General features: G+C 36.9%; 1 protein-coding gene across 5 annotated transcripts; it reads right to left on the reverse strand.

The window, feature by feature from the left end:
* Positions 1 to 22,749: 22,749 nt before the first annotated feature.
* Positions 22,750 to 59,866, reverse strand: SLC6A15 (solute carrier family 6 member 15). 5 transcript variants are annotated; one of them, XM_021528039.3, is made up of 13 exons: positions 59,466 to 59,651; positions 51,689 to 51,760; positions 48,426 to 48,896; positions 39,711 to 39,868; positions 39,108 to 39,234; positions 37,420 to 37,601; positions 36,062 to 36,172; positions 32,567 to 32,808; positions 32,269 to 32,461; positions 30,882 to 31,074; positions 28,226 to 28,385; positions 25,475 to 25,637; positions 22,750 to 24,116 (listed from the first exon to the last, which is right to left on the reverse strand). In XM_021528039.3, the coding sequence occupies exons 3-13, from the start codon at positions 48,712 to 48,714 to the stop codon at positions 23,745 to 23,747; spliced, it is 2,190 nt and encodes a 729-aa protein (XP_021383714.1). In that variant the 5' UTR covers positions 48,715 to 48,896; positions 51,689 to 51,760; positions 59,466 to 59,651; the 3' UTR covers positions 22,750 to 23,744. The 5 variants fall into 5 exon arrangements, with proteins under 5 accessions (XP_021383714.1, XP_021383715.1, XP_021383712.1 ...); XM_021528040.4 differs by lacking the exons at positions 51,689 to 51,760; positions 59,466 to 59,651 and adding an exon at positions 59,846 to 59,866; XM_021528037.4 differs by lacking the exon at positions 51,689 to 51,760.
* Between the last annotated feature and the right edge of the window lie 5,878 nt (positions 59,867 to 65,744).

The raw sequence follows: 65,744 nt of genomic DNA on the forward strand, positions 1-65,744 counted from the left end.
TTTCACATTATCCAGATTTTTTTTTCTTCTTTAATATTTTTACTGCTTTTTCCATTGAATTCTTTCTTGCTGAGATGCTATATTGTTCCCTCACTGAGAGTCTCTGGTTTATGCTTCTGTTTACCTTTCTGTCCATCTAGCTATACATCTGTGGCTATGCAATATATAGAGACATAGGCCAACGTTTTCCACTTAAGTTTTCATATAATATATTGAACTTTCACATTCGATTATGTGGGTTTTATTATCTTAATTTAGCATGAAGAAAATGAGTGGTTTCAGGTAGAACTTTTGGTCTGATCAATTGTAGATATCTGATTTTTTTTTTACTATTACTTCTTCCTCAAGATCGTTTGTCCCAGTCATCTTGAATGAATTTTTGCATGCTGATACATTTGAAGGTGTGGAGAGTTGTTTACATATCTGTTATGACTTATATTTTCTCCTTAGTACACAGCTACTTCTAAAAAGCACATGAGTGAGAAGTAAGCAAAGCCACAGAAGGGTGAGCTTAGTACTATTTTATACCTTAACTTCACATGAGTACCCTCAGGAGTAGAAGTATCATTCCTTTGTATAATCTGTGTAACTGCATGCATTCTGACAGGTGAAGTATAGGGGCAAAGCGATCAACTCGTATTTTTTATTATATTGCATGTTTTACAAAGATTTGTTATTAAAAACCTTCTGAAATATATCTGTTAGTAAAAACATATATTGTTTTATTTATTTATCATCTGGTGGCCTGTGAACTCAGACCTGTGCAAGGTCTTGAAGAAGGCCTGCCTGAAATTGCTATAAATTTCACTATACCAAAGGAAAAGAATTGAATGTGTGATGACTTATTCTTTTAATACAGAACTCACATGTATTAGCAGAATAATGTCAATGTTACATAATTATTAATAATAGGTATAGGAACTAAATTTAGACAGGTCAATAAAATGTAAATATTTATTAAATAATGTGAATCAGTAATAAAAATGTGCAAGTCTCAGGATTTTAGCTAAAACAACTGAGAAATTGAACAAATTCAAATGTCAGTCTAGAGGGTATAATTTCATTACTTGCAGACTTTTATAAACTCAACCACTTGCAAAAAACTAGCTGTAATTGGAAAGTAAAAATGGAGAAGGGTCCACATAAGCATATTTTGCCCTTTCCTCTACAATTTTTAATGGGAATTTTTCTTTTCAAATCTAAAAACTCAAACACTGGTTTTTCTTCTTCAGGAAACTGAAGCATAAAATTTAGAAATTTTTGTATATGTTAGCTAAAGAGTCAGCATTCTTGCCAAAATCCTGTCTTTGACAAAAGAGTTTGAGGAAAGTATATGTTCTTTTTATTTAACTGAAAACTAGTGTAGCAATTGAATAAACATTGATGAAAATAAATATTTCTTTGCACCAATATTAACCCAAATATTGTGTGATATAGGCTGTCCACCCAAAGGAACAACCACTTATTCATTTTTCTGCTATCAAACATAGATTAAAAAAAGTTATTAAATTGAAATTTTTGATTGCACAAAGCTGCCAGTTTCGTGTATAGCTTTATTTTAAAGTAAATACTATAATTAAATACTTTGCCTCTGAAAACAATTATATTTTTGAGAGTTTAGATTATGTAATTATCTGAAGTCCTCAGAAGGAGCCAGTATTGGATGAAACCTGGACTTTGCATCTGTAAAAGAAGTAATGATTTAGTTGTTTCTTTAATAAACATTTGAAAGCAAACAGTAACTCAGTTTATAAAAGTACAAATATTAAATCCTACAATGAAAAAACCCAAAAAACTGCCTTTCTGTTGGGGTGTGTTTTGGGTTCCCCCATGTTGTGGTTGCTCGCTCTCCCCCTCTTTATGTTAAATGGTCCGTCCCTCCTTCTCCTCCTCCCCCTCCGCCTGTCAGTCTTCCCTTTCCCCACCCATGTTATATAACCTTTTGCTAAATTATTCCCTGGACCCCACCCCGGGGTTTGTCTGTCACTCTGAGGTCTTGCCCTCCTATCCAGAAATTTCCAGCTAAGGCCTCGGGTGATAGGCTGATCCCCGGGGACCCCTCCCTCCCTCTCACCTCACTGGACACCTCCCCTGCTTGTCATTCCCTTCACCATTCCCAGGCTGTTCCCTAGTGGTTTATTGTTGTTCCTGCCCCATGTTGCCACCCCCTGTTGTATACCCTTGCACAGTGTGCTTGGCGCCTTTAGGGGCATATCCTGTTCGAGCTAAGGGTGCCTTGGTGGACTGCCAATAAACTCAGAGCTGTGATATTCCCAAAAGGATGACTCCTGCGTCTCTGTTAACATTGCCCTGGGTCCTTGCCTGGTCTGGTGGATCAGAGCCCACTGGTCACATCCCTCGCCCGCGGTGGCCATAGGGAGTGACCTTTGTTGGCCGCTGTGTCTAACACCTGAGCTAGCCACTGACCTGAGAGGCACCGTGACACTTTTCCTGTTTTGAACTTAAGAAACATTTCACTGTGTGGTCTGAACAGGTACTTGTGATCAAATTACAATAATGAGTCAGATTTCATCTCTGCTTTGTGTTGTGAATAGGGAAGGCAATTAATGTGGAATCAGTTTGGGAGTCACCCTATATCAAACAATGTACATCAATACAGGAGGCTGCAAAAGATAGCAGTTAATGTAATGATTTGTTATCAACATGAAGTTGCCCTTCTGCCTCATGGCATGAAGGCTGAATAAATCAGGTTTCCATACCCAAGCAATATAACTTTAATATCTATTGCAGCTTGGGAACACCTGTGCACCAACTTTGTCATGTCAATAAAGATTACAGATCAAAATGCTTAAATAATTCACCAGTTTTACATCAAAGAGAGACAGATTCTGACAATACAAAACAAGCTAAAATATAATATAGAGGAGAACAGGAATTTCCTGTAAATATCACTGAACACTCCAGATGTCATTGCACAATTATAATCTGAAAAAAGCAGGAATCACTTTAGCGTCCTGTAAAATAAATTGGAATCTTTCCTTTGAACATTTTACTTAGTCCCATGCTGCACAATGTGTATTTGCCATTGCATTGTCAGGTTCAGTTTTAAAAGCTGTACCCTTTTCAAGTGGTGTGAAACTGAAATGTAAAAGGAAATATAGTAAATATAGTACTGTATTATATGCAGAAGAAAAGCTTATTAGACTTCAGAAATAGTTAATAAAATCCAGTCTTGAAACAGAAAATACATTTGGAAAACAGAAAGATGAGATAAGACTTTTGTCTCAATCAAGAGGACTTTTCGAAAAAGTGTGAAATGTAGCAGAGGACAAGGTTACATTTTTGTCTCATTTTTAACAGCTTGGAAAGAAAGAATACTAGAGCCAAAATGTTGCCTTTAATGTTGTTTTCAATATTCCATCAAGATTTTTATCAGTCATCTCCCTTTATAACAAGGCCTTTTTTCTCTTTCCGTGTTGTGGCCAACCTTACTACAGAGCAAAAGAGATCTTCATTTCCTTTTTTATTTTTAACATAGTCAAATGGTGAGAAGAAACATACCAGTCTGATGTGTTCCCACCCTCTCTTTTCTCTTTTGTAAAATAGATATCAATAAAATGCTAGATCATTTCAAAGTGTTAGTTACAGAAAATATAGCTATCTTAGGTGCTGAACATAATAGGAAAATCACAAGCCATGTTTTAAAGAGCATCAGTTTTCAACTGGTTTTACAAGGTCCATGCAAAGAAGGTGAAAATATAACTATGTTAAAAAAAAAAAAAGAAGGAAGACTTCTTTCAGTATGGAGGAAAAAAGCTAAAACAATAAAAAAACAGGACTTTTTAATATGTGTGGGGGAGGTACGTCTAAGCAGTTGAAAAGAATCAGCAGTTGAAAAGAATCAGAAAATAAGAAATCATAGGGTGAAAAAAGTTTAAAAGGTGAAAATAATGAAATGTAAATAAATGAAACATAAATCAGAACCAGACCGGCTAAAATAAATTGAGCAGAATTTACAAGGGAAGAAAGAAATAAAAAGAAGCAGATTTATTTCAGAGCTAAAGGCCCTTCTAAGAAATCCAAAATGTATAGGAAAGTTGACCTAAGTGAAATGATGTGTAGTTAAAACTGAAAACATAATTAAAAGTAAAGGGGTTGGAAATATTATTATGACCAAAAACCTTGAATACTTAAAAATTGAAAAGAACCAAAGAATAAAAATTAATATTGCTGTCTGAAACATAAAAGTCAAAGTAAATAAAATAGAACTTAATTCAGAGTGCAAAAATGGTATGTCACAAAAAGCTGCAAGAGGTAAATTTGTTCATTTCTAAAACCTACCCCAACAGAAGAGATTTGACCTTCATTTTAAATATACATTTCAAAATGGGAAAGCATTCTTTTCCACAGGCAAAACCAAAAGCTGTCACTTTTTATTTGCAGCACTGTTATGTTTGAGTTTTCTCTTACAATTTCTGAACATAGAAGTTGGAAACACACTAAAAACATAGATCTCTTTTTCTTTGTTTTTTTATTTTACTGACATTACATTAGCAAATACGTACCCTGAAACAATCTAAGATCATGGTCCTTCCCTGATACCGCATAACAGCCGGCGCAATATCTCCAACTCTCCTGACTGACAAGTGGCTAGAGCTGGACACAGAAGATTTTTCATTCAAAATCTGACTTCTTTGTATGTATTTTTAAACCAAAGGACAAAATTAATATTTTGTTCAATGAGAGGAAGAATAAGAAACAAAAATCAAGATTATATGAACTATTCTGAAGTCCTATGAAAGCTGGTATTAAATTTCCTTAACTGAACAGTTAGTTAGGATCAAATACATCTTTATTCTATGTACTTTATAGGCTACTTGAGATAGGAACCTCTTCTTTTTCTGTACTCACAATGAGCTCTGAAAATTGCATATCTGGTTCCTGTAGAGAAAGAATAGATAATTAGCTCATCAAAGACTTAATCTATCTAGGCTTAAATACTCTTTCTTACCTTAAACTCTCTTCTAACCTCAGTTTGAAATCAGAAAAAAACCAAAACCTACTGTGTGAATCTGGTAAAATGAGGCTGCCAGAGTATATTCCAGATATTTATACTTACTCTGTTTTTAAAGATCTAGATTTGCTAAGTTTTTATTCATTGCACTGCCTTGCATTTACTGCCTATATTAAGCATCTCTACAATAACTATTCTATTTCTTGTTCCAGTGTAATTTTCAGGTTATAGTATATAGACCAGAACTAAGTAAAGACTTCTGAAATTAAAATTCCATGTCACTTTCATTTACTTTAAAAACAATAAAACCTTTAATAATATACCATGAAGTTATTTTGATTCACATTTACAGTAAGTATGCATGTGACAAAGAGACTTTCAAGACATAAAATCTTACTAATGAGTATTATATTTCCCACTATTGGAATAATAATGCACCATTCTCTTTTTGAATAGAGTATTTTATTTCAAAGTATTACCTTTGGTTACTATTGTAGAATCATCCCCAATGGTTTTAAAGTTGCTTTTGAAACTCGAGTGGATGCCAGTAAGAGTGAACTTGTGTTTATTTTGAAAACTCTGAAATGTATGGAACAACGTATTTGAAAAGAAATCCCTAAATGGGAAACATTCCCTAATCCACCATGGAACAGAGGATAGGTGCTCTCCATTACTATAGAAATATTTACTGATTTTATATAGACAAAATGGAAATGAAACTGTTCTTTATGAGTGTATCCTTAAATGTATAGTAGCATATTCAAGGTTGACATTAAACAACAGAATTAGAGAAATGAATGTTGCCTGATGATTTGGCTGTTTTCATACTGAGAGACAACTTCTTTCCTGTTCTCTGCAGGTCAGCTGGCACAAACACTCATGTTTGAGAAAAATGGTACTGCCTCATTTTGTTGAAAAGGATAAATGTCAAGGACACCCTACACTGGGATTGCAAATCCTTCATGACTCATGGGCTAAGATACAGGATGATAGGCTTGTCACTGCAATAAAAGAACTGACACAGAAACAGGCTGAGAAAATATGATGCTTACAATGAGGAAGAGGAAGGATGGACATCTCTAAGTGTAGCCAAGGGCTGCACTGCTGCAGAATCCTGGACAAAATCCTACAAACTATATTCCACAAGATATGAGCTTAGGTGTCAGTATAATTTAACTTTTTCTTGGATTCTTTTTTGCCATACTCTTTATTGTTTCAACAGTGCCAGTGCTGCTGGGTTTTGATGCATTCAGACAAGGATTCTGTGTTGCTAAGACTCTTCATTGAAAAAAGAAGGGAATGTTTACTATGGACATTCTGCAGCCTCCTATGCTTTAAGCACAGTTTCTGAAAAATCTTCATGGAAATTAACTTTTTCTAAGAAGAAGAGGGGAGGGGAAAAAAAAGTAAAAAACCAATATTTGCTCTTTTGCCCATTCTTACTGTGCCAGAGAGGAGCTTTGCTGTTTCAAAAAATTAGTGAGTCTCCCAGTTCAAATATGTCTCTATACTTCAGCATAATTTTCAATATTGAGTTTTATCCATAGTGAGTTAAATCATCTGTATCTCATGTTATTATGTTGTACAAAAGCTGTCTGAAGAAACATTTTCAAAAATTTATGACAAAAGATATTGAATTTCCTGAAAGATTATTAGCTGCTCCTTGTCACAAACTGATGCATGATTTGGAAGTTTTAAATACAGTTATTAGTTACCTAGGGAGAATGAACAGTTATGAATACAATGTGCATTTGTCACTAAGCTGACAGGGCAGTTCAAGTATGAGAATAAAGAGTACAAAGGATTCTAATTAAAATGTATGTGGTTAATGATTTTTAGTATGTTTACTGAGAGAAAACATGAAATTTTTCTTCATTAAATTTGTAGATGACACACAAAGAGAAAGGGTATTTATATTCAATTTATTTGGCACAATTTGGCAGCAGGCAAGCTGCTGGGGTGGCTGCTGTGAGATCAGATCAACTTAACCCACCACAGTCTTTTCTGGTGCCACATGTGGGCTCTGGAGGAATTTGAGAAACAACCAAGAGAGGTAATCAGCAAATCTTGATCTGAATATTACAAGAAAGCAGAATATTTGTGAGAACTGTTTTGTAGTTGTAATGTAGTGTAGGGACAAAGGGTGTGGCATGCATGTGTTGTCCACCAGCATGGGTGCAGTCATGATATCAGTTCAAATTTGGTGGACAATATTCTTCATCACTGTATGTGAGGTTTGTGTAGACTGTGTGGTGAATGCATAATTTAATGATAATTTTAAAGTGGTGAGGTGAGGGGGGATGTCTGGGGGGGCAGATGACCCAGTGCAGGCAGAATAGAAGTAACCTGAGGGAAGTTACAGCCTGTGGGGATCCCCACTGGAGCAGCTCATGGGAAAGCTCTTTGTTGAAGAAGTTCATGAAGAATTGTATCCCATGGGAGGGATCCCATAATGGAGCAGGGGAAGGGCATGAGGAGGAAGGAGTAGCAGACCTGAAGCATTATGAACTGACCACAACCCCATTCCACTCCTCCCTGCCCCACTCAGGGGTGCAGGGGGCAGAGGTACAAAATCAGGAGACTCTTAAGCCTGGAAAGAAGTGGGAGTGGTGAGGTATGCTTACTTTTGGTTTTGTTTCTCACTATCCTACTCTGTTTTCAGTTAGGAAAAAAACTAAATTATTCTACCTCAGTTTTAATCTCTTTTGTCTGTGACAGTAATTGGTAAGAGCTCTCCCTCACTCTACCCATCAGCTTTTAATCTTACATTGTTCCCTCATCCTGCTGAGGAGCAGAAGCAACAAAGTGGCTGGGTCTGCACCTGACAGCCAGCCAAGGTCAACCCACTGCAGTACTGAACAATGAAAATGTAGTTTCTTATCAATATCCCTGTTCTCGGTAAAGACTGTGCAGTTGAAAATAAAGTCAATAAGCTACACAAAGTGGAGGGCAACTTTTAAAAAGCAGTGAGTAAGAAAAAGGTGCTGAGACAACCAGATGGAGGATAATTGGTTGAAATTGCTTTCTGGTAAATGTAATTTTTGGGACTATCATGGTGAATTTCTTCTGTGTAAACTGAGCATAAGGATTGGAAGGTTCAAGTGCAGATACTGTGATTTCCTACTGCCTTCCTCTGTGTGGCACTTGTGTTTTGATGATGATGTCCACTACTGATGTTTATTCAAGAGAAAAATAAGACAAATGCATTACTTTCTGTAGGTAAATGTAGAACAAATTTCTTAAAAGTACAGACATCTGTAACAGGCAATTTCACAGTATACAGTTGCTGTAGCTTTACATAAGACAAATTCATACTAATATTGATTAATTCCTTTTTAACACAGAGTAGCTAGCCATTGAAATACCTTTCCTAGTGAAGCATTGAATTTTATATCATCTTCAGTCTTTAAATATAGGCTAGATCATTTTTCTAAAAAGTCTCTAGCTCAGAAGTTGCAGAGTGGATACATTATTTAACAGTTTAAAGTCTACAGCTTCTACAAACAGGTGAAGCTACGATGATTCCTTATAGACTTGAAATCTGTGTTAATTCTTAAGAGGTATATTAAATGTGAGTGATAGGTTGGAAAAGTAATTGCCAAGAACAACAGGGAAACTTAGGCACAAATTTAGTGAAGTGCTTGTAAAAGTGAAAAAAGGCAAATGCAGACGTTTTATAAACACAAAGGTTGGCATAAAAAACCAATGTGTGGATTCAGTGCATGGCTAGTGATTTCATTTTAATGCATCTTACTATGAGTGTTATCTTGTAAGACAAACTGGAAAGATTTTGGAGAAAATCAAAAATTCTATAGGAGAGAGTTTATTTTTTATTGTGATATTTGTATTTAATTGTGCACATTTCATGTCTGAATTGTAACATTTCAGTCAATGGATATAAATGGCAAAGAGAGCAAAGAAAACATGGTGCAGGATGCTCACCTTTCTGTATACTTACCCCCCAAAAAAATGGTTTAAAAGTAGGATCACTAGCACTTCATCACATCCAGATTTTTGATGTTTTCAGTTTTCATGATTCAAGTTATATTTTCTGGAGAAACAGCTCTAGAATAGGGTGAAGCCAGGTGTTCATCATAAACCATATTGCATATGTAGTCGCAGATAATTTGTTATGACTATAGCCATGTACCTCCATTCAGGTTTTGGAGGTGTTTAGAGAATGCTTGAAGACAAAAAACAAATTGGTCATAAATTTATCCATCTTGGAATAACTAGCATAGCACTGCTCCCTGAACTTTTCAACATTAAGAAGCTGACTTTATGTAACTGCTGACAGCAGAAGGAGAAACGAGCAATATGTTGTCTACCATTTAAACTTGAAGCAAATTTACAATTAAGAAAATAAGTGTAAGAACTGTTGTGGCTGACACCATGCAAATGTTTGGGTTTTTTGCTTTCCAATCTGTGTATTCTATCAGAGTAGCCATATGCTTTTATTATACTAACAATAATGCTTTGCTCCAGAAAATAAGAGTGATTAATGATTGAATTGCCATTGTTCTGTATTTACCATGTGGTTCTTGCTATAATTCAATTTAAATTCAGGTTTTATTGCCAACAGCTTTATTTTACATCCATTCAAGATTTCTTTTAAACAGTAGGAATAGCAAGGAAGACTTCCAAAGGAAGGCCAAACTTTTCACACAGGACCTGTGCACACAAGAGCTGCACATCTCTAGTCTGTCAGAGGGCAGACCAAGTTGGTCAGTATAGTTCCCTTTTCTTTAAGGACAGTGTGTCTTGTGGAAAAGCAATGTCTGAAGTTTGAATCCTGCTATGCACTTCTTCATCTGACAACTAGAAATTAGGGCTTTTCCCAGTTCATATGAGGGCTGTTCAGATTTGGGAGTCTATTTGGTATGAAGTCCATTTTCCATTCTGGCTTGATTCTTCCTCCTGGCTTTAGCAGCCTACCTGGTCTAGCCAATGTGTTCTTTCCTTTTCTGGATGGCATTCACAGGCAGCTCATTTTTCAACTCCACACTGGAACAGAGTTTTGCTGGAGTAGTTCTTCTTTCTCAGAATTGAGGATGACAGCTCAAATGTTCTTAGACCCTTTGCTAAATGGATTTTGGATGGTCTCTTAAGATGAGGCAGAGCTGGATACTGATCAGGATGTCTTGCTGTACTAAAGTAAGATGCATGGGTGCAGCAACCTTAACCATTTTTTCATTTTCTCCTTGACTGCAGAAAAAGCATTGTATTAAACCACAGCAATGTGGATTCAAATACAGGCAGAGTTTGGAATAATTTTATAATAAGTATCCTTTAATTCTTTCTCTTCTTGTGGGACCCACCAGTTAATTAACTAACTAACTGACTAAATAACTAACTAACCCACTCTCAACTAAACTGGCACTAAACCTCCATCTCTGCATGTTTTGAAATCTAGGAATTTTAACAAGTGGAGCTGATGCTTTCCTTGTGCAATAGATCGAGTGGCAGCCACTGATATATTCCAATATTATATCCCGCTTCTAAAGAATGTTTCTCCTGTAAAGCATATTTACCAAAAGCAATCCTACATCATTAAACCTTTTAGTATTCATAATTTGTATCAGCTGATTTCTACTATCTTTTACTTTTCAAGAAAAAGTTAGAAATCTCTTCCACATGCAATTACCCTGATAGCTGGGTGTTGACTATGTGTGAGTCACTGCAGGAAAGTATATCACTACTTGTGAAATTTTAGAAGATACACCAGGGTTCTCATTGTGTGGTTTTATAAAATTATGATGCATTCAATTGGTTTGCTTCAAGTTATCTATTATCTGGTTTCTGTTTTACATGAGGATAAAGAGTACTTTCCAAGTACAAACCCAGACCATTTACTATAGTAAATAATTCATCTCTATCCACAAAAACAAAAAGCTATTTCACTAGAAATGTTGTAAAACAGATCGTGCAGTTGATTTAGGAAAACTGAGCTTTGCTCATAATAAAATATGACTAGCTGGTAAAAGGGCATTTCTTTTCAGTAGCATAGATAATGAAATCTCTTCCTGGCTTATACTTGTGGATTGAAACAAAGTCCTCAAGGCAGGGTGTTTTTCACCTTTAGAAATATGTCTCCCTTCATACTTTAAAATTAAATTTATTTTCTATATCTAGAGAAAACAAATTGAAGATCCAGTGATAAACTGTCTTTTTCTGCATTTGAGGGGGTTTCTATAGTCCCTTGTTACTAGACAGAATGAGACACTACAGCATCCCATATTATTTTTTTCTTATTATTTGGCTGGCAGTACTGTACACTTTCAGCAGCTACATGGCTATGCTCCACTATGTCTTTTGTGTCCACAAGTTGTACGTTTCCAAAGCTTAGAAGTCTGATTCAAAGAAACTATGAAAATGCACAGGCAGCAGAAATGACAACCTACAATATCTTCTGTGGTTCACAATAGATGGGAGCCATGACTTCTGACTCCTCTTATTTTGTGTGGGTGGTCACTTGACAAGTTATCTGCAGGGCTATTACTAATACACTGATATTTTTATTTGAAGTCCAAGCCTATCAGTTAGAATGAAATCATGCTGAAGAAAAAACACATTTTACGGGGACAGTGAAAACTTTCTTTGAAATGTAACTTAACCTCATGAAAACCACAGCTCTGGCAAATGTCTCCAAGGGGATGACCTATTAATCACCAGCAGTTTCTGTAGTTGGTTGAGGAAAACTATCAACGAAACACCTCATTCCCATGAGCATTAGAACATCCCTGCTGCCAAAAATAGTCTCATTTTTATGACTGCATAACCTGCCAGCATCTAAATATGACTATTAGCCACAACACTGTGGAGAAAAAATGCTTTGATTTTGTGAGCTGAGTACTCACAGATCCCTGTTACGCAACAGTCCTAATAAGAAATCCAGGTCTCATATGGCCTGGATTTCTAGGAAGAACCGCATGTACGTTAGCTACAGAAGTGTTTTACTTCATGCAAAAGCCACCAAAACTTCTTGTGCCAGTCTACACATGGTAGTGTCTTTCTGAAAAAGCTAAATATATCCTTCCATTAAAAATAAAATCAGGCATTAATAAAAGGTTTCAATATCTGCTGTTCTCACCTTGTTTCTTTGATTTCTAATTTTTTTATTGGAAATAACTGGGGAAAATGTGATATTTTCAAAAACATTTCAGTACTAAATAAGCATCTTTCTAACACACAGGATTTCTAAGCAGCTATCAACTTCAGTTTGTCAACTTCATAAAATTATTACAAAATCCCAAACCATCCTTGAAATCTGTACATAAACCATTCTTTTTGTCCTGTAGTCCTCTGAGTGAAAGCAACCTTGCGGCATTCCCCTGTATGTGAATTAAGCCTGAATTAAGGGTGCCAAATTAGGATGTTGAACTTCTTGAGAAGAGCTCCAGCTGATATCCCTGCTGGATGCTTCTTCATATTTCGTTCTGTGTGGGAGCAGCATCATGTATCATGCTGCCTAACCCGTTCATAATTGATTACCTCAAGTTTCTGTCCATAAAGCTGAAATATTAGGCACAACACTGTATTGAATGGGCTGGATGCACACTTATGGCTACACTTGAAAATGAAATGGGTAGAGGCTCTGCCCAGAATATAGTGCTCTATACTGCCATAATGAAGAAGCATAATAGAGTGTCACAGAAAACTCTCAGGCTTTTCTGTCATTGAGAAGAATGGTTTTCATGAGGGTTGACCAATCTATCTATCTCTGTAGCAATCCATATTTCTGTCTTCATTAATCTGTTTCACAAGAGATATGCAGTGTTTCTCCAGATGTGTTGCACATTGGAATCTGTGCTCTTTTCAGCAAAACGTTTGACCCAAAGTCCTTTAACCATGAAGGACTAACAATATATTAAAATCTACATTTCCTTACAAATCTGTTAATCTCTGATGGTATTTTACTATTTTGTTTTGAATTTGTGAGCAAACTTTTGACTGAAAGGCTAAAAATTAACCTGAATCTCATTCTGCCTTGGGAGTGACATAATCCTACAGATCAGGTAATTGTTATTATTATTGCTGGAAAGGAAAATCAAGGGATTCTCTACTGCTGGTGAAGCTGGCTGAGTCTAATACTGATTGCAGGAGATCTAGGACTTTATCACTGCTAATCCAATACAACTTTCCTTCACTTGAGTGCACCTAGAATTCCTGATGCCTTCTTTAAAAGAAACTCAATATAAAAATAGAATACTAATTATTAACTAGAAAAAGTATAAAGAATACTCACTCTGCTATTTCAACTGTCTTCAATATAACAGTGAAAAATTTATTACTGTTTTTATTGTAGCATTAGGATAAGGGTGACACCATATTCAGACTTTATGCAGAAAATTACAGGTAGAAGAGAGATTAACTAAACAAAATCACACAAGAAATCTCAGTCAAAATTAGGTTTAGAACTAGTATTCCCTGACACATAAGACTGCATTTAGACCTTAAGAAGTTCTCTCCTGTCAGCTACTTGTTGCATATGCAGAATAAGTTTCAAGCTTACATTGTGTACCTGTCCTGACATTCTTGATGCTCAGCTGTTTGGATATTTTTGCATCCTATGTCACAGCTCCACATGTGCCTTCCCTGTACAGCACCTGCTGCCATACAATCTCATTGTCCCAAAGCACATTGTCATGTGCTATATTTAACTTCACATCATCAGGAAATGTCAACATGCATTTTAATCTTCTACTTTTAAAGCAAAAATCCCCAATTATTTTTTTCCACACTAAAAAAAATTATTAGGAGAAAAAGATAGCTAAACCCTTCAATTAAACTAGGGAAGCGCCTGCTCCTTCTGTTAGTTCAAAAAAATCTATAAAAAGAAAGCCTACTTTAAACACATTTCCCAAGGGTTGCAGGGCTAGTCAGCTTTGCAGTAGGCATGTGAAATTGTATCAGTATCCATCATCTCTTAGTCCCACAAAATACATTTCAAAGTAAGGACACGTTTCTTTCTTTGTCTTTATAAGGAAAGTTTCAGCTTCTTTTTCTATTTTCCAGTGACTGTGGTGTGATCTTTGTTTCTAAATCTGTCACAAACTTCATTTGCATCCTTTCTAGTTTTTTTATTCCCTCCACAATAGAGATCAAACATCCTATTTCATGGGATCTTTGAGTAAGATTTAAACAAAAAATAAATTAAAAATAAAAAGCATGCATCGTGGGTCTCACAGTACTGGGAAGGGGCTAAAATTATCCAAATTATTCTGGTATTCTCATAGGCTTAAAAACATTGGAGAATCAGTGTTATCATAACAAGAGAAAAGAGTGAAGCACTGTGCATTGTCCAGTACTTGTGCACTGCCTGTTGTTTTGAGCAGCACTAACAACCCAACCCAATTCCCAATTGCTGACAGCATCCTGCCTCCTGTAGATTGGTACCTGCCCCTTTCTAGGAATAGTGTAGTGGTTGGGAAGGAGATGTATCCCATGGAAATTGCACAGTTCTATCTGCACAAGTAAAATCCTCCCACTTGCTGATTTGGAGGTTTTTACAAGGTTACCAAGCATTACTCGTGACAAAGATGACAATCTCTCAGGTTTTGTAACAAACCTACCTCACTGGAATCAATTCCCAAATCTGTAACCTTTTTTAATTATTATATTCTTATTATTTTTTAAATTTTTTATCTATTTTTTATCTATTTTTATTTTGTATTTTTTATTTTTTATGAAAAGAGATGAAAAGTTAAAGGTGGAGAAATACCAAGTTACACACCTACAAGTATACTCTTCCCTCCCATGAAAGATACTGTTTTGGGAAGGTATTTTTTACAACTCAAATAATTATTTTTAATAGCACCTATCAAAGAGTAGAACTGTCTCCTCCATGTATAAAGGAAGCACTTGCCAGTAGAGATGAATTCTTTCTTATGCTCTTGATGATGCAGCTATAATGGTTCAAGGCTAGACTGTCAACATAAATTAGGAGCCAGAGTACTGTAAATCAAAAAGATACTGGCACAAACTGCACAGTTTGACACAATTATGTGACGTATGAGTCAGAATGTGTAGTACATGAAAGATTCAAAAATCAAAGTCTTCATTCCTAATGGTTGCAAAGGTCATGTCTTTAAAGAGTTAAATTTGTGACACACATTAAAGTAAACAGAAGTTTAAAGCTTAAATCTTCTGTCCCACATTCAAGGCTTTCAATATTGTAGCATGATTTTCTTCATACAGAGAATGAAATACCGTATTTTCCCCTTAAAACTTCAAGTCAACAAAATGAGGGGTTAATCCCTTTAGTTTATGATGCACTACCTTACTTCCTTAGCATGATATACACAAAAAAAAAAAAAAATATGAAGAAAGGCATTATTTCCTCAGTCTTGGACTGATTTTCTTATTATCTTTCAAGAAAGTCAAATGAAGAAGAATAAAAGTGAGCATCACAGTTAGTGTCTCATTTTGTTGCTGCTACATTTTTCTCCCCGTTTTAGCAATTGTAATTAATCTGAGTTTAGGGAGTTGCAGACTGGGGCAACAGTGATGCTACTCCAGGTTGCTTCTTTCCAAAAGGCCAACTGTAAGAGTGTTCATGATCTGTGAGCTTGGCTCTTGTTCTATTTGCATTAAAGAATTATATCCACATCTCACTAAAGATCAGTATTCATTTGTCCTTTGTTAGTAAAACATTGTCTTGAGGGAACAGTACATATCTCCCACCGAGTATGTTTATCTATACCACGGCCTGTCAGTAGCTTGCCTAAAGCAAACCCCAATTTTCTTTATTTCTAGTCACAGTCTTAAAATCTGTTACACTACATGCTGAATTTCTGAAATATTTGGCCTGGGCAGCACTCAAAACTTCATATATGTCTGTAAATGTGCTAGGAGTCAAATCTCAGATCTGACTTTGGACACATTTGCAGTCTTTAAAGAAATGGTTTGCCATAGCTAAGTAATGATATACTGTTAAATAAAAGTAGCTATTCAGTCTTATGACTATGAGGATTAAAGGTCAACAGCACACTCAATCCTACTTCAAGACAGGGAAACTTCCCGAGTTCAGCAGATTTAAAAACTAAAAGAATGGCAAATTATTATATTCACTTTGAAGACAGGGTAAGGCTCTAATTTTTCCCTCACAATTTTTTCCAGAGATTATTAATGTGCTTTAATAAGAATGTACTTTATAAATTTAATACATCTGTGAAAATTCATGTACACATAAGATAGGCTTTTTATTGATATAGGGGATTTGAGAACTGCTTCTTCTAGGCCAAAATTTAGCTTTTCCACTCATTCACCTCTCATTTGGTGTAATGCTACATGATTGAGCAGATATAATAGTTTCATTACTAATAAACAAGAGATGTCCATTCCCTACCCCACTCCAGCAGTCCATTCCTTTCCTGATTGTACAGCACCTCCTCTCTCCTGCATCTATGCTTGCACTCATTTTGTCCTGTGATGAATTAGTTTGATTCACAATTTAAAAAAAAAAAAAAAAATTGGAATAACAGGTGAAAGAGTTTTCTGGGCTAATGAAATGGACCTGTCCATGAAGGTCTGATGAATATGAAAGTGGGCAGGAGTGAGAGTAGGAAGATTGAAGGAATCTCCTCCTCCCATTTGCTTAATTGCTAGATTTGTTCAGTTTCTTGTTCAGCACACCCCACAACAGGTGCTTCAGCTAAGAAGGGTTTGAAGTGTTGCAGAGAATCAGAATTAGATCCCTGTGTCCTTTACAAAGCCAGTAGAAAGAGATGCAGGATGTGTACACAGTCAAAGTGTGTTCTGGACCACACTCCTTCTGACCTGTGCAGTACTGGCACAAGTGTTTTCTGTCCAACACAGCAGTACAGGCTCAGCTTCTCTGCATTCAAACTGCAGTTAAGAAAACAAATGTAGATAATTCAACAGTGATTTTTTTTGTGTGTGTGTGAGGCTGCTTCTGCAAATTCCAGATACTCCAACATACTGCTGAGTCCTGAAGGTTGCTGATTCTGTAAGAGGTAAAAGACAGATATGGAAGTATACAAAATGTAATCCCTGAAACCAAAAGGAAAAGGCTGTGTAATGAAGCTTAAGAATTCTGATTCAGTTTTGTTTTTAATGATTGTTATAAAGTCATAATTTATTGCCACCAATGATTCTTATGTGGTTGTATGGCCATATATCTATTCCATAAGTTGTTTAATCTTTATCTACCTGACAACTGTAAATTATATAAAACCCTTAAGGGGCTGGATACTTTTGCAATTGCTTGTTTGTTCCTAATGTAGTTTTCGTAGAGAATACTGAGTATTTCTGAAGCTGAAAGCAAAATTCCATATTTCTTTCTTTGGTGGCAGTGCAGGTTTAAGCGATTTCTACTCTCAGCCCTTCCTTCCTGTCTCCACACCACCACATCCATTCTGCCAGCACAGCTGCTTGTGCAGCTTGTAGTGAAAATGGGAACGATCTGATAAATCCTGGGGCAGCAGAGAGGAATCAAAATCAAAAGGAAGCTTATAACAGTGTGTGAATTAAGATGTGCAAGAGACTAACCTTGCATTGTGACATCTGTGAGGTCTATGGAGGCCTTGTTAAGTTGACCCTAAAGGATCTGAAGTCTGGTGAAAACTTTAGAGTCTCTTACGAAATTTCAAAATATGTCTAAAGAACTCTCTTATTTGCCTAATTCAAAACCTCTTTTTAGTGATGTTACTTTTTAGCTGTTAGCTCCTTTGAAGATTCTGAAGATTCTTTATGGAGCAATATTAAATTTACTAAAAAAAAAACCTTCCTGAGGAGTTAAGGTGGACCCTTAATTGCCAACTGTTCCATCTCCTTTTTGCTCTTCTCAGAAAGTAAGATGAATTGTAGATACATATATATGTTTATGTATACATATGGGTAAAGGGAATATGTGGATATTGTCTTTGCAACATTTTTGAAAGTAAATCTATTTTTTTGTGTCAGGTAAGCAGTTTGTTTGGTTTTGCTGCCTACAGGAGAGCAGAACATTCATGACAGCTTTCTTAAATACAATATACATATAATTAAACACAGTTTCATTCAAAATAGTTTATACTTGAACAAAGCTGAACATTTAATTTCTGCAGTGACCCACAGACATTGATGTCTCACCCATCTGTTGGGCAGTTTCTCCAGAGTGCCTCAGTTTGTCTTTTTTTGATAACAAGGGATTCTGTCACACTTAAGTCTCACATCAATAGTTGCCCATTTAAAGGCATATAATTTTGGAGCACTTCAGCGTCCAGATGCTCTGCATATGGGAGGCCGGGTATCTGGTTTCTATTTTAGGGACCAGGCAGTAAAAGGCATATCATTTAGGTGCTTTGAGATTTTGGCTAATTTCAAGTCTGTGAATAATGGTTGGAACTATTCATATCCTTGATGCTAGGCAAATGCCCAAGAGATTTACTAAAATGTTAAATCACAGTAACACAGTGGTCTCCAACTCAGAGGTTTTAGTCACAAGCTCATTTTTCTTCACCTCATATTCTCATACACTGAGTTTTCTCGGCTTATAAGTAATTATTTTTCTTCTTAAACCTTAAATACATGGCAAAATTTCACTGCTATTTTACCCTGATAGTTTTGTCTTCAGATTAGACAGCTAAAATGAAGTAATTTTGGAAGGCTGCATTTCCTTAACATCTTTCCCCAGAACATCTCAAAATGTGTTATGAAAAATAATCAAGCTCTTCAGTATGTCAAAAAACACTTGAATACTTGAAGGGAAATTAATTCTGGCACAGCTTAAGTCTTTCTTCTGAGCCCAGTGTTCTCCTGTCCTGATTCATTCCTCCTCTCTTCTTCTCCTCCTATGCTAACTTCAACTACTTTTGATTCATACCTCTGTTTAACAGCTCTATCTTACTGCAGACTATTTCATCTAAAGGCTTGATTACACCATACTTCACCAACCATCAAAATCTGTTTTCCTTCTGAAGTCCTTTCTTTCCCCCTCTTTACCCCTTTATCTTTTTGATCAACTACTACCTGTTCAAGTTACACTTTGTCATTTATTGAATGAGTCATATTTCCTCAGTATCTTTTTCCTTCCTCTTTTAATGTGTTCTATTTCAGTTCCACCCACTTTCATCAATCTTTTGACATGTTTCTTAATTCTTTATTTGCAGGATTGCAAACCTGACTCTTTGTGTTTCCTTTTTGCTTGAATCAAAAATCTGAAAATCTACTAGACTTGCTTTGAAGGCTTTTCACACCATTCTTCTTTCAATTTCTTTCAGTTAAGAGAATATCTCATGTCTTTGAATTTCTGGTGTTGGAAAACTTTTTTTTTCACCTGTTGAGTTTGGGTTGGATATGAAAGATTCAGAGGGCATCACCAGAAAATGACATGAGACTGAATAAAAAGGGAGAATGTCTACATCTGGTTTTTCACTGAATGTATTCTTTAACACCCTAATTTAAAGACTATGCCATTGGAGCTCTCAGTGTCATTCTGTGTACTTTGCTGGATAAAAATTACTAAAGGCATGTACTGCTGCTGATTTCAGACAAGGATGTCTTGGTAAGTCTTTTTCACTCAGTTGTCAGTAATGATGAATACAGCATGTATTCACGTATGGCAGCATAAATGGAAGACACGGTGATTTTGTCAGAGCTAGTGAGAAATACTTTCTACCTTCCTTACCAAAAGGGTTAACCAGATGCCCAAGGCATGTTTACCAGCTGTACTACTCTGAAAACAGTACCAGATATCTCAGTAGCTGCTTTCCTCAAAAGCAATGTTGCAGGCCAGTCACTCCTTCAGCTGCTGCCTCTTCTCAGTGTTCCTTGCTACCTCCCCAACACCTTTCATCCACCGTCAACTTTAATCATTTACTGATGATGGTGGTGCGAAGCACAGAATTTTTTGATAATAATAATTCTCAGTGTTAGTAGTAATTACAGAGTCAGAAATCCTCTTATTCCACTAATTTGTCTACTAATTACTTTGCTAATTTAAGAAATAAAAACAGGAAGGAATGAGATACTTAAAAATAATAATAAAAAAAGGCATGTTAGAAAGCACTGTTTAAAAATACTGATTCAAGAACCTACTGCCTGCTTTCAAGACCCAAAAGTGTACTATTTGGCAATGGCATACTGACAGCTTGGTTTTGCTTTTGATAGCATTAAAAATTTGGGGGTTTTGAAAAAAAAAAAAAAAACAACCAAATAATTATAAGAGCTGCTGAAGGAACATATTATTAAAGTTCTGAGCTTTAGCAACATCATGATCATTCAACAGTCTTGTCTTGATAGAGAATAAAAATACATTATTCTGCCGTTTTCAACTCTTGAGCATTCATTTCACCAACAGACGTGATATACGAGCACCATCGAGTGGCAAGGCACGTAAATTACAGCCAGTATTTTAACTTCCTCCTTTTTCCTCAAACCACAGAATCTAACTAGGCAATTAGATCTTGATACTAATGCCCTGCATTTTTTAAAAAATTGCATAACCGTCTTTCTGCTAACTTCTCAAAAATGTGGTAGAAGTATAAAGTTTTTAAATACTCTGGATGTCACCTAAATAGGGCACTGGAGTGTTCCATGCTGGTTAATACAGGCAAGTATTTTCAGAGTATCTAAATTCTTTTGTAAACACATCCTTTTTTTTTCTCTGCTACTGCTATCACAATCATAACCAATTCCTCCTGAGTGTGACAAGACCATTGTTCCCCTTGTGACAGAATAAGGATTCATCAACTGTATCTGCTGCTTCCTGAGAACAGGTTACGATTGTTCAACAGTTTTTTCCCCCCTCTTTCATGCCTACATATTTTTTCTCCCTATTTTCATTCTTTTCTTCACTGCATGATACTCTGTAAAGTATCAATAAAATTTTGATCCATCAAAAAAGACTAAGACCAGGCGTCAAGACTCTGTGTCTATCCTGCACTTCAGTGAATTTGGGAACTTCCAGTGACAAGTATGGAGGTAATTATGTGGCCTTAATTTGTGCCATATTGATGGTGACTGATTCTTTTGAATTTCTGCAGCAAAATCCGATCCCAAAAATAATATTGGTTAGTGGGACCTTACGCCTTCTGCAATAATTATATTGGAAATCTATTTTCACTTTACACATGGATGATCTTGTTCTTAGGCCATTTCCTAAGAACAGAATTGTGTAAGACTCAATTAGGATTTTCTTTAATTTTAAGCATGACTGACCTTTGCAAAGATCTCTTCCTTAAACCAGCCCACTCACCCCCCAAATTAATTGTAGCTATAACTGACGTGTAACACATTCTGGCTTTTAAGTAGGTAAATATGAAACCTCTCTCTTCTGCCCTCTTCTTTTACTACTTTGCTCCCAAATCTGAAGTACCAAAGCAGTGTAAATTCCCTTAGCTTTACCAGCAAATGTACATACAATTTCCTTCTTTGCTTCACTAGTTCCTTCATTAATATTGTAAGAACCTAGATGTCACACTTTATAGTAATTATTTTAATTTTTTAAATCTTCACATCTGGAAATTTTTATTTGACCAGTACTGCTTCTTTAGGTTGGACAGATTGTGCCTTTTTAAGAGACCAGCTAAAGAACTTCTGCACTTGAACATGTTCAATCATAGTTATTATCGAATTGTGAACTGAACATCTGACAGCAGACAAGACATACATTCTGGGCTTTCTCAAGCCTGAAACATTTCATGAACCTGAGGTGATGTGCTAACTGGAGTTAATAGGAAGCAATCAATTGAGAACTAGTGGTTTAAATGAGTGGGAAATCTTAATACTCATTAAAAGAGTTGAAGTAAAGAGCAAAAGGGCAGACATATATTCCCAGCAGAATAATCTTCAGCAGTCAGCCAAAGCAGCATTAGTCCCCATTGTCATGCATTAAACAGAAATAGCTATTGCACTTTAATCTTAAGATCTTGCTCACGTTAATTTTAAGAGCTCTTCTTTAACAGCAAACATTTGACCATGACATTGACAACAATGGTTTATAAAAAGTAAAAGTATGTGTCAGTACACATTCTGTAAGAACAGAATTATGCACTCTGTGAGAGATGCATAGCAACTACCCTGAACAGACCTGTCAGAAGCCTGATGTGGTATGATGGTGGAAATTTGCTGTTGCTCTGCCACAACAGGAATACTTTGTATATGCTTCTGTTGTCTCTAATGGTGAGCCATTACACACATGCTAATATTTCCAAAAGAAGAAGCTGCTTAAATTATGCCAACTCTACCCTATATGTTCCAATATGTGCATTTTAGAGGACTTTTTAAAATGCTTTTTTAGGTGCACAATTTCTATCACATGTAAAATAAGCCTGATAATAAAATATAGCTTTTTGTCAACTAATGGTACTTGTTCAACTTTCCAATGATTGGAAATTATTTCAAAAGCTCTCAGGTTAGAAGTGAGTGGAAAATTATCTGAGATTATTCTCCCGTGACAAAAGAGTTATCCATAAGGAATTTTATCAAGTTGTTTCTTTCCATTTATTTATCATAGCTTTTCCATATTGACATACTCAAAACTGTCATCTTGAGACACAGAGCTTCAGAGACTTGCATTTACCTCAAATAAATTAATCTAATTCTTTGATGCTGGGACAATGTAAGGTCTTTGCTTATTAGAGGTAAAAAAACCACAGAATTTGTGCTGTATCACCTCCTGTATTCACAGTAAACAGCCCTGTCAAAAAGTTTATTATGACTGATTTTTTGTTTTCAGGTTGTTTTAGCATCTCTAGTTATCTAGTAAATGTCATTCTTTCAAGTAGTCCAGATGAGGAAAAAATAGGCTGCATTAGGATATCACAGAGAAATACCTTATCAATCTCTTTATTTGTAGGTTAAAATGTAATGCCATACAGTTCTTAACAATTACCGACTGAAAAAAATTATCTGCACAAAACAGAAGCAAAACTGAAGGAGACTAATTAAAAAAGCCATCTTGCTAAAACTTTTGAAATGATTACATACAGAATAATATACATATTTACATTACAAGTATATTATATAAATATAATATATATGTAATCTTGTAACCACAATAAATATCAAGGTCTTTTTTAGGCACACAGCATAGAAAAAAATGCAGAATCTGCACAATCCTTAAGATTCTTGGAGTGACTCACTCTAACATTGTTTTCACACTGAAAAAGCAAATATTTTACACAAAATATACAGCCACAGTTTACGCAGTCCCCAGTGAACAGGGAATCTTTGATCACCTTTCTATAAGTCTACTCCTTGATTTTCTAATACTATTGCTCTATACAGCTATTACATAAGAAAATAGTTCGCAGGTTTGTTTTTTATTCAGCTAATAGCCTAAGTAATTATCAGTGCTAATAAAATAAGTACAGCATATCTACATAAGGTATATACAGGTGTTTACACAAACACAGGTTTGGTGAACTACTACAGAGCTCACCATTAATACTTGGGATTCAACCTGAAATTCATCAGAAAAAAACTGATTTTCAATGATATAACCTCAGAAATATTTTATCATTTGAGTGAGACCTGGGCTTCAAAAATACAAACTTTTAATTTAGAAGTTAATTAAAAAATCAAATTCTTGGCTATGCTGGCAGATGTAGGCTGCCATTGCATTTGAATGTTTCCTTCAGTGCAAATAAAAACTCAGAGAATTAATCCAACGTGAATTTTCTCAACCAGTACATACAGTCATGATATTTTAAAGACTGTCACTATGGAGCACCTGAGATTGCACCCTAGTAAGTGACACTGAGCACTTCTCACAGCAGGGCCGTGATCAGTGAGAGAAGAAACAAACAGCACTTTTTTTCTGTGGTTACAAATCAGACTCTGGCATGTCAGGCATATCTGCCATCAGGTAGCCAATACCATAACGTCCATTGGGAGCCGTGTCCAGAGTTGGCGATCCAGTCTGTTTTCGATATATGTTTTTGCCAAAATTTGGAGACGGCACTTCACTTGGACTCTTCCCATGAATCAGACTTGTATTATCTCCCTCCAGATTAACAGGTTCCTTTATTATCCGACCTCTTTTGTAGGATACAGATGCCAAACTACCAGAACTGTCATCAATAAGGTTGCAGCGGCGTACTATAAAGACTATTGGAACTGGCAGTATGGCCAACACCATCAAAGATATACAGACAATCATTCCCCATGTTGGATAGCTGTGGAACTCTTCCATAGCCTGAGAAATACAATAGAAAAACGATTAATACATCTTTTACCAGAAAAAAAAAACAAAAACCTGCAGTCCTCATTGAGGTCTGCAGTTTTCAAGCACATACTCCACGGCACTCAGTGTGGGCATCACTACAGATCTCAAATTTGAAGAGTCATGGAGATGTAGGATTGCTATCTTTCAGCCAGTGAGAAGGACTAAAACACTGTTGGAACAGTTTCTGAGAGAACTTCAGCAGCATACAAATGAAGATTTTCACTTTAGGCTTTCTGCTACATTTCTCTGTAGCTTTCTGATGCTTTAAAGGATGTCCATAACAGACAAGTGTGCAGTGGTTATTTGTAACTGTGCCTGGAAAATCAGCCCTTGTTCTGCAAGCTAATAGCTGGTCTAGACAAGAACCATCTCAGATACTGCACTTTTCATAAACATCAGGTAAACTGCAATGCTGGGGCACTGCTATACCCCACACCTCTACTGCATCCATGGCCAACAGGCTCCGCTTGCCTGTACATGGAAAGGAAATTTTGTACGTGGAAAGGAATGGCATATTTGGTATTCTAAGGTATTTATCTCTGTAATTTTTGAGGACAAGAATCAAATGTAGCAAGAGCATTTTTCTGAGAATCATGTAGTTGCCTGGATAGAGGCAGGCATACTATCTACCAATAGTAAAGCCATCCTCCTGTGTTTATCCTTTACCCGTCTTTGCTGCGACTTCCCTCCACGGCTAATTTAGGAAAGTTTTGTTACATTAATGTCTCTTGACATTTTCTCTCTCTCTATTTTGCATAAAAAGCCTGTAGAAATAGCTGAGGGCTCATGAGCCTACAACTAGCTGAAGTCTTCAGAGTTCCCTTGACTGAATTTCTTTTTTAATTCAAAGCTCAGAACTGTCTTGCCACTTACCCTGATAAGTTATTATCAGAGACAGGTTTTAATACAGCTGCTACCTACATTGTGATATGTGTTCCCAAAGGGAAAAAACTGTGACACAAAAAACCTGATGTGGTATCCGAAATTATTTATGCTGTTATCATCTGTTTTCTGCAGTAAAATAAGATTTAATAAATGTATACAACCTTTTCCACCATTAAGAGTTTCTTTATCATATGTTACAAATTAGAAGTCACCCAGAGCATACAGGCTTATGTCAATCAGTTATATTTTAAAGCAGAACTCCTTAAAATTAAAAAACTGTTGGTTTTACATCAGCTACTTGAGATAAAAGCAACCATGTCATTATTTATACTGATTTTGAATTTCTGATTGTAATTTTTTTGTCTGCTCATGTGTTTCTCTATGATGATGGCAGCATATATACATACAAACCCTACATATACACATACACACTATATACATACCATATCTTCAATCCAAGCATTGTAACCAGGAGGACTCAATCCCATTTGGACAATGCTAGCTACCAGCAAACATAACAATACAAATGGTGAAACATACTTCCACATGTAGTAATAATACTGGCTTGGAGAAAACCCCAGCATATCCTTCAGGTCCTCCATAAATCTGTGAAGGGATTAAATGTTATTGTTAGTGTAGACACTGAGATTTTGAGCACTATAATAGATACATAGCGTCCAACCTGAGGGAATCAGCACACTGGAAAAAATGTGTATATAGAAACAACTGTAATTTAAATTACTTGATGGGCTGAAAAATAGAGCTTATACTAGTAGTTCAGACCAGATGAACAAAAGGAATACCTGCACAGTGCAGTGAATTAGTAAACTGCTTGCTGGACTGTGCTGGAAGATATTTAAACTTGCTTTTCTTTTATAAGATTCCTTTTTACATTTTCTTTTATTTTCTACTGGGTTGCTTACCAGCACATCTTACAGATTGTGCAATATTAATTTGGAACCCACACATGTGCTGCAGTCTAAAAAAAAACAACTTTAGGCATAAGCTATGGTTTGCATCATATAAACTGCTGAAATAAGACTTTGCCAAGCTATAAAACTGCCTCCTTTCTCCTCAAAATTTTAAGTTAAGACATGAACAAAACTCCTATTTTTGTACTCATGATGGACTACATGGTTCCAGAGGCAGTAGAAACAGAGAATTATTTTATAAATAATTCCTGTGGAGTGTGCACAAGCAATGATTGTTTTAACTCCCTTGTGGTCCCACTCCCTTTTGAAATGTACATCTCAAAAAAGCTCTTATTAGAAGGATGTTTTCCAAGCAGTTACACATTTGAAGCTTCTGTCATGCAAACTCTCAGAAAAATATTTTACCTGCACAGCTTGAGGCATTCTATTGTTTGTTTATACTGAATTAAAACACATCATTAAAAGGAAGCTGAATTTTAAAATGGATCATGCCCTCTATAGGTAGCCTTCTCTTTCTGAGATCTCCAGTGCTTCTTCCAGTTGAACATGAATCTGTTATCCTTACTTTAAAGTAGTCTTCTTACTCATCCTCTTCTAAAAGTCTCCTTTAGCTCGTGCTCCTTATAGCACTGATTCCACTGTGGGAGATTTTCCTTCTTAGCTACAGAAATTCACTCATTGTCTCTTTTCTATACCTCCCTTTGGATGCTATGCTATGGTTTTTTACAATGTGATCAAAGAATTAATGTCTAATAATTAGACATTTATACAGAACTTTATCTACAGGGAATCCTTGGTACTACCACAAGCGTGGAAACCTGAGGCTGTTGATACTGACAGTTTTTGCAAACTGAATTCCTTGGTTCCTGAAGGATATTCTGCAGAAACATACATCAGAAGAAATACGAGGAATACTCCAGAGGGAATATTCAGGTGGTCATTATAAATGAGAAACCTGGCTGTTAACTTTCCACTGTATCCTATCAGAACCCCTTCTGAAAACATTAATTGCCTGCCTGCACTGTGAGTCATAAGCAAAGAATTACCATATTGTAGCTATGCCTAAACATCAACTTCTTCACAGGTTAGCTGCTGACTTTTGGCAAGTCTACTTGCATTCACAGTGGAGCTTGGACATTGCCAACCTTATAACCGGCTCATCTGTTTTATCTTTTGGTTGCACGTATAAGATTATCTACATGGTGTTTTTTTAATCTAAATTATCAATTACAGGATTATAAATGTGGTCCAAGTTGGAATTCTCCCTTCAACAAGCAAGTAGACCAAGTACTACTTGCATAGACCAGAATCAATGTCTGGAAACCATAAAACTAAATTTTCTTATAGTTTTGTTTCATCGTGACAAATGACTGGCTGATTACTCAGATCAGACAAGTGAAATCCTACTCATTCTATGTCACACTTTTTCTTCATGCAAAGGAATTGCAGACATTTTAATTACTACAACATGTTAGTCCAGCATGTACTGTTTAAGCTGTGCATGGCGCAAGTTATTTTTGATACAAACTCTTCTATTCTTTAAGCATGGCATATACTGATCTCAATTACTGAACACATTCTGCTGATTTTGGATATAAAATGAATTCAACCAAAAAAAAGGAAAAAAAAAAAGGGGGGAATTTATGGTCATTCCTCTTCACCCATCCCCAATATGTCACTTTATTTCGTAGTCAGCTGTGCTGCTTCCAAGTAAGCTTTGACCCTGTTTTTGCTATCATCTCCTCTCTCACAACTGATGTAAAAAAAATTAATTGCTCTAACACCCCAAACTAAATTTAGTTCATAAACTGAAATGTTTTTCTTTCTACTGCCATTAGAGCTTGCTTTGTTTCTTTCTCAGGCTGCCTGGAATACTGAATTGAAGTGCTCATCCTCATCTGTTGCTTAGACCATGGTTAGTTCTGAAATCTTTTTCTTGATGTCTTTGTTGATATAAATTCCCTATATTTTTCTATCTAGCCTCCTTTCTAAATCTTTAATTTTGTCTCTTTTACTGCATTCTCCTGTTTCTTGACCTCTTGCAATCATTCTTTGGGTTTCAGTACACTGTTCTGATGTAGTGTATCTTGCTCCAAATTTATTCTTAACAACAGACTATATTCTGGACCAGATTGGCATGCTTTCTAATTACTTGTATTTCTGTGTATAATGCAAATGCTTCATACAATTGAATTAAAATAGTAATAATTATTGTAAAGAATAGTGTTGATATGGACAGGAAGATGTATTTCCTTCACTTACTTTTCTATTCCATAAATTCGAATGACCGCAATATTCTCCAAAATGACCACAATAAGCAGGGGCAGAGTAGCTGAGTAGTCATCAAACATCGTCACAAAATAATTTCCAGAGCGCTGCACAAAGATCAGGCCAATAAAAAATGCTACCAAGCAGCAGATGACTGGAATAAAAGACAGAAATGCAAGCTATAACTAAAACAAAGTTCCATGGACAAAGAGAAACTAATGCATTACTTCATAAAAGTAAAGTTGATAACATTTTCTTGTTTAGGGGGTCTCAATTTTAAGAATACTAGTAATCCTACCTCTTTCTTACAAAACAGAGAAGTTATGAAATTACAATTACTAGAATCACCATATCACAGCAGTCCTGATTAAGCAGCAGAGATTAATCAAGTGACTATTTCTCACTAAACATAATGTAAATGCAAAACATCAGTAGGCAAAACATCATCCATCATGTTAATTGGTCACCAGCTTACTTTTTGGAATTCAGAAATGAAAAGAACTTAAAAGTTCTTTTCAAACTTGTAAAAAGAAAAAATATGAAAATATGGGGAAAAATAATACAAAGAAGTTTCTATGATTCTAAAAAACACAAAGGCTGAGTAGACTGATTCTAAAAGATCATTCAAGGCATAAAGTTCTACTAGGATCTGTCTAAATGTATTTGTACATTAAGCAACATTTCTGTCACTTCTTTAGGGACAATCCAAAATATATTTCTTGAAAGGTTGATCCTGCATAATGAATCTCAATATAATTTTCTCCAATTAGATTTGTCAGTAAGAGGACTTAATGCTTAAGTAAATCAAATTTCAATAAAATGTGGAATCAGTTGCAGGCTGAGCATCAGTAAGACAGATTCTTACAGTTTAAGTGCTCTTTTTTTTCTTCACAGGGAACTTAGGCTAAGGATGCACCTAGGTAGTCCAAAATTATGTTAAATTTATCTGGGTCAAAATATAAAATAGCTTTACAGAATACACCCATCTCATAAATCCAAGATAATAAATTATTATTGATTATATCACTGAAAGCAAGACAATGACACTGTTTCAAATACTGTGGTAGAAGTCTTTCTTGAACCTTGTAGGAACTATTACTATAATGTCTTTATAGACTTTCCACCACTCAGCATGAGGCATGACATTATTAAATGCAAAATAAATTTAAGTATTTGAGCTGGTTTCCCTGAACCCAAAGAGCTCACAGCAAATGTGCTAACAATTTTGTAAAATTTCAGAATTTCTGAAAGAAATTTCTGAAGATTTTGTGCTTACAAGAATTTCTGTCTTGTAAGCAAAAAATCTATTGTAGCCATAATCCTTCTTAAATACCAGTAATGCATGAAAAATAATCCAGATATTTCATTTGTTTCAGTTAATTAACAAAACACCTTATCAAGTTGTAATCTTTTGAGTAAAACTGAGTTTAGCTAAAATCATGCATGCATGCACACCACTTTAATAAAGTTACAAGAGAAAGGCAGTTCTTGAATATTTCTTTATCTTAATTTTTTTTTTTTTTTTGTCAAGCAGAGTAACAAAGAATTACTGTAAAATGCTCCGTTACTCCAATGTAATGACTATAAATCATGGTACTTGCACAAATATTTAGGAAGAACAGCTAATTTCTAATTGCTGCACTGGTTACTCAGCAAGAAGTTAAGATTTAATTAAAAAAACAAACAGACCAAAATGCTTCAATAACAGCACTTTTGAAAAATCAACTAATTTCTCTTTTTTAAGAATTTGAATTTTTTATCTATCAAACACTATTAACTCAGTAAAGTAAGGAAAGCAAATAGAAAAAAGCAGTTGCTCTGCTGCATTAGGGGTTAACTCTTATAAAATGTAATATTATTTCTCTCACAGAGTTTATTCTTTTCTTCATAGAGTTAGATAACATTAAAGCACCTTTTTTTTAAATTTGCTTTTCTATCCTACCTTTTACAGGCATTGACAGGAAAGCTGAATTTGTGTGTAACATACCAAGTCTCTTGCAGCAATCTTGAAGGTTTTCAGAAACCTAACCTTCACACCTTTGCTCGTGCTTTACACAAAGAAAAGAAATCCCTACAAGTCAAAGCTACATGAACATGCCACACCTCAAATAATTTAGGGCATTTAAGTAATAAAAAAAAAATCCCAAATGAAACAACTAGACATCTTGTTTAAGATTTCATAAACATTTAACAGGGAAAAATATGTTTCTCTAGAGAGTTACAGTACTGATTTTAGCATAATAAAAGTTTCATTATTAATTAAGATTTCATCTGGCTTACTCAGGAATAATTTGTAGTAATTTGCAATGTGTTTTCACTCTTTTCTTTGTTTCCCCAACGTGTGACACAGGCTGGAATGGAAAGTATTCTGAAAGAGCCCAACAGGACTGACCATACAGACACTTGTAACAGAAACTGAATTAAAATTTAAGTTTTAGGGTGTTTATGCTACTGTAACATTCAGGAAAATATTCTACTGGCAGATATTAATTGCCTGTGCATGGAAGTAGAGTCTGAAATACAGTGATTTACTGCTCTGTAAAATGCTCTGTAAACCTTCATGTAAAAAAAAAAAAAAAAAAAAAAAAATTCAAGTGTCAAAAAATGTAGCTTACTGCTCTATGGAGAAAAGAAAGTGTGTATAACTCACCAGTAAGAATTTCTTTCCTGACCTTGAAGGTATCAACAACGGGTGTGATAATGCCTTCAATGGTTCCAAACATACTTCCAAGTCCCAAATTTACTAACATGAGAAAGAACATGACTGACCAGAAGGGAGAAGCAGGGAAGTGGGTCATTGCTTCTGTAAATGCAATAAAAGCTAAACCAGTTCCTTGAACTGCCTGTCAGCGAGGGAAAAAAAATTATATCATTATTCATGTTTTTTTTTGTGCAAGCCTGACAAGTCTGACTTTGTGTTCATACAGTGTCACTGACTGCCTCTTGAAGGCAGAGTGGGAAATTGCTATCTAATACATAATTCTTCCAATTAATACTATTTACTGAAGCATGAGAATTTGTAAGTTGATTAGAATTAACATATTTCTTTCACAGAATCAAACTACAAGGTTTGAAGGTGTTTGTAGGATCATCTGGTCCCAAATTTCTTGGCAAAAGCAGTCTAAACAAGATGGCCCAGTACCCTGTCCAGCTGAATCTTAAAAGTGTCCCACGACATGGAAACCACCACTTCCACTGAGAGATTAGTCCCATGGCCGATTGCACTCGTTATGAAGAATTTTCCTCTCATGTCCAATCAGAACTTCTTTTTCTCTTTCACTGATAATTTTGCATAACAGCTACTATATAGGACTACTACAAAATACATTCTGTTTTCTCCAGTAAGCATATATAAAGGATTTAACTTTTATACTTCTGCTTCAAATTTAAACAGTGGCCATAGTATAGAAAATTTACATGTCTAAGTTATCAATTTTGTAATTTATCTACAGATGCTGGTGCAACTATATAGAAGTCAGTGTTCCAGTCTGCAATTGCCTCTCTAAAGCTAGAAAACTGAAATTCCTGTTACAGATTTGGCTTATAGTAAGATTTCAAAATAGGATGATAGTCATTAAACAGCTACCTAACAAGGGGGTAATAATTTTTCACTTTTAGTGAAGTAGTATTTGTATCTAGTAATTGTATCATAGCACTAGAATATCTTGAGACAAGATATTCTAGAGACTAGAACATCAGTCTGAGACACTGAATAGGTAACACCTCTGTTTAGTCTTTGGAAAAACCCTCATGCTCAATTCTTCTGAAAAACAGAGCTTAAAAAACTTATCACCTCCTGAGAAGAATTACATAACGACCAAAATATATTATCAGTCAGTGAAGACTATATTAAGACACAAGACCCAAAAGTCCTCAAGTGAGCTGTAATGCAACCATGCTTTCATTCAGATCTTTATAGGTACACAACTCACAGGTAACACTGTACTGATACTCTGTATAGGTACACATCACAGCTTACTTCAGGCTTAGAAATATTCATTTTCTTCCTAACCTCTGTATTCAAGACTTAATCTCACCTTGTCAAGTTCATCTTCAATTTTACAAGACTTCAAACCAAGAGAATCAAACTCGTTTTCTTTGACTTTCTGTATAATGTCATAAACTAAATTGTAATCTTCTGCTGTAATGCTTGAGAAATTGATATGATGTGGGATCATATCTTGGCTGAGATTGCCCATTTTCAAAAGTTTTAAAATCTTCTCTGAATTTCTGTAAAACACAATAGAACAGAGAGAACAAACTGAGTGGTCTGTTAGTTCATAAATTAAATAAACCATAAAAATAATTTAAAAAAAAATAAATGGATATTCATACTGGATAACACATTTTTCATTTATGATATTTGCTTTGAATCCCAGAACTGCAAACACCACCAAAGTTGCCAGCACAGAGGTGAAAAAATTGATGAAGGACACCAGTACAGCATCAAAATGGCAGTTGTTGTCTCTCTTGTTGTAGCTTGAAAAGGCAATGACTCCACCAAATCCAAGCCCTAAGGCAAAGAACACCTGAGTAGCAGCTTCTCTCCAGACCTTGGGATCCAGCATTATTTCAAGCTGTTTGAAATTAGATATAATATATGTCAGCTATAAAATGCATTTCTATTACATGAAAAAAACAACAGAATAAACACTACATCATAAAAATGCTAATACTCCCCTACAATTGTATTTTCAATATGGTAAAATGAAAGCCGAATGTGACCCCTGAAGTTGGCAAACTTATGGGCCAGAATTTCTATTTATTTTATATTATCTAAACATCGAGGAGAAACATGCTACATATGTTCCCAACAACTACTGGAGCTATGTAACTGAAATAGCAGCTAGTTATATGGAGAAATAAGAGAGAAAGAGAACTTTTTTTTTACAGTACTGTCTTTTATTTACAGTATATGTACTGACTTCTGTTAGACTTAAGATGTATTTTAAATTGATCAACCCTCTTAATAAATGCAATGAGTATGATTAAAGTTGCTTTGTTGTTAATTTTCAAATGTACAAAAAGAAGGCGAACATGAGATACACATGCTTATATGGAATTCTACTACATGCAAGTATGTAAAGCAAAACAAAATACATGAAATGAATGCTCACTACCACAAGCTGTATAGTGCATGAGTCAGATCTCTTAAGTCAGATGCTTTGAACTTAACCTTACGTTAAATGGGTCATATATTTCAGGGGCAACTAAGTCTTTTATCAAAATTAACAGTATTGTTCACTCAGATCAACTGCATTGCTCCAAAAAACAAAAAACCTTTGTTACAAAACCAAAAAAGTTATGAGTCATCATCTATCTCAAATTTTTCTAGATACTGAACCACAAAAAAGAATTAAAGAAGTACATGTCAAAATTAAACATCATATTTGCTCAAGCTGATTCAGGGCCTCCATAATGCAAGTGACTTTTGTTTTCTTTAAGGCCTAGGTTTATTCATAAAAAGAAAACTCAAAAGCATCAGCATAGATACATTATAGAGCATTATTATTACATAGATACATAGAGCATTATTAAACTCTGAAGAGAAATACATCTGCTGTTGTTAGAACATTTTGAACAAACATTTTGAAAAAAATGTCTGTTTGAATAAAATATTTCTTTCCCATGGAGATATTTTATTACAGATAGGCAGCAGAAAGCTTCTTTATTCACTTATATATAGATGAAATACAATAAAATTGGGAGAAGGTGTTTATGACAATAAAGATATTCCTGACTTAAAATTTAGATGATGATTACAATGCACAAGTGGCTACTGCACATAGCTCTAACTCTGCCACTGTCATGCCAGAGCTTTCCCCACCAGAGGGAGCGCAAGGAACATTCTTAACTGTAACAAATCCGTAACTGGTTTAAACACCAAAACACTTCTCACTTCACATATCCTCTGGTACCATTAAAAGTAGCATGGCTTTGGATATATGTAGCCCAAACTTTCAAAATTAACTCTAGACTGATTTGCTATTAGGTATTGTATGTGAAATTCTGGAGTCTCTGTACTTCAGTTTCATATAATCGCACAGTTTAACTGCAGTAGTTAACTGGGCTTTTCAGATACCTTTTTTTAGGTTGTCTATGAAGTTTCTTATTTAGAATTTCTGCTTTAACAGCCATGCCAAACAGAGGAATTCTCCCCTTCTACATTAGTCTTGAACTCTCACACCTGCACCAATGTGTGCCAGTCCTCTCCCGTGCTGGCATAACTATGGGAATTTGCTGCAATTGTCTGTGCTCAAAATGTGGTCATTTGTTCAGCTAATTGGGCCAAAAAGATGCTTCTACCTCCCCTACCACATCTATCTACCTGGATAATTTTTATGCTAGATTGGTTTAGCATTACTTTTTGGAGCCTGGATGTCCAAATAAAGTGTTAACACAGTGGAGTGAATGAAACAACAGGTGCAGGAGTCTGAATTTCTTCACATGAACCCACAGTCCAAATTAGTGCTCAAGTACAAAAAAAAATAATGGAAATATTTTGTAAGGTTTATATTCACCTATAATACATATGGCATATAGGCCTTCTATCTTCAAATTTAAACCACAACTTAAATTTTGATACAAAACTGGAAACTGTCATAAGAAATTAAGAACCCTTTTTCTTCTGATATAATTTAAATGATCAGTTGAAACATTTGTATAATTAAGTATAATGTAACTGTAAAGTAAGCACCAGCTGAAACTTTTTTAGAGTATAACTCTAAAAAGAAGCAGTAAATACTGAAGAGGTGTTGGGGTACAAGGGGAGTTTTTATATTTTTTTTGTGTTGACAGTGAGTGAAGTGAAGCATGACTGCATAAATATGAGAGATGACAAAGGTCATTTTTATAGGATGACAGTTCTCCAGACTCAAAACACCTGGAATCAAAACAACTGACAACACCCTGTCATCTGGCATTAGCCACTCTGTGCATTGATTTTGATTATCTTATTATTTAGCTTTCTTTTTTGAAATAATAGTCGGGTTCTTCTGAACTGTATTGTGAAGTGGACTTGTTGGGAAGCCGATTTCACAATACAATATGCAAGCCCAGATTTATTCATTCCTGAGTGTGGCTCTGACTATTCAAAAATGCTGTTCTTATAGTACAGATGTAGCTGCAAGCATTTGAGATAGGTGTGGGCACAATATAGATCTTCAAGCTAAATAGTAATTCATAACATCACCCCCATATTTAGAAAATCTAAAGCTGTGTAAGGCATGTTCTGGACAAAAATATTGGCAGTAAAAAAAAAAATGCTTAGAACTGCTGCTATCTTGTCATGTCATAAGAAAATTCATACGGAAAGCTGAGTGGCGAGTACTTACACTACTTCACTACTAAATACTTTGGGCTACTATGTAAGCAGCTTAAATTTTCTAAAAAGGAGGAAAAAAAATGCTCTTTCCAACAGGGACAATTTAATTATGCTTATCATGATAGTTCACAAAGTAAGGCACTGACAACCCAGAACTAGACATTTCAATATTAGAAAATGGCAATCTTCTCTTTTCAGTATTTAGAGCTCTCTAAACTTCCTGAATCCTCCAAATTGCACTCTCAGTTGTTTAGCTTTGTAGATGTGTACAACTCTAGGAACCCTCACCTAAGAGAGGAAACTCTACAGACCCTTGGAACACCTAGCGCCTTTGGACTTTAGGGCTTGGTATTGTGCCACTGAGATAAACAAAAATTCTGCAATTTAGGCAAGCAGAAATACAGCCAAATGTTCTATGAAAACAATAAGCTTAAATGAGAGCATTCATAAATGGTCAAATTGCCACTGAAAGTTTAATACCCCACAAACAGAAATTAAGTACATACCTTAGGGGTGAACATGTGACGAATTCCATCCACTGACCCATTAAGGAGCAGTCCTCTGATCAGAAAGCATAAAAGTACCACATATGGAAAAAGGGAACTAAAATACATGATCTGAAATACAAGAAGGCAAGAAAAAATGTAACATGACATTTAACACAGACTTTCTTTTCAATATGTTCATTCACTACACAGTATCCTTTGGATCTATGACTGAGTTGATAATCATATGCTCTAAGAAATATGCAGAAAACTTCCCCTTCCCCTTGTCTCTCCAGAAGAAAGCAAAATCACATGACTGTAAAAGAAATTAAATTCTGTACTGTACAAAAGCAATACAACTGCCTGATGTATTTATCACTAACCAATAAAGAGCCTCTGGACTTTCAAGGAAATTCAGAATTAATTCCATGAGATGAAAACAAAGACAGAAGTAAACTGTTCCAGAAATGCTTCTCTTTGCAAATGCACTTTGACTGGGTATGGCAAAGGTATGCAGCATGAACAGAAACTAATTTTGTCTTCAGAAGGAAAGGGGACAAGAATCAGTAGAAAGCCCCTAACCAATGAATTCAATCACATGCTTACAGTCAAAACAACAAAAAATAGTAATCAAGTCTGATCTTTCATTGCCTATCACTGAAAAGAAAATTTATTCTGTAAAGTTTAGTAAAATGATTCTCTAGTTAAACTTGCTACTTATTTCTTTAACTTAAATGGCCCAAGAAGGTCACAGAAATTGTCATGTCAGTGCCAAACTTTTTAATAGCAAAGAATTTTGCTACTGGAACAAATTATTTTTCCTCAGAAAATCCCACTGAGATCAACAAATCTAGCATGTCTTTCACCAGCAAATGCAGCTGACTGCATGCACAGGAAAGAAGACAAGGTAACAGTACTCAGATGCAAAGGAATGGTAAGTCATTAGTCAAAAGAAACAATCCAGAATCCTAGAAAACAGCTGTGTTAATGCCAGAAGCATGCATATGTGAATGCACTGCAGTCATACGGTGAGTACACATGGAAACTTATTTCCTTACACACTCAAAACGCAGCGACTTATGCTGCACAATAAAGCTGAGGTACAGTTACGTGCAACAATTACACTGATGAGAAGCAAAATGATTCTTCTTCAGATCTCAATTCCCACTAAATTACTACCATTTCCAATAAAATTGATAGAATTTTAATGCTTAACTACTAATATTCCTCTACTTGAGATTGTAAAAATGCATGGGTGAGTCAAAGCACTTAACCTGCTCCTACAGATTTCATAAGAGTAAACAGAGAGTTTGGTGAACAGAAATATCCTGAAACGCTTCAAAATAAAACAATGTAAGGCAGTTGAACAGTATACTCACTTTTCCTGAAGACTGAATGCCTTTGATCATGGCTAAGCATACCATGACCCAGGCAGCCAGCAAGCAGACAGTCATCTTCCAATTTAAACCTCCACTCTCTGACAGAGAGCTGGAAATATTCAGTGCTTCTCTGTACCAGTAATAAGTGGTTGCAGAACTTTTTTCACACTCTGGCTCCACAACTGTCAAAGAGATGTTAGCAAGTACAGAATGGGTTCAGAAGAGGTATTTCGTAACAGTGTTCTACCACTTCTCAATATTTCTAATTGTGTGCCATCATCATTTATTAAAAAACTAAACTCACAGAACAGTCTTAAGACAGCCTAAAAGAAAAAGTGACTGCTATCAGTGAAAGCTTCTGGGTATATCTTTTAAAACACCCTTTTGGAATTATGTATTCCTCTACATTATAGTTAAACATACTACAAGGCAGAATTTTTTTCTCACTTCAGAACTAAACAGTAGGCAGGCTTAGATGAAGACATATATTCCATTTATCACACATAAAATTACATTATCTGCACATGATACTATGAATTACATACTATGAAAACTATGTCTCTGCAATGAACACAAATTTGAAGACATACTGAAAACAAATCGTTGTGTCTGCTTTGATAGGATACTCAAATAAACAGGGACTTAACTACCATTATAAACAATAAAATAATAAAATAATGATACCAAAGTGATGAGAAAAGGAAATACGTGGTTCCTACAGAGATATACTTAATGGAAGTTGCTATGTATATTCCAGAAGTGATTCTTTGGATCATACTGTAATTCTGTTATAGTCATGTTATCAAACAGTTTAAGAAACTGCATGTATCTAGACACGTAACACATAAATAGAAAAATTTCTTCAGAGAAAATATTTACTTAAGTTCTTTATAAATTATTTATACCTGATAATCAATCATACATGTAAGCAGGTCTTGAGTCAAGATAATTAAGGGAAAAAAGGGGGAAAATACACTCTTTTTAAGTAACCTAACACAGATAACAGATCTTCACTGAAATAACCTAGTAAAAAAGGTAAGACATTATCAAATATAATTGCTTTATTTTTTAAGCTTAGTTCAGATGCCCTCTGCTCAAGTTAGGCTGACATGCTGAGTACATAAACAACCACTGCTGCTCAATTAATGGACAGTAGTTTCTGGAATACATTCAGTTTGACTGTGTGTCAACATTCACAAGTACTGTTTCCAAATAATAACTGAAGCAAGCAACTCTGGAAAAGACACTACAAAAAGGTACAACTTCTCAAACATCCCTGGTTGTTCTTTATTCAAGCAGTAAATAAACCCACAAAAGATAATTAAAGAAAATTTAGGATCTGAAAAAAAGGAAACAAAGAAATAATTCATATTTCAATAGCAATGATAATACAAAATATGTACTGTTATAAGATAACCAAATCCAAGCGATAAGGAATTTTCATGCTGTTATAGAATATGTCCATAAGAAATCATCTCATTACAGCAAAACTCAAAGGACTGATTATCTCACTTCTATTAATTTACACAGAAAACAGTGCTCTTATAGGACACTTAAGAACACACAAATAGAACACTTTTGCACACAAGTATCTCCTTAAATTGTAGTTTTTCTCCTTTTTGTTTGAAAATCTCAAATTTTATATATTTCATATGATTTTTAAGAACCTTATGTTAACACAGACTTACAGGTATGAGATGCATTTTTAACTAAAGGACATTGGTCCCATGGTAATGGATGCTGAAAAGACTGGGAAAAGTAAAACAGGCTCCATCCAATAATGACATTGTAGTACAGTGCCACAAAGAAGCATACCTAGTAAATAGGAAAAAAGACAAACAAAAAGTTACATTTATGAAATAAATAGAAAAATGCTTGCTGAACTTCTGCATATTTCTGTACATCAGTCAATGAACCTAATTAACTAAATTTGGTTTAATTCAACTAAATCAGAAGAATGGAACAAGTTGTCCTATTGAAGTACCTGACATTTTCTAAATTTTCACTTTTCTCCACATTTATTTATGTTACATCTATACTTTTACAGGCATTTTTCCTCCAGAAGAGTACTCTGTTCCACAGTTCCTAATTTCAAAAGAATCACAAAATACAAGTTGATTGAATTAACAGACACATATATGCCAACAGTTTTAATGGATCAATTCAAGTTCTAAGATCTTTGAAAACACTGCAAACTGACCCTTATGCCCAGATATAAATCAATGGCCTTTCCCTGCAGCAAAATCTAAATCATAACATCTGAAAGCAAATACAGTGTTAAAAAAACTTACTATGCAACTTGCAAATCCAATTCCTCCAAGTTTGGGGCTGATATAATTCCACACACCAATACTCCCTCGACGGATCCTCTGCCCGACAGCAAGCTCCAAAAAAAAGAGTGGAATCCCTATTATCAGTAGCAAGATTAAGTATGGCACAAGATAGGCACCTATGAGGGGAACAAAGAATAAATCAGAGTAAATGGAAGAAGAGTCAGAACTTGACAGAACAAATGTGAAAATTTCTAATAGCTTCAAATTTGAATTAGTGTCCTTCATTGCAAAGCTTTTTTGATCACATGCAAGAATAATTATATCTGAACCTTGGTCGTAAGTCTTGTAAAATATCAAAAACCCAAAGACACCTAATCTATAAAGCACTGTAACATGTTTCAGAATAGCCTTTCTGCAAGTGAGATATTACTGAAATGAGTTGTTTAAAATATTGGACATTCAATCAAACTTTTTAGGAATACAGAATCATCGGGAGCTAAACAACCTTACTTAGAAAACCTTACAGCTTGACTTGTAACAGGGCAGCAAGATTGAATATAAAAGAAATATAGAAAACACTCTGTACACAACATTCTGAGTGAGCTTCAATCATAAGAAGTTTTAGAAGATAGCTCTTGATTTCTCCATTTCTCAGATGCTCAAAAAGGGGATTTCATACTGTATATAATAATGATGCTACCCAGCTAAGCAAGGAAACTGTATCAGCCTGTTGCCACAGGGCTCCAGACAGAAAACAGGAACATGAGGCAGAAGCAAAATAGAGTATTGTAGATCTGTATCTTGCAGTACTCACCAACTCTCTCTTCTTCAAGTCATATTTGGAAATGCAACTGTAACACCTTTACATAAACATATATATTAAAAGCAATTCCTCTTTTTTAAGGCCTTATTCCCAGAAATTGATCATACACAATTCTAACTTAAGGATGCATCTCCATTCATATCAGGAAGCCTGATTGCAAGCAAATATATCCATACTCTAAGTGCACTGACAAGTTCAAGCCTAACTTCCTCCGCGGTGTTGTGGAGTATGTAGTACCAGAGCTAACAAAACATGCAGGCATCAGCATAAGCAATGTGGCACCTGACTTTGTGTGGCTCTTACACTGCAATACAGACCACTGTGTTGGACAACTACTCAAAGGCCTTCGAACTTCTCTTTGAAACTATTATAAAGCTAAGGAAAAACCTTTGAGAGATGCAGACTGCAGCGTGTTGAAACAAGCTACAAAGCAAAGATCTAAAGACCTCAGAAGCTTAGATTCAGAGCTGCTAACTTGTATCATCAACGTCTTCATCCTGTGATGAAAGAGAAGCTGAGCAAAGTTCAGAAACCAATTTGGCATTTATCCTCAGCTCCAGCTAAGACCTAAGTTCCCTCATGAAGGGTCAACTTTCTAGGGCTTTTTTAGCAATCTATCAAAATGCACTGGCATTTTCATATCCTTAGTGGGCAATTTATCTCATGTAATACAGCTTATGTTAGAAACCTAACTTTCCTAGGCTCTGCAGGAGGTCTCATGTTCTGGTAGCATTCATTCCTGTTTAGGTCCACTTGCTATTTTGCTCCTCATGAAGTATACACTAATTGGACATCCCCTTCCATTACAAAGATCTTATAAAGATAATAATCATTAACTGCAGTCTTGAGTTCAAAACTAGGGAAAAAAAGAAGAAATAAAATCTGAGAAAAATGGAAGCCTAACATAGGATGTTGACCGCCTGGAATGAGTCTGGAGGCACCACATTGGTCACATTGCAAAACAGACCTGGGAAAGGTCTGGGAAAAGACCTGGGAAAACAATAACTGGGGTTATTCAGTCCGGAGAAGAGAAGACTCTAGAGAGATCTTACAGAACCTAGCAGTACGAAAGGGGACCTACAAGAGAGCTAGAGACCTTTAATAAGGGCTTGTAATGACAGGATAAGGGGGAATCGCCTTTAGATGAAGGAGGGTACATTTAGATATTAGGAAAAAATTATTTACTATAAGGTTGATTAGGCACTAGAACAGGTTGGCCAGGGAGGTTTTGAACTCCCCAACCCCAGAAATGTTCAAGGCCAACTGGATGGGATTTTGAGTAACCTGGTCTAGTGGAAGGGTAGTTTGAACTAGATGATCTTTATGGTCCCTTTCAAACCAAACCATTCTACGATTCTATGAAAAACCAGTTGCACCAGACAAAGAATACTAGTCTCATGTACCTCTCAGTCTATAGACTATGTAATCAATGAAGTAGCTCCACAATAATATGTTATGCAATGATACTGTCTGACAGCGTCTACTGAAGCGTTGTTTTTACTGAGGTAGCAGCTACGTTCCTATTCAGTACTTTGGTGTCTCTCGCAGTTCATCTTCTATGTGTATGTAATGGAAAGAATAGAAAGGACTTACTTGCTATTAAAAAGAGACAGAAAAAAATTAATGTGAGGAAGACTGAGGAACAGAGCAACAACCACATTAAAAAATGAGGGGGACTATCTGTCTTAAAAACATATAACATAGAAACCATTAAATATCCCTGGTTGACTCAAAATTTCTGCAATACAGAATTTACACTGCAAGTGAGAAGCTTTGGCATTACTGTCTTTAAAAAATCTGCTCATACAATTCATTGAAAGCCAACAGTACAGAGGTACTATATCATATAAAGCTACTGTAAATTATACCTTAGATCTTAATTAGACAGATGTGCCACAGCTGATCAGAGACAAACCTATACAGCTCAAAAAAATTGGGGCCTAGTGACTTACCCTGTATCCCACTGGATGACTGTACTAGAGCAGGAACTGAACCCAGCTCTTCAGTGTCCCAGTCCACAACCTTAATCACAAGGCTGCAAAGTTAAGCACATGTTTAAAGACTGGGTTGATGTGGGTGTTTCATGGTGCAGTATCAATGTAAATTGCAAGATTTATCAGTCAGACTCTAAATAAATGTGGTGTTAAATCCACATTACATTAGACATGACAACTCTGTAATTCAGTGGGTAGCCAGACAGCAGAGTTCACCTCTATACTGCTAGGTGTGTGCAAACACCTGAAGTGCTGGTTCTTCTGATTATTCAAACCTCCTGAGCTTCCTTCTGATCTTATTCTTGTCACCAAAATGGACATAATGGAAAACTGTGCATGTGTGAGTTTCAGTATGATAGAGCTTGGACATAGCCGGATCATACAGCTGTATCATAGCTGCAAAGGGCTTCTATGCCCCATAATCAACATGAAACCACAGCATCTCTGGGCAAGTATTTTGCTGAAGTCTTCCCTTGAAGCTAGACATACTTCAAAGAACTCTATGACATCCTAACTTAATCCTAAAAAAGAATCACTGTGGGAACATCTCAGCTCGTCTCATGCCTCCTTGCATGAAAACATGGGACCTTGCAGTTACAATATTGGATAAGAACCATTCTAATTCAAATTTGAATAGTAAACTGGCCTTGAACAACATCCTGCAATCAATCATCTGCTACACCTATCAGCTAAACTGCCTTCTGACTATTACAATTCTGTGTAGCTCACAATCCCCAGGTCTCCTTTCTACACTTACAAAATTATTCAACTGTGAAGTCACTTTGTTTTTTTGCCTGTTTTGGTTTTAAAACACTGGCTTTCATATTTAAAAAAAACCTCATCTCAATTGGAAAAAAATCTCATACTTCTTTTCTAGAAATAATGACAAAGATATAAGACATTTCATGAAGATTTCATGACTGCTAAAACTGTGCACTGTTTTGATTTATTTTTTTATTTATTCAAGCACCAGAATGGGATATCTGGTAAACTGTCTTTTCTTGAGATTACCGTAGGACTGCATTTGGCAATATTATTGACAGAAGTGGAAAAATGACATTGGGTTTGATTTAAGCTCTTAAAAATGCTCCAAAAAATAATAAAATTACATGACTCATTAGTGATTAAAGAGATGGAAAATACTTTCAAAAGCAGTAACACAAGGCAACATAACCATTACCACCTTGATACTACCAAAGAATTTTCTTCTCCTAGCAATTCTTGCTGTAACCTGAAAAACGTATTAACTTTCCACATTTGCTTCAGCTGCTGCTGTGCTAGATTTTAATTAAGCGTCTGGTGTCTGATTTAATTCTTATTCAATCAAGGTAAAGTTTACTACTGTCTTGAAGAGAGATCTTGGCTCTTATCACTTACTACACACTTACTAACAGAATGCAAGCAAGAAGCTGACATTCAGATGAAGATAAACTCATTTTCAATGTCAAATGCTAAAATTTTTGAAGTAATGACAAGTGAGCAACAAAACGCTATAAATTAACAGTATACTAAGCTTTAGTAAGTAAAATTATTTACCACTACAAAATGGAAACTGCTTTTGTCAGGAAAACTCTGATAAATGGTTTTACATTTTACCTGTAGGTTTATAGTCTATCCTGACAGGATATTCTTCCTGTCACTAGTTTCAGTTTCAGTATGTTCAGGCATGCCTGTTTACAAAACCGTGCTTAAAGGATGAATATCACCTTAGTCAAATAGCTTCAACGAAGAATTACACTTGCAAAATAGAAACAAGACATTTTCAGTACACTAAAGTACAACTAAATGTTGAGTCTGATAATAGTGAACTCAAAAAATTATACAGTAGTCATCAGTGAACTCAAGGCACTGAAAAGAAATTACTGATCCAAAGCTACATAATAAAGCCTCTGAATCCATACTCGAGTGTTGGAATACAAGGGAATATTTGCTTTGTTCCCAATTTCTCTTGTATTAGTTGCTTGCTTCTAAGAGCACTGCAGAGGAAAAAGTACAACTGCCATGCTTTTTCATTTGACCACAGAACTTTAAAGTCAATCTGTTGGTATTTCAGTAAAAAATTCAGATGAATTGTAAAAACTCACACTAATTAACTGTAAAAACTCACAATGTGGCTCTACCCAGGTCAATCTTTTCAAAACATAATTACAGCATCATCTGCTACAATTTTTCCTATTTTGCTCACAGTTTTTATATCTAATTGTTTAGTTCTTTTGATTTTTTTACATCACAGAGATAGTAAAAACTACTTATCTTAAGGAAAAAAAAGAAAAATCAGAAAAATCAAGTTAATGCTCACAAAAATGCAATACAAAATCTTTGGGCATGTAGTCCCTTGTAGACTCCTCACTTTTCTTCAAGTAACACTCATTCATTTTAGCAGACTAGCTAATTTAATTTGCTCTTGTTACTTCTAATTATGTAACAGTATCATTATACTTCTGCTAATCCTAAAGGGAAATGACAACCAAAGAGAATAAACTTTAAATATTTTCTTTGTTTGAAAATAGTGAAATGTGTGCAAGCTGTCCTCCAGATGACAATTAGGAGCAGCAGGAAATTATAAATCTAGTTTGTCACTGTTTATGAGCATCTTGGCAAGACTGGGTAGACCTGAGCAGTTCATTTTTAAGGCTATCAACCACAGCAAGCTAAGGCAGCTCCGAACCTAAGTTATGCTAACATAGGTTATGAAATTGTTATACAGGAACTGTGCATATCTGAACAAACACACATATTCACCTTCATGGAGTAAAGGAGGAATAAACAAATCCTACAATGCAAAAATGAAGTTGAGCATACTCAGCTGCAGCACAAATTTTCTTTATCGAGAATCAAGGATGAAACAGCTTTTTTATCTGTTAGGCTGCAAAGAGTGGAAGAGGCACCCTAAGTGCCAGATGGGGTCTGGGCAGGGGTAAGAAGGGCCTGTGGTGAGGGCAGAGAGATCTATAGTCAGTTCTTAAAACTTTACTGAACATCCTCAGCCCCTATTTCACAGAGCCTAAAACTCCTTTGCACCCCCCCTCTCAAAGTCAAGAAAACCAGCACCCTCAAGTGCTCTCAGCTTGCTCCCAGATTTTTTTTTTCCACTTGATACATCCGGCATTACAGCTACATCACCAGTGTGGATCCAAGTACATCCCAGCTGCATACCAGCCTTTTCTCTCACCTCTCCCAACAAATATTTTTCTGGGAATATGTGAAAAGTCAGCAAAAGCTACCCAGTCTAGCTGCAATTTAGACAACTATAAAAAAATACCAGGTATTACTCTAAATATTTATGAGCTGCTATGAATTAAAGTAATGGGAGTAAGTGTTAAATAATAACAAGAAATAAACTGAAGGAAGTTGGTTTGGTAAAACAGACTAGAGCCAGAGACTGCAAAGATATCTACAGACATCCAAAGTCTCACTGCAGTGTAGGGCTACTCAAGTTACTTTCAAAGATGGTATCACAGGTATCTCATTGAAGCAGTAGAGAGCTCTGATGTTAGGAGTGTCACTATACCACAGGCCACAGCATAAACACACTAAATCTCTATTGAAAACAGGGTGGGAAACACAATTTTTTTCCACAAAATTCTCAAATAACATTATCTATTTGGGCTAACCTTGCTGTGTCTTATCTATGTTTATTTTGCTGTTCTTGTCACAGAAGTTTTTAAAAAAATAAAAATTAAGATTACTTCACAGTTAGGATTTGTCTTGTCTTTTACTGGTGGCTTTAGTGTTTTAAGAAGGTTGTGATGGAAACTAATGAGTAACTATGGTTTTTACTTCTTTTTGGTTTAAATTGGAACTGGATCTATTGGTTTACTACTTTTTAATCTAATTTCCTCCCCTCACATGGTGTTTTCCAGAGATAAGTTCCTTAAACACAGGGAAGGATATGAAGGTCTGAACTGTAGGTAGAGACCAAGTCATACACTAGGAAAGTTTACCTTACACCAAGGGACTTCAACAGGTATTTATAGTAAAGCTTTATCAGCAGAAGATTAAAGAACACTTCTGACACTGATATTTACATGGGTTACATAAAACCACTCTAATTTAGCCTAGAAAACTTATATGAAATAATATGTGTAGCAGAAAACAGAACCTCATATAAAATGTGTGTAGGTTTTCTTACCATGTGCTTGAAGTTTTCATTCCCCCTATTCTTCTATGCACTTGTGATAACTATCTGTCCATCTGCACACACATACAGGCACCAATGTACTTTAATATTTCCAAATTTTGTGCCACCTTCTCCATCTTACATTATGATTAACTTGAAAACCAAGCAAACCTCAGCTCTAACGATCAATTCCTTTTCTCTGTTGCTAAGAAGGCTGCCATTAGCTAAAATGGTGCAAAATCATTGTTAAAAGCCAAATACACCCTTGTCTCAGCATGTGCAGAAAACATTTTATCTCCACGCACTATGTTATGCATCCAATTTCCTGCAATCACAGCACAGGAGAAAACACTTAAATACAATCTCTAGTGACACCATAGTTACTTCTTCAAATTTGATTAATAAAGTGTCATTATCCTTGAAGATTGGCTGGTTTACTGTTTTAGTGGGTTTGGAGTTTTTCTTTCAGAAATGTGAAATTATCAATTCATATCTGACCAGAATTAAAGCAACTGGCTTGCAAAATTCCTAACTAGACACAAAATTCCTACATTAGACACAGACTTTCAAAGGGACACAACTACACAAAATAAAATGCTGTAGTTCATTGTCCCTGAGACTACCATCTTAACAACATACTTTAAATCAATCATTTAATGACTTTCTCTCCACAATAAAAGAGAAAAAAAGGAACTTAAATGATAGTAAAAAAAACCCAGTAACGAGATATAAAAGATTTTAACGTAGTCCTTAGAAGATAGAATATTTGAAAGCATAAATTAAATTTTTAATGCTTTAGTTGAGAGAAAACAAATAAATAATTTCACCCTATCATATTCTAAGTTCATTTGTATACTCAATTACATCAGCTGTATCATTCAGCTTTTGAAAAAGCAGCAGGAGTAGAATGTTATTCTTCAGCATCTGTACACATTCACTTTCTAAAAGTGATAAAAAGTGGCAGGTTTGTTTTGAATTCAGCTTAGTAATCAGCTATGATAGTGTGCGTTAATGTAGTATATTTGGGTATAGCACTGGATGAAATACTAATCCTGCATTCACAGAGGAAGGAAAGTTTCCAGCCTCATACTTCAAACTGTGTTGAAGACTACAGATGGTCAACTAAGAAACAGCTTGATGTCATTGTTTTAAGTGAAAGGTTATTTACGAAAATAGTAAACTGTCTTAACAGTACAAAAACAGATGTAGTCCCCTAATAGAATGATTTAAATTATTTATCATCAGTTAAAAAAAATAAGAAAAACTAAAACCCTTATTTTTCCCTCCCAGAGTATTCTGAAGCTCTTGCCAGATGTAAATCATGATCAAATGACCAGGAGTTAAAAGCAAATAGAAAGTAAAGGTGTGAACTTAGTACCACTAAATACTAAAAGATCAAATGTTGCTTTGGTCTTCAAAGTAGATACAGTTTTAATGCCTTGGATTTATTGTCAAATTACTATAAAGAACACTTAAGCACAACAACCAGGTCCTAAACAATGCAACCCTCCATAATTATATGTTATGTGTAGCCACTGGTTTGAGCAGTAACTAAGGTTGCATCAAGAGCCTTCTACCCTAAAATGAGGAAACGGCATCTTAGAAGAATCTGCTACTTAAACAAATGCATCTTTCTAAAAAAAGGAATGTGGATTTTTCCTCATAGGTTCTGGCAAAAACTAAAAGAAAAACCTGACATGTTGGAGCAGATTTGACTGTGGCTCTCTCTGCTACCTTTGAAATCTGAAAGGTTAGCATAATCATCTAGGTACAACCAGCTCTATCACAAAACTTACCTCCACCATTCTTCTGACACAGATAGGGGAATCGCCACACATTCCCCAATCCCACAGAAAATCCAACTTGTGCCAGAATATATTGGAGTTTGCTGTTCCAAGCAGGTCTTTCATCTTCTACATCTGAGCCTTCTTCAACATCTACATCTTTTTCTTCTGTATCATCGACCATAAGTTCACTTTTCTTGAAGGCATCATCTGAAGAGTCCTCATTAGAGAGCAGGTCCTTAACTGACTCAATGACCTCATCATCTAGCTCTCTTTTCACGACCTTGCTGTTCTTAGGCATTTGTAATTTGAAACAAACAGCAAGACGTTCAGCTGAAACAGATGGACACTGAAGTAGACTCTCCTTCTGCTTGGGAAAAAATACTGGATAAAAAGAATGAAGATGGTGCCTGATGGGTCCTTGATACCAGGGAATCAAGAGTAAGGGCTTCTATTTCTGAATGCTTGTTCTACTGAAAGTATCTGTGGAAAAAGAAATTAAAAAGTATATTAATATGCAGAAGAAACTTAATTTTAAAATCATGTGCTTGATTTTACCCATTTTTGTATAGCTTAATGATTTTGACAAGAGGAGAAAGTAAGAAGAAAGGGATGTTAAACCACTTTCAAATTGTAAGGAGTAAGTCCACTATGTGGTCTAAAATATTTTATAAAATACATTTTGTTCACTTGTTAAGGGTTTTGTTTTGGTTTCGTTCCTAAGGACTGATAGGCTAACTGCTCATATTTTGATACCAAAGCAAGATTATTCTAATCCAGCATAAAAAATTATGCACTTTACTTAAAATGTAGGAGCCCAACTCCCTTACTTCCTGAATGAATCGCTGTACTTGAATTTATTAAAAGTATATTTTAGTAAAAGTAAATTTAAGTTTTTCAGACCATTTCAGAAAGTCATGCAGCAATTAAAATTTTGATAGAGAGGATACACCTAGTAGTTCAAAAGCAATGGTGACTTACTTTCTTGTTATTCTTCATCTTGGAATATACAATCACAGTCACAGTTTGAAAGGAGAGATGCTCATCTCTTATAAGCTTTGATGCTTTAGATATTTTTAATTATTTCCTGTTTCTAAGAAACTATCTGAAATATTTGACATGCAAAATCCATTTTAGAAGCCTACTGTTTCAAATGTGTATGTACAGAAACAAAAAGGCCTGTGTTTGAATACATGTTTTTCTTAAACACAATCATTTAAAAAGACAGACTTGCTTGCAACTGCCATACAGAAGGTAACCTAAGATTTTGGGGAGGAATGTTTTTCAATAAATTCTTCACTAATCACATGGGATAAAACTGGTGTGTGAAAAGCCATCTGCACAATTAAGAGTCTTAAAAAGGATTTAGATTATGTGTTAAGCTTCATGAAAACTCTAAAGAGGGCTTCTGCAAAGAACACACAAGAAGTCTGATCAGCAACTGCTAACTGATGAGAATCAGAAATTACTTCAGGAAACATAAGGCCTTACAGCTTTTGCTTATGAACTTGCTGCAACATCTCATCCATAGTATGAAGGCTGCATCATGTCCTGACAAAATCCCATGCAGTGGAGAACTGCAAAGTACTGTTCACGCAGTTACTGAGAGGTCAAGAACCTCACAGCTGCTTCTGTGCCAGAAAGACATTAAGCCACTGGAACCCAGCCCACAACTTATCAAAATGAGACCTCACAGCACCAGAAATAAAACCTCTGCCACCACCAGGCTGCTATCACCAGCCTCCTAGCCAACAGGGCAATTACTTTTACCAATAATTTCCAAGGATTTGGAAGTTGAAGTTCACTCCAGTTGCCTACTGAACTCTACTGTAATCTCTTTTCACTGATTCCCTAGACTCCGGTCACTGTCTTCTCACTTTCCCTTATGTTACTGCCTCCTCTCAGCAATTCTAGCTCTGGCAGTCAGCCCAATTTTTTTAAGTCTGCTACAACATACTTATCTTGTGATCTGCTTCATGTTCACTACTGTCACTGAATGGTTCAGGGTCCTATAAACCTTCCTTCTGACATGCAGTGGGACTAGCACCAGGCTTGCTTTGACTGATACCAGTTCTTTTAAAAAAAAAAAAAATTAAGTGTATGAGCTATACAGAGAACAGTAGAATAGGGAAAAAGTTATTTATACAAGAGAGAAATCCTAATACTCTATCCTGGGCTAAATCTGGGCTGAATGTTTGTGTGAGTCTCTTTTCATCTGTTCTGTCTTTTGCACTGCAGTCTTCAAAGGACTACACCCTCTGCTAGTTCATACATGATTCAGTGGCTCTTAGTTCTGAGATACCTATGTAGAACCAAAATGCAAACTTAACACATTAAGCAGAAGCATTTAAGCAGTTCTAATGGAGCTTTGGGACTATAAGCCACAGCATCTGGTACTTCAAACATTACTTTTTGTCACATTTCAAACATTTTTTTCCTTTTGTTCCACTGATGTAAATTAGAAAGCAGCTTCTCAGTTCCAGTAATTAGTAGTAAGTTCAGGGATTACATTAAAATGAAACAGCTGCATATGTGAAACGACATCAGTATTTGTCTCTGAGTCTGAAATCCTTCTCTAACTGTAATAACAAAAAGAGATTTTCAGTCAAAAAGACACAAGCCATCCATAAGTATCTACTGAAATGTTTTAAAAGGTCATACCTGTTTTGATTATTTTAGATAGAGCAACTTGCAGAGTAGTAATATGATTTATCTGGAGCTCTCACTGATGAGTCAATTCCAACAAAAATTGCATCACTCTGTCCTGTCATGCATTAAACATTGCACTGCTACACTTCAGGATAAATTGGGTTTGAAACTTCTACTCCTAGCACAGTATCGTAATTTCCCTTTCATTAACCTTCCATTAAACAGTATGTTATCCACAGAAATATCACTGTATAGACTGCAATTTACAGGGCTTGAGTAAATGTGGGAGGCATGTTCAGCAGACTGGTGCATGGTTTTAACAAGACTGCTTTCCTAACTCAATATATTATCACTGGTCAGACTGCACTAAGGATGGAGGACAGTCCTTCTGGACACATCACAAATCCAAAGGCACTCTCCTACTGTCAGATTTAACAACTTTTCTGTCTTAAAGGAGCTGGTACTAATGCAAATAAGGATTTCTCTCTCAAGAGGTACTACCATCAGGTACAAATGTTTGAAGTGTGAACCCAGCAGGTTCGTGCAAGGAGTCTACTGCTGTGTGCTCAGCATTCCCAGAACGCAGTCAGTGACATGCACAGAAGCCCCTCTGATCCAGAACAAACCTGCACAGAAGACGATGATACCAAACTACTCAGCTTGAGTTAGGTCTAGGTATGAATGCTCCTGTGTGAAATCTGAATAGGGAGAAAGAGTTACTCACCAGCATTGACTAGCTAAACACGAACCACTGAACAAGCTTTCTTCTTCCTCATCAGAGTATTGAACTTGAGCACTTCACCATATAAAATGCTATTCTATGTTCCCACATCACTGGGATGTAGTCCAGTATTGAAGTTCATCAGCATTAAACTAGGAAATATCACACCAAATTTTGTTAAACATCTTCAGTTAGTTCTAGTACTTGTTACCTTCTACACTGCCTTGTACAGAAATACAGAACTATGTGACGAGACAGGTAATTCTGTAAATCCTTCGTAAAATGGGGATTTGTTATGTAGATTTTTGAATTATACTTAGTAGAAACTGTCATTATATTAGGATTTCAAGTCCTAAATCTTGTCAGGTATTTTAAAACATTACTATGATATAACCAGTACCTTGAAGTAAAATGTCTAAAATACAATTTAGCCTTATTAAAGCTGTTTGTAGGTTGTATTTTTTTTTTCTGTCTTGAATTTAGATCATAGAATATGATCAATTGATTAAGTTCTCAGCATCTCACCCTTTTCATGACTCAAATGATGTAACCTGTCAGATGAAAACACTGAATGGAAATTTTTATTACCACCTTTATTGAAGAACATAGTATTTTTCTGGACTTTTCCATGACTGAAATGAGCAAATAAGAATGATTTTCCTTTTTTTTTTTTTTAATATAAATTCCATTTATAAAGAAATTTAAAATTATTCTTAAACTGACCTGACAAGTGTTTGTATTGCTTGATGGAATTTAACAGAAGGGAAATTGATGAACAGTATATGGTCAAGTTAAAGGAACATATAGAAAATTATTCTGTCACTGAAATAAGAGCAATCAATAATCTTAGTTGGCATAAACAAACTTTTGCAAAAAAACTTACTAAAAAATAGGAGCTAGATTTTAAGTCTGTCTTACTAGCATTGTCCTTGATAGGCTAAAATCTATTTCTTTTACATACTGAAAGATAACACAGTGACTCTTTTCTGATATAAAGCAAACTGCAAACCCCAACTTTCTCAGAACACAGGAGAAATTTTGGGGTTTTTTTTCCATGGAAAAAGAATCAACTCAATGCACCAGCATGCAGAAGTAAAGTAACCTGATTAGACCTCCACATCACTAGCAGATTAAGCAATAATAATCCCTTGCAGGGAATTCAGACCCAAATTAGCTCCCTGGGAGATCCAGGCTCACTATAGAACTTTTACTTCAGCTTCAGGCCTGCATTCAGAAATGCTGGCAATGCCTCCATTGACCAGACTTGCACGCGTTTGCAGTAAGACCCAAAGGAACTTCATTAGTCAAAGCACCAAAGGACACATTGAAAAACATTGCTGCATGTCCTTTTCTCACAATCTCTTTTGTATGAACACCCAGTAAGGGGGTTGTCCTGGTTCTGTTCAACACTGCTGCTCCTCTTCACCATTACACTGAATCTTATGTCAGGCTCCTTCCAATGCACCTTTACTGCATGCCAATCAATATATAGGTAACTACTAGAAGAACACTGTATTTCTGGTTTTCTCAGCTGTGTAATACCAATAAACAATTAAAGTTAAAAGGCTGGAGATTTTCACAACATTAATGGAAAAGCAGGCACAAAAAAACCCTCACAGATTTCAAAGTATAATGACTACAGCTGCCCCATGATCTTGGAAATTCAGCAAAAACCTCTATAAAAAGCCATTTGTAAGACAATTTCATCCCACAATACTATTGCAACGACTGATATAACTAAATATTCATGAACTTCTAACCGTGTTTTTCCAACATAAATTACAACACAATAATTCTTACATTACATTTCTTCTTAAAACAAGCACTCCCCTCTGAAAAGGAAAGCCAAAAATATTATTTTCTAACACACTGTACTTCTTTATAATCTTATTTTTAGTTCTGATGGAAACACAATTTGACAAAATGATTTACATTTCCTTTTAATGCTTTACAAATAATCCTCAATACCTTTTTTCATTCCATGCTTGCCATTGAAGGGATTAGCGATCAACACTCTATTCTTCAAAGCACTCCATTCTTCCCTGAGGAAGCAGTTACATACCAACATGCTGCTTTGAGGGTGGCAAAATGCAATAAAGAGCTGCAGCTAGTTCTCATCACTATAATCTCAGTTTTGAAAGTAGATTATGCCAAATGTGGTGTATCAGTCCACTCCCACAAGCCTGTCTTGATGTTGTGATGCACTAAATAGCTTATTTAGTTGTTGTTTTGCAGTGGGTGATTGGGAATTTGCACTGAGTAGTTTTTATGTGGCACTATGGAGTTGATGTCACATTGGTCTATTCCACGCACCTTTCCCCCCACTAAGCCTCAGGTGTGACAGCCTCTCCCTGGCCTGCTCCCCGCTCCTCCTCTCCTCACCTGTGTCCCATTGGATGTCCAGTTCCACCCCACCCCTTTTCCCTGGGCTCAAAACCCCCCTGGAGGGCACCTTTGGTCTCTTTTTTCTTCTGGACACCACCAGACACCTCAGCCTGTTACCCCCTGAGGTGTCACCTGGAATCCAGGTGGCTCCTTATAATAAACAGGATTTGAGTCCCAAAGAGAGGAGCACTTCCTGTCTTTTATCTTTGTCCATGTAGGATTGCTCCCCCATGCTCAGAGAGAACCAGGGGGTTCCTACATCTTATTATGGTCCTTTTCACCAAATCTTCCCTTTGACTCCCAATGAAGGAACTAGTACAGTTAAGCAGAGGACATGGAATCAAAAGTTGGGATTTTCACCATGACACATATTCATAAAAGATTTTTATTGATATTCATGCCAAATGTTTCAGTCTGTATGAAATCACGGGAGAAGAATCATACGCAGAAGTGCAGAAGAGGAGGCTTTTGCATCAAAAGGAAATCTACAAAAGGCATCTCAAATATGAGTCTACAAGCTGGAAAAAAAAGCATGATGGAAACAAGCAATATAAGAAATGAAAACTGAAGTTTTAGGAGCAAAGGATGGCTGTAAGTCTGCAAAAAAGAAATTTGTGAAGACAGGATGAGGAGAATACCTACTGGCCGTCATATTTGAGTGAAAAAGAGGAAGAAGATTGCAGGAGCAAACCAGATTTCATGGGAGTACTGTGACTGTGAAGAACAGCTATCACTGGGGGAATCTGTGTACAGATAATTATTTCAGGAAGAGTTACACTGTGTTACAGTACTCATTGCACAGACTGAATTACTGCTGCAATGCAGCATTGTGTTCTTTGGCGGAAATAGGAATACACACCATAACCTTTTTGCCTAGTCAAGTCCATCTCTATCTATAAACTAAAGCAACCATAATGCTGCTCTTCAGCATGAACTACATGATCTAGCATTTTTCCCTACGTGGTTTAATACAGCCTGTCAGTATGATATAAATTCAATAGGTGCTTAACTCAATTGCAGTTAAAGATAATTATTTTCTATACAATTATACTTGTATTAGCATGTCTCAGAAAACATCATTGAAGAATGTAAAGAAATCTGTTACACATTCATGACTCTAAAAAAATAAGAGCTCTGTGGGCTATGGGATACTTAAACACATTAGAAAAAAGATTTTATTCTGGTGTCTACAACAGAACCATTCATACTATAGCAACACTATTTAAAAATGCAAGACTAAATTGACACCTGCTGCAGATACATGTCGTTATACAGTCTTAAGTGACACTGCATCTGTTTCATATTGTTTCATATTGCTGGGAAATTTGTTCTCCATTTGTACAAAATTTTGTTCATGGCTTTATCATACAATAAAACCCTGCACAGACTCAAACACAAAAAAAATCTGGTCCGGATTAGTCTCCTTAAATTTTAATTACAGGAGAATACTTCCTACTATTATAGAACAAATACAATAAATGAACAAAAAAAGTGACGTTTCTTTCTCGGGATTGTTCATTATCAACAGACTTGATCTTAACAGTTTGTATGACTACTGCCAAATCCCTGGCCAAACAGAATATCTAGAGACAGAATGTTACAACCTAGAACTCTTAAATGTCAGTTTTTCTTTTCACTGTACATAACCTCTAAAGAATTAATTTGCCTTACTGTAGTTTCTCACTTCTGTACAGGTTTTTCAGTATTTTCTTCTCACAAATCAACCTCGCTGAAATACTTCAGACTAACGGGATGAGCTAACTGTAACCTCCTATTCAAATGGAGAAAATATATCACTTAATCAGAAGTCTTTCTTATATGTACTTCATTGAAAGAACAAATTCAGTAGTTACCACTCCTTCAAGTAAACTCTACCCCTGGTTGGTCGAACTTAAAAGCTGCAACTACTGGCAACTTGAAACAAAATCTCCATATTCTAAGCTTACCATATATGACACGAGAGACCCGTGATTTTGTTGTACAATTTTATCACACTTCTCAGAAGTGATAGGTTGTAAAAGTACATTTAATATTTCAATAAAGTATTAAAGTTACTCAAGTTGCAAAATCAATTACTGAAAATTAGATATTACCTGATACGCAGTTGTCTCGAGACCCTAATTCTCTAACCTCTGTGCTTTAGAATGGATCAATAAGTAAATCATGTTGTTCTTGGGAAGAATTTATGTGATTACATCTTCCTCTTTTTTATATACAAGCAAAAAGCCAAACTGAACACATGGGTTAATGGAAATCACACTTCTCATCATATTTGATTACATTACATGAATCATGCTTTCAAGTTATGTTACAATAAATGTCTATGTCTTTAGAAAGAAAATTATTAATACCAATTCCACTAGAGAAAATCAAACACTGTAAATGCCCTATTACATTTGTCCCTTCTCCATTATGGCTTAAGGAGAGCTGAATTATTAATATTGCAGTACACATTTCTTATACTTGAAATGCAAAACTATCATCTGCCACCAGCAAGAACCTCTCTCCCCAAAGTGGGAAATAGACTGCTGGCACCATGACTTGAGGCACTGTAGTTCACAGCATTACACAAACTTGCTCTTTGCTTTCTCCCATACAAACAAGGAATCCCTGGCCTTAGGAGTGAAGGATAAGAATGCAGAGCTCTGTTTCAGTGTAGGCTTATGGGAAGTTCAGCCCAGTTACTGCTGTTGCTTAATGCAACCATTCTGGCACTTACCACTGCATTTTCACACCCCTTTGTACTGTCTCATCAGGATTTGTGCTTAAAGCTCTTCAGTAGAATAGCATTTGGTTGTCATTTGTCAGTGACACTTTTTGCCCTCTGAATTATTTCAACACATTGCCTGAGTAATGGCAAGGTTACTTTGAATCAATTTTCAAGGACAAATGGAGTTGCTCAAGTGGCCACCTGCTGATACGTCAAAGTTATTCTGCAACTGAGAATTCAGAGATCTCTAAAATCATGTGTAAAAGCTGCTACCATTGCTATGCCGATCTATTAACATTTGGGACTGAAAACTGTTCTTCCAAAATCAACAGGTATTTTGTCTTTTAATTAAGAACATTAATAATGGAGATGAGTGAAATGGTCAGAATAAGGGAAATAGCTGGGAAAACGGGTAAAAATGTCCTTAATATTGTGTATACTTCTGGAACAGTACTCTAGAGAATTTCCAAAATAAAATCTTCCCAGAAAGATTCTACCACAAATACTACAAGTGGTAATTCCATACCACTTGAGCAGCAACTACTCCTTAACAATGTCATCTGAAAAAAAGGAATAGCTGCAATGAGTAGATTGTGTTTCTGAGTAATTTGTGATTTTTTTTTTCCTCACTAATTCGGCATTTTAAAAATCTTGTGCATGCAGGATTTTGCAATATGGAAAAAAGACAACCGTAACAATGACGAGACATGAAAAGTCAAAAAGAATCAGATTATGCTATAAAACTAGTTTCAAGATGCCTTGGCAGATTCACATAATCAGTTTTCTGTACTGGTGACACATCTGAACGGCTATGAATGGTTTGGTTTTTCATGCATAGATCAAAACCAATGGGATTTTTTGTTCTTGAGTCTGAAGTGCAGAGCTGAGCCCAAAGGGAGTGTCCAATATGCACCGCATGCAGGCTGTGAGTTTATGATTATATTAATATGGGGTGTGGGTAAACAAAAAACTTGTATATTAGCCAAAACAAAATTAAGCAATCTTTCCTAAGTATTTTTCACAGTTTCCTTTCTAATGTGATGCTGATAATGGGAAATATACTGCTAAACAGAAAAAAACCTGATTATGTTGTCATCAGTTTTTAATCAAATGGCGAGAAAGCTGCCTGCACAATACATCCAGCATATATTTATATGACATCAGATAACAAAATCTTTACTTCATTTGCACTTTTCTTTGTAGGGGGGAAATTGGGTCCATATCCTGTGATATGCCACAGTGACACACAGATGGTAATATACTATTTAGAAATTATTAGGCTTATCTTAGAAAACAACACTACAGCAATGAGCTTGTTATGTAGCAGCAGCACACTGAAAATAAAATAGTTGATGATAATGTGGTCTTTAACAAGTAAAACGCAGTGCAATTTACTTAAATAGATGAAATCCAATCACCCCATACCCTCAATTCTCATGCGTGCCAGGTCAGTGTGACTGTGCATTCGTATTACGATCATCTCATTTACTTCCACCACAAAAGCAAAGCCTTGCAAAGAAGTTCCAGCTCGCTCTAACACTAGCAAAATGATAAAAAATCCAGGCAATAGGGGCACAGAAAATTAAACGGATTAATAAGCAAATCAAAGAGGAAAAGAATCACTAGAACACTGTAGGTATGAATCTACCCTGTGGACATGTCGTGGTACACAGCGGGCTACAACCATCAAAATCCTGCACAGAAAATAAATCCGAGAGGCACGAAGGTTGGGAGAAGGTTCTCATTACCATACCCACCCAAACATGGCTGACACCGGGGCGCAGCAGCCCCCGGCCGCGGGGTGCCCCCGCCTTCGCGGGGCGAGAGCCGCGGCTGGCGCGGCGCCGCGAGGCACCGGGAGCCCCGCCGGGCGCCGCCCACGCTCCGCAGCAACAATGCAGCGCCCGGGCCCGGCCCGCGCCCTGGGGCGCGTCCGCCCGCGGCACATGGTGCGGATGGACCCGCGGCACCCGGCTCCTCAGCGGCCGGCTGGCCCTGCTCTCCCCGAGCCCGGGCTCGTCCGTGCGGCGAGCACATCACCGGGCGCTCCCGGCGGGGAGACAGCCCGCGCCCCGCTGCTCCCGGAACACGCGCTACACATGCGGCTGAGATTTTTTACGCAACACGCGGGAGATGAATGAAATTTCTTTCCCTCGAAAAAAGATGTGTTTCTCGCCCTTGCCAACAGCAATAATAATAATAATTACGGCGATTAAAACAGCCCCGTACATCCTTTTAACCTACCGCCAAGTTAAAACACATGGGCGGCTTCTAATCGGCGCTCGCTATTGTTTCCCGAGGGGCCGGCTCTCTCCGCGCCAGCGAGAGGCTGGCACCACGGCCAAAGTCCCGCTCGGGCTAGGGAGACCCCCGAGCCACAGGAAGGCGGCCGCCGGCGGAAAGGATCCCCACACTCATCCTGCCCCTTCCCGCCCGGCGACACGGCCAGGCGGCCACGCTGCCCCCGCGGCCGCATGGCAGGGCTGGGAAAGCGCGGGCCGCCCGCGCACCGCGCTCAGCGCCGCGCCGCGCCGCGCCGCGCCGTGCCGTACCGTGCCCTGCCATGCCATGCCATGCCGTGCCTTACCTCCGCCCGCCGGGCGCCCGTTGCGAACAGGGGGGGCCGGGTGCCCCCGCGGGCGAGGATGGCGAGCGGGGCCGTGCGGGCGCGGGGCTCAGCGGCGGGCAGGCGGTGGCAGCCACATGTGCCCAACCCTCACTGCGGCGGCGCTTAAAGACAGGCATAAGAGCGGCGGGGGGAGAGGAAAGGGGAGGGCAGCGCCGGGCCGGGGGAGCCGCACCTCCTGACGCAGGGAGGAGCGCACACCCACCCGCCTGCAGCAGCATCTCTCTGCCGGAGGCGGGCGGGGAGGAGGCAGACGCGTCAGCGAAAGGAGAAGTAGGCCGCCGTGCCAAAATCCCCGCGGTCACGCTTGGGCAGCGCGGGTGCCTCGTTTCTGCCCTCACCTTCATCCCCTGCCGCCTCTGCGCCCAGGCGGGTGCCGGTGCCCAGGTGCCGTGTGCCGCTCGCGCGGGCTGCGAGCGGCCCGCCCTGGCCTTCCTGCCGCGGGGGTAGCGGCACACGGGCGGGGGGGCGGCCGGGAGGCGCAAGTAGGCACACGGATGGGAGCTTCCTCGGAGAACACCCAAGTTTTCCAAAAGAAGGAGATTACTGGGAATGAGGGGTCTGGGACCCAGGAAGGAAGAGAGGTCCGTCGCGGGGCGGCCGCAGCGAGTACATCACCTGTGTGCTGGAGGCCGGCAGGCGGCTGGGAGCGAGCTTGGGGGCAGAAGGGGTGGAGGAGAGACGTGGGAAGAGTGGAAGGCACCGACCACCCCCATGGTGATGGGACACAGGTCTTGTAGCCCCGACTCCTACAGCTGCTTCAGTCGCAGGACGGCGATGTTTGACTTCAACGCTTCCCCGAAAGATTCCGTCATTAAGTGTTCACTGCCATTCGGTCAGTTTTTTCTCTGCTTGCACTTCATTTTAGGGAAAAAAATAATAAAAAGGCAGATCGATCCTGTAATGAACAAAAGAGCCTTCCTGGTTCCCATGGCAATAGTGGGACACTGCTGGCTCTAGCTAAGTACTGATATTGAAATGTTAATTAGCTAATTGCTCTGTCTAAACTACCTGGAGATTACCTGCCTCCCCTCCCCTTCCCCCCCCCGCCATTCTAGGACTAAGATGCAAATAGGGGAGCCCGTGGAACCATGAGAGCGTGTTTTGGGGGATAAAGACACCCCTAAATGGAGAGCTAAACACAGAGAGGGGGCTGGACAGGTGCGCTGGCTGAGGGAGAAGGATCGATGTTTGACCTGTCACCATCACCTGCGGAAGACTAGACTGGAGTGGACTGTGGGAAGCAGTAACAAAAGCAGATTTTCCTAGTATTACCACGAGGAAAGGAGAGGGGCGTGCTGCTGCTCTGGACTTCAGCTACAGACTATGCATGCCTCCTTCCCCTGTGGCTACCTGGTAAAGCTATAACAGTGGGGGCGAGCTCCGTGTCAGGCCCCCTGCCCAGCTGATCTTTTTAATAAAGAGCTGAACATTAATAAAGGCATTAGCCCTATTCATTACAGATCCTGCCTAGCAAGGAAAACTTGAAGTAAAGATGAGGAAGTGAGCTCAAAGGCGTGGCAGCCAGGTGGGAGAGGCCCATTGGCCTTGCTGTGGATAGGCATTGAATGGAGAATGAACTGATTTTAATGCTTGCTGTGTGAACAATTGCAGCAGCTTCAGTCTTAATATACGTAGCCTTATTACACGTCGTGAATCGAGGAGAGATTTTCCTCCAGAGTATGGAAGATAGTCTGCCTTGATGATCTGCGTTTCTTTCAGCTTTTACTGAGAAACCTGTGATACAAACTTATTTTCATTTCTGTTTCATTATTAAAAGTAATTCATCAGAGCATTGTGTGTTTCCTGCTATTGGTGCTAGTTCACTTAACTAATCATTTTCACAATGTATTTCAATTATACAGCCCTTTAGACAATAGATTTTGTACTTACTAAATATTGTTTGGAACTGAGGAAAAATGAGCTTGTGTTAAGTTTCTAACTGTGAATTAAGTTTCTTTTACTCTAAGTACTAATAAGAGGAAGAATTTATGCTTTCATTTGCCAGCTCACGAGTGATACTTTATCGATTTCTCGAGGTTCGGATTGAAGGCACTTGAGATGGTATTTTATGTTTGAACTTAGGTGTTTCTTATTTCTTACCTATGTTATAGTCTCACTACTGTGAATAGAGCAGCTTTTTCATTAATAAGGTACTAAATGATTAACTAACTCTTGTTACAAGGTCTTTTAAAACTAAACTATCCAATTAAGAAAGGACACTTAAATTATTTTCCTTTTTAATCTAATAACTGACCCTTTGAAGTCTGGAATACAGACTTTTCTGTCTAATCACAAAACATCACCTAAACCTATGAAGAAGAAGGAAGAAGGTAAAAAAGAACAATCTGCCTGCACCCTAAAACTTCTATCTTGCTTTATACTTATTTCTATATTCTAAAATCCCAAACTCTTAAATTTCCTACCCTACTTCTAACCAACTACACACTCGTAATCCCAGTGTTATTAATAAATTTTAAAAGCCTGTTCTACAACCTTAGGTCAAATGCAGTGTTCTCTTGTGGGTCTGTACCTTTAAGCACAGAAAGTTTAAAATTCTCAGTGTCTAGGATTCCAACAATTCTTTTATTTAGTAAATTAACTAGTAATGTTAATCAGATGACTGCATAGTTAATTGAAAGAGGAAGAGGTCATTTCTGGATCCCTTTAAATTCTGTGTACCCTTAATGGTGAGTTTAGATCTGAGGTGGGGCGCCTTACACACACAGACACAGAAAAAGTCTCATTTGGTGGTCTGACTCTCCAAATGTATCTGCTTGTGACTCAGGAGATTTGAGGATAGAGAAAAAAAATGTAAGTGGAAAGCAAGAAATGCCAGCAAGACAAAAATCATTATTAGCAAAGCCCAAATGCTGATGCACTAAAGTTCTACACCATCAAACCTTTAAAGAAAAAAATGCAGAAGGAGAGAAAATGACTGAAAGAAAAGTGGTTATGCCAGTTTTATCTTTCTGCTAGGTTTTGCTATCTTGTCTCTCACGTAGAGATTTTAAATACCGTAAATTGGAAGAGAATCACAAGGATCATCAAAGTCGAAAGTCCTGGCTTGAACAAGTCCTGAGCTCTTTCAGGCTCCATGCTGTGACCACTTTCCTGGGGATCCTGTTCCAGTACCCAACCATCCACTGGGTGAAGGACCTTTTTGTAATGTCCAGCCTAAACCTCCATGACACAGCTTCAGGCCATTCCCTCAGGTCCTGTCACTGGTCACCACAGAGCAGAGATCAGTGCCAGCCCCTCCTCTTCCCCTCACGAGGAAGTTGTAACTGCGGTGAGGTCTCCCCTCAGTCTCCTCCAGGCTGAACAGACCAGGTGACCTCAGCCACTCCTCAGATGGTGTCCCCTCAAAGCCCTTCACCAACCTCCTGTCCTTGCCCTGAAGTCTCTCAAAGAGCTTCATGTCTTTCCTATATGGGGTGTCCAAAATGTCCCCAGCCCTTGAGGTGAGGCCACCCCAGTGCAGAGAAGAGCAGGACAATCCCCTCCCTTGCCCAGCTGGCCATGCTGTGCCTGATGCCCCCAGGACAGGGCTGGCCCTCCTGGCTGCCAGGGCACTGCTGGCTCATGTTCAACTTGTCATCGACCAGGACCTCCAGGTTGTTTTCTGTGCTGCTGCTTTCCAGTATCTCATTCTGGATGGATTCTCATTCCAGCATGGATTTCCTCACTGCAACACTGTTTTTGTGTTCTGGAGACACTGAGAAAGGCACCTGATTCTTCCCAGACTTGGGCAAATCGAGTACCTTGCAAGGATTGGCCCAGTCTCTCCATACATCCAAGGCTGCCTCATCCCAGGTACAGAATCTGACACTTGGGCTTTTTGCATGCAAATATAATTAATATTTTCAGCGCCTATAAATGACATTTTTTTATATGCTGGGTAAATGTGGAATTTTTATTGCATTTTACACCTTTTGAGTCTGTTACTTTTGTGAATATTTTCTCTTTGTCTTAATGTTATCTTAGTACTAAATTTTACCCTAAAATATTGCACTCCAGAATATTGTGGATTATAAACTCAGTGATACCAGCTATACTAGTTTGTGTAAGAAACAACCATTCCTATTTTTTCCATATTTTTCAAAAGGTTTCATTATCGAGAAATTCTAAATCACTTATGATCCTTTTCAACTTTTTTTTTTTTCATTTTATTAAATGTAACTTCTTTGGTTAAGAACTGTAGCAAATCTATTCAAGAAAACAAAAATATGCTTTGTTTCTAACAGTAGCAGTAGGGTTAATTAAAATGACAGAGTAAAGATGTTTTATATAAGTTGCCTATTATTACTTTATATTATTATTGCCTATTATTATTTTATGACAATGAATATGTTGAGGAACTTCAGCTGAACAGAACAGAGCCACTGACAAGTCACTGTAAATTCTTATTGCTGGATCATTCTGTCTGTTCTTAGTTCTCTAGGAGATGGCATCTGGTCAAGATTCTGAAGGAGATTTTGCCTTATTGCTCAAGTTACAAATTATCCCTTTGGACATAGCAAGCATATTAAGCATGGATTTCCTGACTGCAGCACATGTTTTTTGTGTGCTGGAGACACAGAAAGGGACCTTATTCTTCCAAGACTGGTGCAAATTGAGTACATTGCACGCATTGGGCCAGTACAGAGATTAAAATAGTTCCAGGAACACTGTCAGTTGAGGGTATAGCTAGTTAGGGTTTGAGATATATGTTTGAAGTTTAATTTTCACTAACTTGAATGTTTAGATGTAATTAATCGAATGGCATAGTGACCATAATTTTTTAGCAGAATAAATTTTAAAAGTACCTTATTTTACTCAAAGAAAGAAATAGCATTAAAAATATTTAGATAGATACAAAGTTGTGGGAACCCCAGGCTTGCTCTGGGGTCCCATGTGGTGGTGAAATTTCTCCTCCAACCCGTGCTTCCAAAGAAAGACTCCGCAGCCTCTTGTTGTTCAGTCTCAAGGCAGTTTATTGTTGGTTATCTAAAAGATTGTCTTCTCAGGCTGTGGCTGCTTGGTCAGCAGCCCAGGCAGAGGCACACACACACCCTGACATCCTCTCTGTCTGCTGTCTTCTTCTTCTCTCTCCCCACCCAGGGCTGCTGCTATCTTTTATATGATATATTACGTATTACATGTTTATAGTTTTCCCCCAATACCTACTACCTATGTTACAAGGTGCTTTTCTACTCTAAACCAAACATCACCAAGAACATGGAGGCAAGGAAGAAGAAGGAGGAAGAACAGGATCAGCCCACTTTCCTCCATCTTAGAACCTCTGACCCCCATGTACAAAGTAAAAACCCCCCTGTACAAGTGCTAAAACCCCCCTGTACAATACTAAAAAAATTCCCCTCTGTTTTGTAACTACTTCTACTATAGTATCTAACCTTTTGTGACTGCTTGTTCCACCTCCAAAGTTGGTAACTCATTCCATGGCTCAAACTCAAAATCACAGCTGTTTCCAGCTGCCTGCCAGGGTCTAAAATGCTTCTGACCAAGGCCTGGAACCTCTAAAAATGTCTGAGAGACATTTTGAGTTCCAACACAAAGTATCATGTAAAATGGAAGTGTAGCCATAAACTTATGAATTTTGGTTTTGGTTTTGAAAGTAGTACAGAGCCTACTGCTTACTAAGGAATGCTTCCATGTGTTTTGTTCATCTATGTAACACATTATAAGAACCTCAGAAGTTCTATTCTCCTCTGAGATCCAGTGATTACCATAAAGTCATAGCAATAAAATCATACCCAGGGGGAGTTCTTTCTGATCCCCAAAATTCACTGAGACTAGAAGAAAAAGATTATAGCAACTCAAAACTCTGCATGAGTTAAAAATAATTTCATCTCATGATGTGTTCTATCTGAGAGGATCCATTTTACAGAAAATTGTTAGGGATGTATTTTTTAAATAAATCAATACTTCTATGATACAATGAAACAAGTAGAAACTATTATTTCAATTAATAGTGTTCAGAATACCACTTAAATAACAGAAACTAGTATTAAGACAAAATAAGAGCATTTATTTCAGAAATCCCCAAAAGACTTTTACAGATTTAATCAATGATAAAATAATCTCTGTGGCAGCAAGGAATAAAAAGGATGTTCAGTTGCAAGACATCCGTGAGAGATACTTTAGTGTATTTAGGCATAGAAATGTTTTTACAGTGCATTTGAGACCTTCAAAGGTACCTCTGAAACTGTGTTAAGGCCCATGGAAAATAAGGAGATT

This window comes from Lonchura striata, chromosome 1A (genome assembly GCF_050655825.1).
Source record: "Lonchura striata isolate lonStrDom1 chromosome 1A, ASM5065582v1, whole genome shotgun sequence".
NCBI classification, from domain to species: Eukaryota; Metazoa; Chordata; class Aves; order Passeriformes; family Estrildidae; genus Lonchura; species Lonchura striata.

Coding starts and splice junctions, on each gene's coding strand:
- SLC6A15 (XM_021528040.4), bottom strand. CDS start 48,714: ATGCCTAAGAACAGCAAGGTCGTGAAAAGAGAGCTAGATGATGAGGTC. Junction 37,602..39,107: donor TAAAAATGCATCTCATACCT/GTAAGTCTGTGT, acceptor TCTCTTTGACAG/TTGTGGAGCCAGAGTGTGAA. Junction 32,462..32,566: donor AATGAAAAATGTGTTATCCA/GTATGAATATCC, acceptor TGTGTTTTACAG/AAATTCAGAGAAGATTTTAA.